This window comes from Thamnophis sirtalis, unplaced genomic scaffold, assembly GCF_051295495.1.
Source record: "Thamnophis sirtalis isolate CommonGarterSnake01/CBP01778 unplaced genomic scaffold, rThaSir2_p1.2 scaffold_3, whole genome shotgun sequence".
Lineage (NCBI taxonomy): Eukaryota > Metazoa > Chordata > Lepidosauria > Squamata > Natricidae > Thamnophis > Thamnophis sirtalis.
Genome location: NW_028261383.1, coordinates 11,391,245 through 11,453,927, shown reverse-complemented (window position 1 = coordinate 11,453,927; position 62,683 = coordinate 11,391,245). Strand labels below are relative to the sequence as shown.

At 46.0% G+C, this 62,683-nt stretch overlaps 3 protein-coding genes across 4 annotated transcripts; 1 reads left to right on the top strand and 2 right to left on the bottom strand.

The window, feature by feature from the left end:
- Positions 1 to 1,951: 1,951 nt before the first annotated feature.
- Positions 1,952 to 7,854, bottom strand: LOC148047172 (major histocompatibility complex class I-related protein 1-like). 2 transcript variants are annotated; one of them, XM_087711312.1, is made up of 5 exons: positions 7,678 to 7,854; positions 6,211 to 6,462; positions 4,846 to 5,121; positions 3,442 to 3,729; positions 1,952 to 2,104 (listed from the first exon to the last, which is right to left on the bottom strand). In XM_087711312.1, the coding sequence occupies exons 1-5, from the start codon at positions 7,742 to 7,744 to the stop codon at positions 2,034 to 2,036; spliced, it is 954 nt and encodes a 317-aa protein (XP_087567438.1). In that variant the 5' UTR covers positions 7,745 to 7,854; the 3' UTR covers positions 1,952 to 2,033. The 2 variants fall into 2 exon arrangements, with proteins under 2 accessions (XP_087567438.1, XP_087567439.1); XM_087711313.1 differs by lacking the exon at positions 7,678 to 7,854 and adding an exon at positions 6,626 to 6,694.
- Positions 7,855 to 11,353: 3,499 nt separating this feature from the next.
- Positions 11,354 to 33,358, top strand: LOC106556126 (major histocompatibility complex class I-related protein 1-like). Its single transcript, XM_087711287.1, has 7 exons — positions 11,354 to 11,477; positions 15,924 to 16,163; positions 18,698 to 18,973; positions 25,274 to 25,561; positions 27,462 to 27,533; positions 30,061 to 30,200; positions 31,490 to 33,358. The coding sequence occupies exons 1-7, from the start codon at positions 11,405 to 11,407 to the stop codon at positions 31,652 to 31,654; spliced, it is 1,254 nt and encodes a 417-aa protein (XP_087567413.1). The 5' UTR covers positions 11,354 to 11,404; the 3' UTR covers positions 31,655 to 33,358.
- A 6,666-nt stretch (positions 33,359 to 40,024) lies between these two features.
- LOC106555801 (major histocompatibility complex class I-related protein 1) lies at positions 40,025 to 45,405 on the bottom strand. The gene is made up of 5 exons (XM_087711327.1): positions 45,125 to 45,405; positions 43,787 to 44,062; positions 43,239 to 43,547; positions 41,605 to 41,679; positions 40,025 to 40,177 (listed from the first exon to the last, which is right to left on the bottom strand). Exons 1-5 carry the CDS (start codon positions 45,291 to 45,293, stop codon positions 40,122 to 40,124), a joined length of 885 nt encoding a protein of 294 aa, XP_087567453.1. The 5' UTR covers positions 45,294 to 45,405; the 3' UTR covers positions 40,025 to 40,121.
- Positions 45,406 to 62,683: the final 17,278 nt, after the last annotated feature.

Sequence of the window (62,683 nt, the reverse complement as noted above, 5' to 3'; positions counted from 1 at the left end):
ATTTTAGGGAAACAGGGTACCCTCTGCTCAAGCACCCACCACTCACGCAAGAGGAGTTTTGCAGTTGTGCAGTTGCCCATCACTCATGCGGCCCGATTTCAAACAGGTCACGGCCTGGTGCTGTGACCTGGGGGGAGGGCCACAACTGGAGTGAGTGAGTTGTAGCCTGAGGGGAGGGTTGGGGACCCCTGCTTAAAGGGGGCATTTCCCATTCCAACAAGCCAGATGGTCTCATCTCCCAGGTATTTATGAAGCCCAGAGTTTTGTCTCATAAATAGACTTCAGCATTAGTCAGGCTCACCTGTTGAGTCTTCTCTTCTATACTTGTGGTAGAATTTCTGAAGAAATATGAACAGAGGAAGTGGAGTATTCTTGATCGAGGTTTTTTCCTGCATCTCCACCACCAGTCTGATAAATGGCAAAAAGAGAAGACGGCTCGTTTCTTTCTGGGGCAGCAGCTTCTGCCTGGGCTGGATTTAAGCTGAAGCCCCCAAAGGACCCAGACAATAGCAATAACTATAGCACTTAGACTTATATACCACTTTACAGCTCTCTCTAAGTGATTTACAGTGTTAACATCTTGCCCCCAGCAATATTGGTCCTCATTTTATCCACCGCGAAAGGATGGAAGGCTGAGTCAACTTTGATCCCTGATTAGGATCGAACTGCTGGCAGTGGGCAGAGTCAGCCTGTAATACTGCATTCTAACCACTACGCTGCCATGGATCCAGGTGCAGGTACCTGGATTATTACTCAGCATCTTGAAGATCTATGTGTGTGCCTGAATCTATTTGTTATCGACGAAGGGCAAAATTGTTGGCTGTCAAGAGCTGCTGACTAGGTGGAATATTGAGGAATAATCAAGTCGGAAATCTTCTTACTCCTAATAAAGTAATATGATATCCCAATGCTGTTTTTTCCACCACTGATGAAGCCATTCAAAGCTGGTCAAGCAGGGCTGTCCCCAATAATACTAAATGGTACTTAAAGGTAAAGGTTCCCCTTACACATATGTGCTAGACATTCCCGACTCTAGGGGGCAGTGCTCATCAAAGCCGAAGACGTCTCCGTGGTCATGTGGCTGGCATTACTAAACACCAAAGGCGCACGGAATGCTGAAGCCTCATGGGACCAAAAATGGGGTGCATGGAGCGTGCCACACACCCTGTGCTCCCCCGCCCCCAAGCATGCACATGCAATCCACGTGCATACACATGTGTCTCCCTTATGTGCCTTGCCCCCTATGCATGCATGGCAGAGACTCAAAAATCAGCTGGCTGGTGGGAGGTGCATGGATATTCACAGTGGAGCTGGGGTGACAGCTTACGTGCCTGCAGAAAGGACTCTGTGTGCCCCCTGTGGCACGGGTGCCATAGGGTTGCCATCACAGACATAGGGTCCCCTGCTTGAGGTTGGACTAGAAGACCTCCGAGGTCCCTTCCAAGTCTATTGTTCTCTTCTGTTCTGTGTGGTGCTGCACTTGGTGAAGCTCAATTGAGGAGACCCTTCCCACATCTACCCTCCTTCTTGTCTCTTGCTCTGAGTAGGAGCAGAGGAAGGAGCGGCTCCTTTCACCTTTGACCTTGTCGTCCGTCCCCAAGTGTGATTGCAAGAGGGGGGGTCACAGAGGACAGATTGCCTCCATTTTCCCTTGATCCATTGTTTCCTTTGATCTTGAGTCTGGCCTTCTTCAGGGGCAGGATTAGGGTTTTTCTAGCATTTCCCAGATCATTTATGGGACTTTTTTTTTATCCCAAATTCCTGATACTTGCTCCTCTGAAGTAAATCTATTCAAGCGAAAGAGATTTCTCCCCAGAGAAGAGAAAAGTGGAATCTTCTGAGGTTTGCAGGAAATGGAAACAAAAATAGCTGCAGAGTTTCTTCTTCCTTTCTGACTCCTCTTCCAAATGCAGTTAATGGGGAAGGGTCTTGTGGAGAACATGGGGGAAACTCTCAGGGAGGCTCTGCCAGCCACAAAAGCTCAGTCAACACAGAAAGGCCCAGGGGTGGGGGTATCAGTGGATGTGTTTGTTTCACTTACATAATGGGAAGAGAATCCCAAGTGCCAAGACCACAATTCCCAGAAGAATCTCCCATGTTGTAGCTAAAGAAGGAGAAAGATCGTTCGGATTAGAGAGATGCTGAGTTCCCTGAAGTGGAGATGCTGAGCAATGGAAGCATTTCCCAAACTGCATTGGCCTCCAGGCAGTGCCCCCACCTGAAGGAAGCCCCTCCCCTCCAAGGCTGTAGAGGAAAGAGAGAATTGCAGAAGGAAAAGCCACAACCAATCATCTCATATATCATCATTTCTGCACACCTTTGCTGTTAGGTTACCACTTCCAACACCCCTGAAAGAAATCCCTTCTCACATATTGCTAAATACAGGACTATATTTTCTTCTCTCCACCTGAAAGGATGAAATGATGCAGCAGAAAATTTGCCTATTGATGTAACATTTACTTCTATGCAAAGTTTTCTTCTGCACATCACAACCCCGTTAGCCTCCCACCCTTCTGATTGTTCTTCCGGCACCTTTGGAAGCGAGCACCATGATACCCCCGGCCCAGTTCCGAGCTCTCTCCGTCAGATGGCTCAAATCGAGCCACAGCCACTCTGGAGGAGTGGTGAAGTAAAGGGGGACTGCCATGCAGGTTGAGGAGAGCCGCATCCCTCCTCCCTGACTCCCTAACCAGAAAACCCCCCTCGTCCAAAGAGCAGCAACAGCCAAAAATGGCCACCATAAAGGACAGCCTGAATGCAGAAAGTGAATGGAGTGTGATCTGGGTGAGAAAATATTTTTTGTTGGAAGTTGACCCCAGAAATCCAAGGGGGAATAATATTTGAAGCTGTTTGTTGAAGTGGTGAATGGGCACATAGGAAAAAATACTAGAGAATTGAAGAAGGGAAAAAAATCTGCTTTTGAAAAAATAAATAGAAATTTGGTTTCTCAAAATTAAAAGACGTGGTATCAAGACCAGTTTAAAAGGCTGGAATTAAAGTCCCAAATTTCTTTTTACAAATATTGCTCATTTATTGAATTTGTAATTTAAAATAATTGAAATTGGAACGGCCAACAATATTGCAGAGAGGCTGAAGCAGACAGAAGTGAGAGCACCATTAGCTGATAAAGAGGGGAATATGCAAGCTTGGAAATACCTGTTTAAAAAGATTTAAAATATTTGTTGGACATAGATCTACTCTAAGACCACTAGAGATCTGATTATGAACTAGGAACTTTAATTAAGAGCCCCTGAACATCATTGAATATTATTGAACATATAAAGTAATTTGAAGAGGCGTGGATAACCTCCTGGTGAATCAATTTAGACTGACTATTGATGAGACATTCAAAATTGTGACTTGGAAGTTTGGCTTTTTGAATTAATGAATCCTGGATAGTGGGCTAAAAAAGAGATGGACTAAACTCCATCAGTCACTCACCTCTTTTGTCCTTGAGAGCCAAGATCAGGGGTTCCTGCAAGCCCTCATGTTCCAAGTAACAGCGAAAATGGTCCCTCTCCTTGGGGTCGATCTCAATACTGAGCCAGACATAATAGGTCCCGTCTGAGTTGGGGGCCACGTTCCTAGGGAGCGTTTCATATTCACAGACCTCTCCATCCCTGGTCCAGGTGGCCCGGATCTCCTTGGGGTAGAAGCCAAAGGCCTGGCAGATGAGGACCTCCAATCTCTCATTCACCATCTTGTGGGTCACCTTCCCCACTGGAGGATCTGCAGAAGAAGCAACACCGGAGCTCCTGGGTTTTCTAGTGTCAAGTAGATTTAATTCACAGGGAACGCCCCATTTGGCCATCCTTTCCTTCTCTTTCTTCTGCTCCTTTGAACCTCTGGGAACAGTGGCAGGTTTCCATTCTTTTTACTATCAGTTTGCTCGTGCACATGCGTGACACTTCTGCACATGCATAGAAGCATCCAGGCTGGTAGGTGGAGCCTTCCGCCAGCATCGCTACCAGTTCGCCCAATCTGGGCCAAGCCGGCAGAAACCCACCTCTGTATGGGAGCCTCCAAGATGGGGCCTTGATGCTCTTTAGATGTATTTTTGAAAAGACTAATTAGAATTTGGGGTAAAGGTCTCCAATTGACCACCATCATTGTAATGCTTGGGATTTGATTTAATTGACCAATTGAATTTGGTCAAGTTGTTCCAGATAAAAATCCGGAACAGACTGAAGTTTTCCTTCTGACCCAAACATAGAACACTCATATTTTTCAGGAAAATAGAACGAGACCTTCAGCATGAATTTCTTGCTCAGTTACTTTATCTTTGAAGCAGAGATGAAATGCTACTGGTTCGGACTGGTTGGCCCGAACTTGTAGTAAAAAATGCTACCGGTTCACCTGAAGTGGTAGTAAAAAAATGCTACCAGTTCGGGTGAACTGTTAGTTCCAACGATCACCTATACTACAATCAGCTGTGCTGCATGATTTATATTTGCTAGAAAGCAGAAAATCCTGCTTTCTAGCAAATTTAAATCGTGTGGCACAGATGTTCTAGTTACCTTTGCAGGCTCAGAAAAGGCTTCTTAATCCTCCTTTTTCAGCGCTGCACGGTAGCACCTCCGGTGCTCATGCATACAAAGAGCGTGCAAAGCGCGTGCAAAGCGAACCAGTAGCGAAGCGAACTGGTAGCAGACTTCAGAGCATTTCACCCCTGCTTTGAAGTAGTTATTTTGGGTGCATTGAAGGTTATTTTCCTTCTGAATTGTGATGTGGGATACTGCCTGACTCTATTCTGCAAAGTGGCGCTTGGCGAAGTAGCACAGAAATACTGTGGGGAGGGGCATCCTACAGCAACCTGCTCAATGGAGACCCCCTTTTGCCACTCACCGATCCTCTGCGGAGCCTCCTTCTTGTATGACTGGTATCTCTGCAGCCATTCAATGCAGGTCTTCTCCAGGTATATGTTTTTTCTCTGAGACATTCCTGGATGTTCCTCCCACTTCTCTTTGACCTTCTGGGCCTGGGGCTGAGCTGTCACCCATCTGAGGGTCTCCTTATCGAAGCTGATAAAGTCCATCCCATTGTAGCCATAATGCAAAAACCCTCCTTTGCTCCCATCTTCCTTCAGCTCACAGCCCACAACCGCCTGCCAGGTGTGACGCCCTGAAAAAGACCCATAGAGAATGGATGTAAATGAAGAAGGTCCAGGATTCCTCTCCTTAGACCCAGGGTGTCAAACTCAAGGCCTGCGGGCCGAATTTGGCCCATGGGGTGCTTAGATCTGACCCATGGGCTACCCTGGAAACACTGAAGGACTGGCCCACGGTGCTTCTGCAAGTGAAAACGGAGCTTGGGAAGGCTGTGTGCAGCCCTCCCGGGCTCCATTTTTGGCTGCAACATCCTCCTGCAGCCCTCTACCAGGAAAGACTGAGTTTGAGGAGGCTGCATGTGGCTTGCCTAAGCTCCGTTTTTGCCGGCAGATGGTTTCAGGAGGCCATTGTGGCATAAAATGGAGCCAGGAAGGGCTGCACACGGCCTCCCCGAACCCCATTTTCGCTGGCAGAGGGATACAGGTCACTGCAGCTGAAAATGGAGCCTCGCCGAGTGATGTTGAGCTGGCCCTGCCCATTCCAGCCATGTCCACTGGCCACGCCCACTCACCAGCCTCCTAGGTCAAACACAACCTTGTTGTGGCCCTCGATGAGATAGAGTTTGACACCCCTGCCTTAGTCAGCATTATACCGTAGCCCCCTTCTGTTGTGGCCCGCCAGCAGCCAGTAGAGCTGGCAGCTGATTTGGACAGTGAGGAGGTTGGGGAGGAACATGGGCCAGAGGAAATAAAAGAGTAGCGAAAGGGGAGTGGAGTTTGCAGGAGATAGTTAGTTCACTTAATTGGTTTGTCACTCTCCGAGACTCCTTTCCAAGTTTTGCAGATATCAGCTTGGCAGCTCTCCAAGCTAGATAAGGTCTGTGATTGTAAATCCTGGATGTGAATGAGCAGAATTCAGAGTAAATTAATAAAAGGGTTTTTCGTCAGGACCAGGAGTTTGCTTCATGCTCTTGGGAAGCCTAGGTCAGAACACCTTCCCACCTGGGGAGAGAAACACAACTTCTCCCTCCCCGCTTTATCACACAAGAAGAGATATCTTCTACTTCAGTTAACCTTGTTTGGCTACCCTCAGGCTGTTCTTCCCTCCCCATTACACTCCCTGCAGACATTTGGAGGCCAGAGAAGTCACTGCCTCTGTTCACCTCCAGCATGGCGGTCCAGTTTTGATAACTGCTGCAGGTCAATTCCAATCACCCACTCAATGACCTGAAATGTTTCCTCCTCCTTCTCTGCCTCCTCCACCCAGGACACCAGAGGCTCCATCTTCCTGGTGAGGCTGTCAAAGCAAGCGATGGGCTGGTCATCCAAGTAGTTCCTGATGAAGGACTGGGGCAGATCCTGGCTGGGCTCTGGCAGATACAGGTAGGAATAACACAGGGAGTGTGAGGGAGAGCCTGGAGAGGGAGGAGGGAGAATTAGAGAGTGTGCACTGCAGCTGCACCAGCATTTTATTCTTACACAGCACCCCCCCCCCACACACACAAGTGGGTCACTTTCTTTTGGCTCTCCTTGAGAAGGTTCATGCCTATAAACTCCAGGGAAAACCCCTTGACTGACCTTGGAATCATCTGGCCAGGCCCACATCTGATGAAGATTGCCCTACAGCTCCTCTGGGACCCTGGGGGGTTCGTGGGCCTGAGTCCAATCTCCCCCTCTCATTCCACCCATCTTCCAAGGCATGAAATGATCTCTCTCTCTCTCTCTCTCTCACACACACACACATCTCTCTTTCTCTCTCTCTCTCTCATCTCTCTCTGTTTCACACACACCCACACACTCTCTCACACACACTCACATACATACTCTCATCTCTCTTTCTCTTTGTCTCTCTCACTTTCTCTCACACACACTCATCTCTCTCTTATCTTTCTCTTTCTTCTCTTGTCTCTTTCTCATCTCTCTCTCTCACACACACTGTCTCTCTCACACACACACTCTCATCTCTCTCTCACACACACAGACACTCACACACTCTCATCTCTCTTACTCTCTCTCATCTCTGTTTCACACACACACTCTTTCACACACACTCTCACACACACACTCTCTCACATACTCTCATCTCTTTCTCTTTCTCTCTCTCACTCTCTCTCACACACTCATCTCTCTCTTATCTCTCTCTCTTCTCTTGTCTCTTTCTCATCTCTCTCACACACACAGACTCTCTCTCTCTCACACACACACACACAAACACGCACACTCACATACACTCTCTCATCTCTTTCTCTCATCTCTCTCTCTTTCACACACACACACACACTCATCTCTCTCTCTCTCTCTCTCTCTCTCTCTCTCTCTCTCTCTCTCACACACACACACACACACACACACACACAAAAACTACTGAGGCAACCTTCCGAACACTCAAATGCGAGACCTCTGTTTTACTTTCACTTTCGCAAGAAAAGGATGCGGCCTTCAAATGAAGCATTAAACGAAGCTGCGCGAAGTGTTGGGGACGAAAAAAAGCAGCAACATTTGGGAAAACAGCTGGGGCGGAGGGGAATGGGGGGGGAAGAGAAAGATCTAGCTAAGGGCATGCGCCCCCCTCCCAATTCTGCTTCTCCCCCCCCCCCTTCCCCACCTCACAAAGCCTTCCAAAAACCCACCGCAAAAGCGTCCGCAACCGAAGAATGCCAGCACAAAGAGCAAAAGGGGAGTCCGGAGCAGCGGCATCGTCCTCCGACCCCTCGCCCCAGTGCAGCTCCGACCAGAGATATTTGGGTTTCCCCGAGGAGACGCCTCTGTCCAAATTCTCCGTCCGTGTCCAGAACCTCCTCCCACCATGTCACATCCTGGAGAAAGAGAAACTCTCGGCCGTCTGTTTATCTTGGAAAGCGATGGAGAAAGGGGAGAAACGACCAGCAGCCTTCCTTATTTCAGACGCCCATCCCACCAGAGTGAATGCGGGAGGGGGGGGCACACTCCAGGTCACTTCCATTAAGCCTTGGCCCCTACTTCTCAGGAATGTTTCTGTTACCTATGGAAGATTTCCCCCTGAAGGTCCAGCAGCCCCCCCTTCTTAATCTTCCAGAAGGAACATATGAGATATGACCCCCCCTCCCCCCTCCCCATAGAGTGAAGTCAGAGTGGGAGATTGTGTGGTCACTTTTTAATTTTTAAAGACATTCTGGGCTTGGGCAACCTAGAACTACGCAGTCTTTGGTCTGATCTAAGCTAGTACACAAAATTATCTGCTACAACATCCTACCTGTCAATGTCTACTTCAGCTTCAACCACAACAACAATATGCAAGCATACAATAGATACAAACTCAAGGTAAACCGCTCCAAATTCTGTTGCAGAAAATACAACTTGAGCAAACGTTTGTAAGAAGAGATTTTGGACGACCATTTGTCTGAAATTGTACTGGCTGAGCAGTGGGTTGGCCTAGAACAGTGTTTTTCAACCTTTTTTGTGCAAAGGGACACTTTTTTCATGAAAAAAATCACGAGGCACACCACCATTAGAAAATGTTAAAAAAAATTAACTCTGTGCCTATATTGACTATATATAAAGTAATTTTCCCACGGCACACCTTACACTATGTCACGGCACACTAGTGTGCCGCGGCACAGTGGTTGAAAAACACTGGCCTAGAAGACCTCCAAATCCCTTCCAACTCTGTAATTCTGTTTCTCTGCCCTGCTTTCTCTGCCCTGCACAGCACAGAGGGAGGGGGCAGAGGCCCAGAACTAGGGGTTTTCTTCAACTCTCTAACCCAGCCCCTCCCTCAAAGATCTGGCTAGGCCATCCACAGCCCCCTCCCAAGAAGCTGTTCAAATCTACGGTTGCTATTCTCAGAAACTCTGGAGATGAACACCGGTGGTTTCTCCCCATCTGTTGGCTCTTTGATGGATGCTTAGAAGCTTCACTTGATGATTCACCCTCTGAGGTTGCTGAACCCTCAACAGCTGCTGGGGGAAAGAAAGGAGGCAGCCCAAGACATCAAGTGCTTGAAGCAAAGGACACAAGGACACATTATTTTGCATTTGTTCTGCATAAGATAAAGGTAAAGGTTCTCCTCACACTTATGTGCTAGTCCAGCAATGAGGAACCTTTTTTGACTCGCATGCCATAAGCGGGGGGAGCACAGGGGGATCATGCATGGGCGTGCTGCACCCATAATGCAATGTGCAACCCCCCCCCAGTGCACATCCCCCCTTTTTTGCATGCTTTTTTCCACCCTCCCCAGGTTCCAGAGGCTTTATGATGTTGAAGTTGATGTTTAATAAATTTATAGGCCGCCCAATCCCGAAGGACTCCGGGCGGCTTACAACAATACATTTAAAAATAAAAGTTAAGAGCACAAAAACATAGATTAAAAAGACCACAACATACACCCAGTCTGATCGGGGCTGGAACTCAATTGTGAGTTCAACAGCCCGGGGCCTGCCAGAATAGCCAGGTCTTAAGAGCCTTACGGAAGGCCATGAGAGTGGGTAGGGTCCAGATCTCTGGGGGCAGTTTATTCCAGACAGTTGGAGTGGCTACAGAGAAGTCCCTCCCCTGGGTAGTTGCCATCTGACATTGTCTGGCTGATGGCACCCGGAGAAGGCCCTCCCTGTGCGATCTTATCGGCCATTGGGAAGTATTTATAGAAGCCTGGGGAGGCGAAAACATCCTCCCCCACCCCCGAGGCCCTCTGGAGGATTCAGGGACCTTCAGGAGGCTTCCCTGAAGCCTCCGGAGGGCTTAAACCAACCCTACGAACAAACCAGAAATCCGTTCCCAAACTTCCAGTTTGGCCATAGGGCCATTTTTTTGCTCTCCGGAGGCTTCAGGGAAGCTCCTGATCCCTCCGGAGGGCCTCCGGGGTGGTGGGGGCTCTTTTCACCCTCCCCAAGCTCCTATAAAGCCTCTGGAGCCTGGGGAGGATGAAAAGTGGTTTTAAAAGAGGCTGAACTAACTGGCCAGCGTGCACATGCGTGCTGGCCAGCTGACAGGGCAACGCCTCGCTTGCCCTGACAAATGGCTTGGCGTGCCACTTGTGGCACGCGTGCCATAGGTTCGCCATCCCGGTGCTAGTCCTTACTCTAGGGGGCAGTGCTCATCTCTGTTTCAAAGCTGAAGAGCCAGCGAAAAGCCAGTCTCCGTGGTCATGTGGCCGGCATGAGTAAACGCCGAAGGCACACAGAATGCTGTTACCTTCCCACTATTTTTTCTACTTGCATTTTTACGTGCTTTCGAACTGCTAGGTTGGCAGCAGCTGTGACAAGTAACGGGAGCTCACTCCATTATGCGGTGCTAGGGATTCGAACCGCCAAACTGCCAAACTTTCTGATCGACAAGCTCAGTGTCTTAGCCACTGAGCCACTCTGTCTCTACTTGTTCTGCATAGGAAATACATTTAAACAATTTTTCTCCTCCCATGCCAATTTTAGTACATGCTGTGTTTGCTGATAGCCTTCGCTGGCCTTGATTGGGGGGACCTCCTGGTTATGGAGGGCCTCTCAGCACATCAATTGGACTGCCCTGAAGATTGATAAAGTCTCTGGTTGATAAAGTCACTTAGTTCCGATAAAGAAGCATATATGTAGCTCAGGCTTGACATCTTTGCTGCTCTCTGAGCTTTCTTGTTTTCTTGCAGGTGTTTCATCACTCAAACTAGGTAACATCATCAGGTTACAGCATCATCAACATAGCATCCCGTGAAGTTATCTAGCTTGGGTAAGGAAACATCTGCAAGAAAACCACATTCATAGAGCACCAAAGACACTTCCAAGTCACTTGGATCCATTCTAACCTCAACTGTGCTGAGAGACCATCTGTTGGAGTGGTCTGGATGGATTTGAGCTGGTTAACTATTGAGGATATCAACGTTTCATATTGATATTTAGAATTAGACGTAGTAGAACATTACATTATACCTTGGCCAAGGGATCTCAAATCAACTTTTCCGACAAGGAGAACAGTCAACGAATGGAACAGAAGTTGCCTTCAGAAATTGTGGGAGCTTCATCACTGGAAGCTTTCAAGAAGAGACTGGACTGTCATCTGTCGGAAACGGTGTAGGGTCTCCTGCTTGGGCGGGGGTTGGACTAGATGACCCACAAGGTCCCTTCCAACCCTATTCCATTCCATTCAATTCCAATTCCAATCCATTCCATTCCATTCCATTCCACTCTTTTCATTTCACTCCATCCCTGTTCTATCCCTATCCCTATCCCTTTCCTATGAAGAACTGTTGCCTGTACAAATGGGAAGAAGTGCTTTTTAGGCAGCGTGGGGTTTGGCTGCTGGATTGGCAGGGCGGAGCTCGGTAAGAGCCGGTAGTGGGGCGGAGTGAAAGCATGTCAGTTGGAAGACGCCAATGTCCGGGTGGTTTAGAAGAAAATGCGGCTATGCCCGGCGTGCCTCTTGGTCCTGGGGGCGGCGCTGGGGGTTTCTGTGCCGGGGGGCTGTTGCGGTGAGTATCTGGGTGGGAAGCAGAAGGGGAAGGGGAGCGCATGTGTCCTGGGCTATGTGTCCCCTCTCCTCCCAAGCCGCTTCCTTCTCATGTGTTTCGCTGAGCCGCGTTTAAAACCTGCTCGCCTTTCAGTTGGAATCGATCCCTATTTTATTTCTGAGAAAGTGAAAGGAGAATGTTGGGAACGCGGAAAGTTGGGGTGGGGTCTGCTACGGGCGACCTCCCGGAAGGGGGAGGGGAGTAAATAGCAGGGGGGGGAGCGTGATCTTCCGTGGTCTCTTACACCCCCCCGTCCCAAACTCCTTCGCTCTTCGCTTAAGTCTTTCTTTTCCCATCGGTTCGCGTTTAATTACTTAAGTTACCCAGTTCGTTTACTTTGTCATTGCCCCTCCTACAAGGGAATTAAATGCCATCTTCCGTGTACATTGTAACTCTAAAAACTAAAACACACACCCTTCACATTCTATACCATGGAATGGAACCCCCCTGATATTGCATTCATATTTCATATTATCCAGTAGAATTCCGTATAGTTACTGCTCTGGGGTAGAAGCTGTTTGTCCTTGTTTTTATTGTCCTGTACAGTCTGCCAGATAGTAACAGTTAAAAAAGAAGTTTGTATTTTTGAGAAAAGGAAAGTGAACAGTGAATGTGCAGAGTGGGGGTGGCTGTTGCAGCGACTTCCTGGAAGGATTGGAGACCTCGGGCAGTGGGGGTGGATGGAGGGGGGGAAGCATAAGGGGGCGCGTGTCCTGCCAGGGTTTCTCTCTCTCATTCTTGCCCCTCCCTCCCAAACTCCGTTCTTTCCCGCTTCGCTGAGTCTCGTTTAAAGACTTTTGATGGTGTTTTCTTGTAATCAGCTCGCCTTTGTGTTTCTTATCAAAGGGAGTGAACGTGAAATAACCACTCTACAAAGCCTTAGTAAGACCACACCTAGAGTACTTGATCCAGTTTTGGTCACCACACTATAAAAAAGATGTTGAGACTCTAGAAAAAGTGCAGAGAAGAGCAGCCAGGATGATTCGGGGACTGGAAGCTAGAACGGTTGTAGGAACTGGGCCTGGCTAGTGCAGTGAAGAGAAGGACCAGGGGAAACAGGATAGCAGTGTTTCAGTATTTGAGGAGCTGCCACAGAGAGGAAGGGGTCAAGCTACTTTCCGAAGCACTTGAAGGCCAGACAAGGAATAGTGGATGGAAACTGACCAACTGATTCAACCTAGAAATAAGAACAGAACAATCTGCCAATGGAACAGCTTAGAGTTGTGGGAGTTTCATCACTGGAGGCTTTCAAGAAGAGATTGGGCTGTCACCTGTCAGAAGTGGTGTAGGGCAGTGGTCACCTGCAGACCACTGGTGGTCTGGGAGAAAATTTTAGCGCTCCGCAGAAAAATTATTTGCATTTTTATATTGCGCTAAATAATATTTATCTTAAAAAAAATCATATTAGTGGTCTGTGGGATTTAAAATTATGAATTTAGTGGTCCCTGAGGTCCGAAAGGTTGGTGACCCCTGGTGTAGGATCTTCTGCTTGGGTGGGGGTGGGGTTGGACTAGATGACCTACAATGTCCCTTTCAACTATATCTATATCCTGGCTCACCTCTTCCCCTCAAATCGAACTCCACCCCCATCAGAAAACCTCACTGTGGCCTGGGGGGGGGGGGGAGAGTGTTGCTTTGCTGGGGAGACAGTGACGTCTCTCACTCTAAACAAGGAAGCTTTAGGAGAATTGGAGGGAATTCAATTCGGCAGTTCAATTCTCACTGGGCTCAACGTTGACTCCGACTTCCATCCTTACCTGGTGAGTAAAATGAGAATCCAGATTGTTGAGAGCAACATGCTGACTCTGTAAACCTTAGAGAAGGCTGTAAATCACCATGAAGCGGTATATAAGTGTAACAGGTATTGCTATTGCTAATGGAAGGGGGAACTCATCAGATTTGCAGATAAGCTGGCAGGAATAGCCAACACCCCAGAAGACAAGCTCAGAATCCAAAATGCATTTTGATAGACTTGAACAATGGGCCCCATCCAATGACATGACATGACATTTAATATGGAGAAAAACAAGATTTTACACTTGAGAGGGAAAAACCAAAGGTACAAGTACAGATTAGGCGAAACCGGGCGCAAGAACAGTAACTGAAAGGGGGACTTTGGAGTCTTAGTGGACGATCGCTTAAACATGAGCCAGCGGTGTGCAGCAGCCATCAAAAAAGCCAATACAATCCTGGGTTGTATAAACAGAGGCATAGAATCAAAATCACGTGAAGTCTTAGTACTGCTTTATAAAACCTTAGTAAGGCGACACTTGGAATACAGTTTTGGTCACCACATTACAAAAATGATGTTGAGACTTTGGCAACTGAGATGATTAAAGGCCTGGAGACTAAAAGATATGAAGAACGGTTGCAGCATTTGGGTTTGGCCAGTCTAGAGAAAAGAAGGACTAGAGGGGGCATGATAGCAGGATCCCAGTATTTGAGAGGCTGCCACAAAAAGGAAGGGGTCAGTTTATTTTCCAAAGCACCAGAGGGCAGGACAAGAAACAATGGATGGAAACTAATCAAGGACAGTGGAATTAAGGAGAAACTTCCTAACAGTGAAGCCAATTAACCAGTGGAACAGCTTGCCTTCAGAAATCATTGAAGGAGTTAAGTGATAATACAATTATGTTGTGAAATAGATTAATAACGATACAATGAAAGACTGATATATATAATATATATATAACTGATAACGGATCAGAGCCTGTGGCCTAATGGCTAAGATGTCTGCCTAATATGTAATATAGCCCAGGTTCAAATCCCAGTAAGGGTATGGCTAGCTGATGAGAGCTAAATAGCTTGAAATAGATCTATACTAGTCTCCCTTTATTTATTTATCAGCACAAATACTGTGTGTGTGTGTGTGTGTGTGTGTATGTATGTATATATATATATATATATGTATATATGAATTGAATAATTTAGAATAAGTATATATTATAAAGATATCCTGCTGTTGATAAATAATTTTAATAAGGAAGTAATCAAAAATTGGTATATATATGAAGTGAGTATTTAGAATACCTTGTTGGAAAATGAAGCAATAACATTTTTGTTTCAATGTATGATGTACAAGGACAATAATGAACATAAGCATACTCGATGGATGATTCGTGGGATTATACATAATTGAAAATAGTGATATATAAATATAAACGGTAAATTCTTTATACTGTAAAAATATTCAGAATGGGATAAGTGATTACATAAGGATACATTGTTATTAAATAGACAATCAAGAATGTAAGGGTATTAGCTTTATTGAAAAGAAAGAAATATTAATCGTAATTGAATATATGTTGTACAATGAAAGTGAGGTATTTAGTTATATTAGACAGAAAATCTGTGATTGTATAAATGTAATTGAGAATAAGGATGCAAAAACACTTGTAACCAAACGACATGCTGTATGTAATGGCTGATAATTTTTTTATGTTGTTTTTCTTTTACGTTTAAAAATAAACAAAATTCAAAAAAAAAAGAAGAAGAAAAGAAATCATGGGCACTACATCATTGGGGTTTTTTAAGAAAAGACTGGACAGTCATTTGACTGAGATGATAGAGGTTCCCCTGCTTGAGTAGGTGGCTGGACTAGAAGACCACTAAGGTCCCTTCCAGCTCTATTCTGATTCTAATTCTGAATCTTGACTCCCTGTGATTAACGGGGGGGGGGGGGGTTTACAATTGAGGTCAGATTACCACCAGCTGTCTAGGAATCCCCCTCCCCCAGAGGAATGTGGGGTGGGGATGGGGAGCTCCTTAACCAGATATGGGCCTGCCCATATATTTCGAAGGTCAGCCAACAGATGCAGAAGCTTTCTCCTTGTGTTGAAAGGTATAAACCTTTCCAAGCAGATATGAAAGCTAGCTGGCAACTTGTTACAAGGGAGGTGTCAGGCCTGTAGTTATGTTCCTTTTAGGATCTTTGGCCTGCCACACTTTCTATTATTTCACTATGCTGTTTCATTAGTGTAGTAATTGGGAGGGGGGAATAGAAAGGAGTGGTATGGTGGAATGTATTGTTGTCATTCTTTTATAGAAGCCCAAGGTCATCTTTTGTCTCCACACCTCTGCACTGACTGGGACCACCTGGGTGGAAATACCAGCATGGGAGAAGAAGATTGAACCATGTGATGGATTTATGAGTGTGGGGATAAGATCATGAACTTTCAACTGGGTGGAATCCCAGGAAGGTTTTCAGATTTGAGATTCCACAGATGGTTGCGAACATGTCTGTCTTATTAAATTGGAACTTTAAAGATAGCTCTGCCTTGGATTCTGATTTAATTCTGCATGATATTTGGAATGTTGACAGGAGGACTTTTCTGTATGACAGTAAAATTTTGGAGGGGCTGAAACTGCAGTACAAGACCCCTTAATTCTGCTCTTCTCCCTTCCCAGGCTCACACTCCCTGCATTATTTCTACCTGCGACTACTAGAGCCCAGCCAGGAGCTGCCTCCGTCCTTCATTAGGGGCTACCTGAATGACCAGCCCATCAGTCGCTATGACAGTCTTGCCAGGAGAGGGGAATCTCTGGTATCCTGGATGGAGGAAGTGGAGAAGAAGACCTTTCTGTCCCTTGAGTGGGTCTTCAGGAGTGAGCTGGAGAAGTTGTCAAGACTCAACCACCCAACAAACGGTGAGCAGAAGCTGGGCCACATTTGATGTCCAGGTTAGATGTCCTTTATGGCAAAGCACAGATGGTATTTAGGCAATTTGGACTGGATCAGGTGAACCAATAGTGGAAATTTGACCTGGTTCAGAGAACCGGTAAATACCACCTCTGGCTGGCCCCTGCCCGCCCAGCCACTGCTTGCCCCCTCATTCCACACACTCTCTCGCCACTTGCCCCGCCCCACCTGCTCAACCCACCCCACCGTGCCCAGTCACTCCTCACCTCTATGCAGCACACTGGGTCCTTGCTTGCGCATGTGCATAGTCTCTGCTCTGCGACTTGCCTTTCTAAGCTGCCTTCCCACACGGTACCTGCACCCCAACTGAGCAGCCCTGATCTGCCTGCTTACAAGTAAGCTAGCTGCCCCCCCAGTCTCCACCACTCTTCGCCTACTCCCTTCCACATAGCCCATGGCCCTGCCATGCTTCCCTGCCTTCCTGGCAACCACCATGGCCAGGCCCACTGCCCATGCTCACCTAGAGAACCCACACAGGCCTCAAACTATACCCTCCCCCACCTGAGCCGAAGCAATTTACCAGGCCTGTAGCCTGCTGCTCTCGGCCGAAGGGCTGTGGGTGGGGTCAGTGCAGATCCGGGGGATCCTTTCCTCCGGGTGGGATAAACAGGGGAAAGAGAGATTGGGCAGATGAGGACAAGGCTCCTTGCCTGAGATTCCTTAATGAAGAGGAGAGGGCCTGAGGAGAGGAATACAGGTAGACCTCCTTACAACAGTTTGTTTCGTGACCATTGTTAAGATATTTAAAATTTAATAGCTGCAGCAGTGAACAGTTGGAAGAGCCCACCATTATAGCTCATTGGTTAAAGAGAGCTGACTGTCAGGTTTCCAAAAGATGCCCTAATTTATTCATGAGTCTCGAGCCAAGTTTCAAAAGAAATCCAGTCATTTATTAGGAACACCATTTCGGCAATACCCCAATGCCGTCAGATCTAACCTCACTTAAGGTATGGCTGAACTTTGCCCTTGTTTCTCCTCTCCCCTCAGTCTGTGTCATAAATCACATTCTCCAACAAGGTGCATGCCTTGCAAGCCTGCTGTAGTAAGCTGAGATCAGATTTGGGTGGAATGCGCTCCCCCTCATTCGTCACCATGGCAACTCGATGACAGACATGCAAGTGCTTTATCACTGCCTGAGGGAATCTGAGCTGTGATTGGTTGCTGTGGGACTAAAGGGGGAGTTTCCTGGTTTCCTGTCTTTTTGCTCTGTGTGTCCTATATGCTCTCTGTGATTTGCTTGACAATTTTTGTGCTGTACAGATAGTTCCTCGACTTATGACCACAACTGAGTCCCAAATTTATGCTACTAAATAAAAACATGTGTTAAGTGCATGTTGCCCCATTTTGCGACTTTTCTCACCAGACATGTTGAGTGAATCACTGCAGTTCTTCAATGAATAACCCGGCTGTTAAGTGAATCTGGATTCCCCATGGACGCTGCTTGCTAAAAGGGGATCATGTGACCCTGGGACACTGTGGGGGTCATAAATGGGAGTCAATTGTGAAGGGTCCGAATATAAATCATTTGACTGTGGGGATGCAGCAATAGTCAGAGGTGTGAAAAATGGTCTTAGGTCACTTTTTTCAATGCCATTGTAACTTTTCGAATAGAGTAGCAGAGTTGGAAGGGACCTTGGAGCTCTTCTAGTCCAACCCCCTGCTTAGGCAGGAAACAGACAAATGGCTGTCCAACCTCTATCCAATCTCTTCTTAAAGACTTCCAATGTTGGAGCATTCACAACTTCAGGAGGCAGGTTGTTCCACTGATTAATTGTTCTAACTGTCAGGATATTTCTCCTTAGTTCAAGGTTGCTTCTCTCCTTGATTAGTTTCCACTCATTGCTTCTTGTCCTGCCCTCAGGTGCTTTGGAGAATAGTTTGACTCCCTCTTCTTTGTGGCAACCCCTGAGATATTGGAACACTCCTATCATGTTTCCCCTAGTTCTTCTTTCTATTAAACTAGAAATACCCAGTTCCTGCAATCGTTCTTCATATGTTTTAGCCTCCAGTCCCCTAATCCTCTTTGTTGCTCTTCTCTGCACTCTTTCTAGAGCAGTGTTTCCCAACCTTGGCAACTTGAAGATGTCCGGACTTCAACTCCCAGAATTCCCAAGCCAGCGAATGCTGGCTGGGGAATTCTGGGAGTTGAAGTCCAGACATCTTCAGATTGCCAAGGTTGGGAAACACTGTTCTAGAGTTTTCACATCTTTTCTACATCATGGCGACCAAAACTGAATGCCGTATTCCAAGTGTGGCCTTCATGTGAACTTGATTCTATCTCTCTGTTTATACAGCCTAGAACTCTGCTGGCTTTTTGGGCAGCTGCTGTAGACTGCTGGCTCATATTTAAATGGTAGTCCATTTTAATTTAATTCAAATTAATTTAAATATGACCATTTGAATGGTCACTAAGTGAACTGTTGTAAGTCAAGGACAACCTGTACCTTCTCACTTTCCACCACTACCCCTGGATCTCTTTCAGGGCTTCATACCTGGCAGGTGATTTTGGGCTGTGAGCTCCGGGAAGATGGGAACAAAGGTGGAGTTTTCCGCTACGGCTACAATGGGGTGAACTTCATCAGCTTTCAAAAGGAGACCCTCACCTGGGTGGCAGCTCAGCCCCAGGCCAGGAAGGTCAAGGAGAAGTGGGAGAAGGATCCAGGGTGGTCCCAGGAAAATAAAGTCTACCTGGAGAAGACCTGCATTGTGTGGCTGCAGAGATACCTGTCCTACAGGAAGAAGGCTCTGAGGAAGACAGGTGAGTGGCCAAATGCCCCCCTCTCCCCATCCAGCAAATTTTCTTTTGGTTCCTTTGTCTCCCCTTCCCTATATAGGTAGGGACCACAATACAATCCAACAATTTCAATTACTAAGCAAGGCATTTGTCAATGAGTTTTGCCCCATTTAATAGCTGGAGCAGTGAAGAGTTGGACAATTAGTAAGACCCCACCGTTATAGCTCATTGGTTAAAGAGAGCTGTCCATTGCATGAGGGAATCTGAGGCTGTGATTGGTTGCTGTGAGAGTAAAGGTGAAGTTTCCTGGTTTCCTCTCTTTTTGTTCTGTGGGTCCTGTATGCTCTCTGTGATTTACCTGACAATCTTTTTGCTGTACAGGTAGTTACTCGACTTATGACCACAACTACCGTATTTTTCAGAGTATAAGATGCACTAGAGCAGTGATAATCAACCTGGTCCCTACCACCCACTAGTGGGCGTTCCAGCTTTCATGGTAGGTGGTAGGGCTTTGTTGTAACTCTGCTTTATACATTTTATACATTCTAGTGCATCTTATACTCTGAAAAATACGGTTACTTCCCTACTTTATAAATCACCATTACTGTGGAACCGTTGGGCGGTTAGAAAATTTTACTACTAACAGAGATACAAAAGTGGGCAGTAGGTATGAAAAGGTTGACTACCCCTGCACTAGAGTAGAAGACGCACCAAGGTTTTGAAGAGGCATTTTTTTAAAAAAGTAGGTAGGTAGGTAGGTAGGTAGGTGTTGTGGCCCAGCAGGAGCCGTTGGAGCTGCCGATGGACTCCGATAGCGAGGAACCCTATGAGTCTGCTATGGAAGATGTGGAGGATTCTGGGCAGGGTTCCAACTCAGAGCAGGGACCAGAGAGGCTGGTTAGCCACCAGGAGGCGCCTGAGGCATGGAGCAGTGGGGAAGATCAAAGGGAGTTTGTCCCTGATTCTAGGCAATGGAGGGCGGAGAAACAAAGGCAGCAGTTATGGAAACAGACTCATAAGAGATAATCCATCCCAGGTGGTTGTGGCTTGGCCCCTCCCAAGAGAGTATATAAGAAGAGACTTTGGGAGGAGTCCTTTTGCAGGACACAACCGTTTGTAGTAATCTGGAGAACTCCTTGTCTGGTCTGCCTTGTGTTCCCGTGTCTGTTGGAGTCTGGCTTGCTGCCAACTTCTTGCCAGTGAGTTGTGTCTGGGCTTTCAGCCAACAGGATTATAATTGCTGTAAATAAAGACTGGCAAACAGCTAAGCCTGTGTCTGCATTCATTACCAGATGGAAGGGGGGGGGGCAGAACAGGTAGGTAGGTAGAGGAATAGAGAGGGAGAGAAAGAGAGAGAAATACAGTAGGTAGGTAGGGAGAGAGAAAGAATAGTTAGGTAGATAAGTAGATAAAGGGATAGAGAAAGAGTGGAATAGAGAGAGAGAGAGAAATACAGTAGGTAGGTAGGGAGAGAGTGTGTGTAGGTAGGTAAGTAGGTAGAGGGATAGAGAGAGAGGAAAAAAAATACAGTAGACAGGTAGGCATTTCTGCTGGCACAGCACTTGATCAATGTACCGTATTTTCACGACCATAAGCCGCACTGAAAATCCTAAAATTTGACAAAAAACCGGCAGTGCGGCTTATAACCCGGTGCGCTTTATGTATGGAAAAAGATCGAAAATCTCTCCCTCCCGATTTTACGCTCAAACTTGAAGTCCCTTGGGTAAGGTGACCAGTGTACATAAAGAAAAATAAAATAGTAAGATAGTGGGATCCTTCCCCATCAAGCTCAGAAAACAGCGATCCCACGATCTGTCCCACACCTCCTCTTTCCCTAAGAGGTGGTGGGGTGGAAAATCCTTGCCCATCAAGCTTAGAAAACAGCGATCCCACGATCTGTCCCACACCTCCTCTTTCCCTAAGAGGTGGTGGGGTGGGAAATCCTTGCCCATCAAGCTCAGAAAACAGGGATCCCACGATCTGTCCCACACCTCCTCTTTCCCTAAGAGGTGGTGGGGTGGGAGATCCTTGCCCATCAAGCTTAGAAAACAGGGATCCCACGATCTGTCCCACACCTCCTCTTTCCCTAAGAGGTGGTGGGGTGGGAAATCCTTGCCCATCAAGCTCAGAAAACAGGGATCCCACGATCTGTCCCACACCTCCTCTTTCCCTAAGAGGTGGTGGGGTGGGAAATCCTTGCCCATCAAGCTCAGAAAACAGGGATCCCACGATCTGTCCCACACCTCCTCTTTCCCTAAGAGGTGGTGGGGTGGGAAATCCTTGCCCATCAAGCTTAGAAAACAGCGATCCCACGATCTGTCCCACACCTCCTCTTTCCCTAAGAGGTGGTGGGGTGGGAAATCCTTGCCCATCAAGCTCAGAAAACAGGGATCCCACGATCTGTCCCACACCTCCTCTTTCCCTAAGAGGTGGTGGGGTGGGAAATCCTTGCCCATCAAGCTCAGAAAACAGGGATCCCACGATCTGTCCCACACCTCCTCTTTCCCTAAGAGGTGGTGGGGTGGGAAATCCTTGCCCATCAAGCTTAGAAAACAGGGATCCCACGATCTGTCCCACACCTCCTCTTTCCCTAAGAGGTGGTGGGGTGGGAAATCCTTGCCCATCAAGCTCAGAAAACAGCGATCCCACGATCTGTCCCACACCTCCTCTTTCCCTAAGAGGTGGTGGGGTGGGAAATCCTTGCCCATCAAGCTCAGAAAACAGGGATCCCACGATCTGTCCCACACCTCCTCTTTCCCTAAGAGGTGGTGGGGTGGGAAATCCTTGCCCATCAAGCTCAGAAAACAGCGATCCCACGATCTGTCCCACACCTCCTCTTTCCCTAAGAGGTGGTGGGGTGGGAAATCCTTGCCCATCAAGCTTAGAAAACAGCGATCCCACGATCTGTCCCACACCTCCTCTTTCCCTAAGAGGTGGTGGGGTGGGAAATCCTTGCCCATCAAGCTCAGAAAACAGGGATCCCACGATCTGTCCCACACCTCCTCTTTCCCTAAGAGGTGGTGGGGTGGGAAATCCTTGCCCATCAAGCTCAGAAAACAGGGATCCCACGATCTGTCCCACACCTCCTCTTTCCCTAAGAGGTGGTGGGGTGGGAAATCCTTGCCCATCAAGCTTAGAAAACAGCGATCCCACGATCTGTCCCACACCTCCTCTTTCCCTAAGAGGTGGTGGGGTGGGAAATCCTTGCCCATCAAGCTCAGAAAACAGGGATCCCACGATCTGTCCCACACCTCCTCTTTCCCTAAGAGGTGGTGGGGTGGGAAATCCTTGCCCATCAAGCTTAGAAAACAGCGATCCCACGATCTGTCCCACACCTCCTCTTTCCCTAAGAGGTGGTGGGGTGGGAAATCCTTGCCCATCAAGCTCAGAAAACAGGGATCCCACGATCTGTCCCACACTTCCTCTTTCCCTAAGAGGTGGTGGGGTGGGGGATCTTTGCCCATCAAGCTCAGAAACCAGTGATCCCACGATCTGTCCCACACCTCCTCTTTTTCCCTCTCTCCCCAGGCGGATTTCATAGTATCCTTCCCCTGGAGTGGGGAGGGAATGGGGATTTCATAGTATCCTTCCCCTGGAGTGAGGAGGGAATGGGGATTTCATAGTATCCTTCCCCTGGAGTGAGGAGGGAATGGGGATTTCATAGTATCCTACCCCTGGAGTGAGGAGGGAATGGGGATTTCAAAGCATTTTAAACTATACCTTATAACCTTCCAAATGGAATAATAATAATAATATAAGAATGGCAAAGAAAAAGAATAATTATGCTTTATATTTTTACTGTCATTTATTATCTTACAGGCAGCCAGGCTAGGAAACGGAATGCAGGCAGTGGGGGAAACGAAATGAATGAGTGGCCAGTCTAGGAAACGGAATGCAGGCAGGGAGGGAAACGAAATGAACGAGTGGCCAGCCAGGCTAGGAAACGGAATGCAGGCAGTGGGGAAAACGAAATGAATGAGTGGCCAGTCTAGGAAACGGAATGCAGGCAGGGAGGGAAACGAAATGAACGAGTGGCCAGCCAGGCTAGGAAACGGAATGCAGGCAGTGGGGGAAACGAAATGAATGAGTGGCCAGTCTAGGAAACGGAATGCAGGCAGGGAGGGAAACGAAATGAACGAGTGGCCAGCCAGGCTAGGAAACGGAATGCAGGCAGTGGGGGGAAATGTTGCAAAAAAAAGTGCGGCTTATAACCCGGTGCGCTTTATATGTGGAAAAAGTTTGAAAAACTAACGTTAATTGATACTGCGGCTTTTAATCCGGTGCGGCTTTTGGTCGTGAAAATACGGTAATTCTCATCAATCAGTTAAAGAGCTTTCCAAAAGGAAAAAAAAAGTTTTTGCACTCTGCAAACTTCCCAAAAATGGCCCAGTTTTCACGAAAATGGATCCGTTTTTTTTCCTCCAAAATAGCAATAGCAATAGCAGTTAGACTTATATACCGCTTCCTAGGGCTTTCAGCTCTCTCTAAGCGGTTTACAGAGTCAGCATATTGCCCCCAACAACAATCCGGGTCCTCGTTTTACCCACCTCGGAAGGATGGAAGGCTGAGTCAACCCTGAGCTGGTGAGATTTGAACAGCCGAACTGCAGAACTGCAGTCAGCTGAAGTAGCCTGCAGTGCTGCATTTAACCACTGTGCCACCTTGGCTCTTGTCGAGGCATGAATAGCCTTGGGGGGGGGGGCTTACAGAGTGCTCCGGTGGGGGGCAAAAACAAGCAAAAAATGACCCATTTTTTGCATATTTCTGCCCTTCCCAGCCCCCAGGAGCTTTCCGAAAGCCTTCTAAAAGCTATGCACGGCCATTTTGGTGAAGGGGGTGGGGTTTCGGAAGGCAAAAAATGCTGTATTCAGTGTATAAGACGCATCCAGATTTTCAGCCTCTTTTTTGAGGAAAAAAGGTCCGTCTTATACTCCAAAAAATACAGTAAGTCCCAAATTTATGCTGCTTAAATGAACTTTTCTTGCCACACATGTTAAGTGAATCACTGCAGTTCTTCAATGAGTAACCTGGTTGTTAAGTGAATCTGGCTTCCCTGTGGATGCTGCTTGTCAGAAGGTCGCAAAAGGAGATCATGTGACCCTGGAACATTGCTGCTGTCATAAATGGGAATCAATAGAATCCAAAAATTTCAATTACTAAGCAAGGCAGTTGTCGATGAGTTTTGCCCCATTTTATGATCTTTTGGCCACAATTGTGAAGCGAATCACTGCTGTCGTTAAGTGGACCATGCCTAACCATAAGCGCTAAACTGCCGACTTTTCTGATTGACAAACTCAGCATCTTAGCCACTGAGCCACCACGTCCCTATTCAGAGTATTCAGACTACTGTACGATAATGGGGGAAATAATTTTCAATGCTCCCTAAAATAAGTTTATCTAAGAGAAAACAAGAAAACCTATTAAGCAAGAAATGAAGGCTAAGATCCATTTGTATTTCCATGAGGAAATCTGGTAAAGCAGAATAAATTGTAATTCTCACATCCTGCATTTTGGGACTGAACTAAAGGGTCTATCACTATTCACCATGGCCAACTCGCCATGAACAATTCATCACAGCCAACTCACCATGGCCAACTTGCTGCATGACAACTCGCCACAACCAATTCGGTGCAGGATAACTCACTGTGGGACAAGAGTTAGACTAATATCAAAGAAATGGTGGAATAGAATCATTAAAGAAAGGATGGAAAAGGGAGGGACAGAATGAAATGTGAATGGCAAAGATTAAAATCAACTTTATTTGTTGTAAATAATTCAATAGAATTGTTAAATTGTGCAGTAGCAGGTTGTCCTGTGTTGAGTTGGCTGTGTCGAGTTGGTGATGGAAAGTTGTACCACAGTGAATTGGCCGTGGTGAGTTATCGTGCAATGAGTTGGTTGCGGTAAGTTGTCCCGCAGTAAGTTAGCCATGGTGACTCATCCCTCAATGAGTTGGCTGTGTTGGGGTTGTCCTGTGGTAAGTTGGCTGGTGTGAGTTGGCCATGGTGGGTTGGCCATGATGGGTTGGCTGTGGCAAGTTGTCCCATTCCCAAACCGAAAGATGAGGCTGTTCCTGAACACATTCAGTTTGTGATGTCAAAACTGAATCAAACCCTGAGCATTACAATTATTTATGTCAGTGTGAGAACTTCACCCAAACCTCTGTGCATCCCTTTTAAAAATCGAATGTAAAGAGCTTTGAGGGTCCCGTAGGCTCAGGAGAAGAGAAGGAGCAGTGGGAGAGGATGACCAGATAAGGTCTTCGCTGTTATTAAATTACTTGGCCAGAAAATCCCAGGAACCCTGTTGTTGCTGTTTTTGCAGAACCCCCAGTGGGGAAGGTGACTCACAAACTGGTTGATGACAGCCTGGAGGTCCTCATCTGCCAGGCCTATGGCTTCTATCCCAAGGAGATCCAGGCCACCTGGACCAGGGATGGAGAGAACTGGGAACAAGAGACCTTCCGTAGAACTGTGGCCCCCAACTCAGATGGGACTTATTACGTCTGGATCAGCATTGAGATCGATCCCAAGGAGAGGGACCGTTTTAGCTGTCACCTGGAACATGATGCCTTGCAGGAGCCCCTGGTCTTGGCCTGCCAGGAGGAAACAGGTGAGAGGCTGAGTGATTATGACATGTAGACGTATCTGTGGAGATTCTCAACCATCTGGGTCATGGTTGTCCCAAAGGTGCTTTTCAAAAGGCAACTGGGCTTTCTTAGCCACCTTTCGGACCTGTAGAAATAGATACTCCAGCAATGCTGGAAAGTGCAGGGACGTTACATTTCCTGCTGTATCATCTCAAGGTGGAGAACAGGAAGTATCATCCTGCATTTAGTGATGGGAGAGAAGTGATTTTTGACAGGGCGGGAGGCTGGATGGAAGTGGGAATTTGAGGACAAAGGTATGAAGATATGATAGGGTAGGGTGGAACAGGATAGGATAGGTTGGCTTAGCCTAGCTTAGTTTATCTTATCTTAGTTTATCTTATCTTAGTTTATCTTAGTTTGTCTTATTTTATTTTATCTTATCTTAGTTTAGCTTGTTGTTGTTAGCTGTGAAGCCATATCCAACCCATTGTGACCCCCATGGACAATATACCTCCAGGCCTTCCTGTCCTCTACCATCCTGTGGAGTCCATTTAAGCTCACACCGACTGCTTCGGTGACTCCATCCAGCCACCTCCTTCTCTGCTGTCCCCTTCTTCTTTTGCCCTCTGTCGTTCCCAGCATTAAGCTCTTCTGTTAGTCCTTCCTTCTCATTAGGTGGCCAAAGTTCTTGAGTTTCATCTTCAGGATCTGGCCTTCTAAAGAGCAGTCGGGGTTGATCTTCTCTAGTAGGTTAGGGCAGGGCAGGGTTGGTATAGTATACAGGTAGTCTGGGACTTAAGAATGGTCATTTAACAGCCACATGAAATCACAACAGCCCCAGAAGTGGTGCCTTATGGCCTGTAAATCACTTTTGGTTGTCATAAAATGTTGCAACGCAGAGAGGGAGGGAGAAAAAGAGAGAGGGGGAAAGAAAAAAAAGAAGAAAGTAAAAGAAAGTAAAAGAGAAAAAGAAAAATGAAGGAAGGCAGGAAAGAAAAAGAAAGAAAGAAAGAGAGAGAGAGAAAGAAAGAAAGAAAGAAAGAAAAAGAAAGAAAGAGAGAGAGAGAGAAAGAGAGAGACAGAGAGAGAGAGAGAAAGAAAGAAAGAAAGAAAGAAAGAAAGAAAGAAAGAAAGAAAGAAAGAAAGAAAGAAAGAAAGAAAGGTCACTTTACTGTTTTTTCGGGGCTTCTACAGGACTCCCTGTTTTCTGTGCGAAGATGTTTCCCAGAAAATTGTTTTATAACTTTTATATTATGAAACATTGTTTTATATTATGAAACATTATTTCATAATATATCTAAACTATGAAGCTGAAACAATGTTTGCTTTCTGGGAGGATTATCTGATAAGGGCCCTTTTGCCACATTTCCTTAAACTGATTTCTTGACTTAGGCTCAAGTCTTCCTTATCTGACTGCTGCCTTGATTGTGGTTCTTCCTTCTGCCCCTCAAGGCCTTTTCTTTAGCCTTCTGCAACCCCCAGGAAGTGCCCCCACCTGAAGGAAGTCCCTCCCCTCCGAGGCTGCAGGGGTCAGACGGAATGGCCTTGAAGGAGGAAGGCTTCCTTCAGCTGAGGGCAATTCCTAGAGGCCAGTGCAGCTTGAGAAATGCTTGCATTGCTCAGCACCTCCAGGGAACTCAGGATCTCAGGAGCCATGATGTTAAAGTGGTTAAAGTGCAATACTGCAGGCTACTTCTGCTGACTGCCAGCTGCCAGCAGTTTGGCAGATTGAATCTCACCAGGCTCAAGGTTGACTCAGCCATCCATCCTTCCGAAGTGGGTAAAATGAGGACCCAGACTGTTGGGGGACAATAGGCTGACTCCATAAACCGTTTAGAGAGGGTTGTATAGCACTGTGAAGCGGTATATAAATCTAATGCTATTACTATCTGTCTAATCGAAACCATGTTTCTCTTTCTTTAGCTACAGGGTGGCTGATTCCGGTGGGAATTGTAGCAGTCTTAATCTTGGGAGCTGTGATTCTCTTCCTGAGATGTAAGTGAAACAAACACAGCTGCTGACACCTCCCACCCCCACTCCTAGGTTTTTCTGTGTTGGCTGAGCTGGTGTGGATGAGAGAGAGTTTCACCCATCAGCTCCACAAGTCTCTTTCCCACAAACAGCACTTTGAACATGTGGGTCGAAAGGAGGAGGAAACTATGCAGCCATTTATCAATTTCCTGTAAGTCTCAAAATGGCCCACATTCCTGTTTGGGAAGGAGCCTCTTTGGCCTCAGTGGACTTACTCCAGAGGAGAAAAGATCAGGGGCTCAGGAATCAAGGAAAAGTCCAACAAATGATCTGGGAAGCACTAGAAAATCCATAATCCTGCCCCTGAAGAAGATCATTGCGCTGCCCCACTCACTCATTCTCTATCACACACATACTGTAAGTGCGGCTTAGGGATTTTATGACTGTTCCCCAGCAATTCCCTTCACCCAGCCTCAGAACTGTCCCAAATAATGCCAGCCACAAGCAGACCGATTAGTCTGCAATGGCCAATAGTCCATAAAACAATGGAAAGTTGCTCCAACAAATAAGTCCACCAAACAAACTTACACCCACCAGGCCAAACTGAAATACAGCCCCAAGAGCTCACTTGCAAAGAGAAGTTCAGAGTCTCCAAGGCACAAAGTCAAACAGGAAGCATGAGGAATAAACATACATCCAGAACCCAACCTTGTTCCCAGCAATGCCTCCCTCTGCCTGCTGGTGCAGCCCATCAAGATGGGCGGGGCCTTCTCCCGAATAATCTGGCAGATCTCTGTTGCTCTTGTCTTTTCTCTGCTTTGTGTGCTCTCGGATCCACCACAGAAGGCAGCTCCTCCTCCTCTTCACTGACCCTCTGCTCCTGCAAGCTGTCCTCAGCTGAAGCCACCTATCTTTTGGGTGGATGTTCAGAGTCATTAATTAACCCAGTTGTTGATGTGCCAGGAATGAGCTCATCACCTGACCTCCGAGAAGTAGGGCTAATGGGTGTGGAGCCATCTTGGAACTGCTGAAAAGACTGCCAGATGATGGAGATAGATGATGTTGTATCCCTCCTCCTCTGTTGAGAGAGGGCTGTTCAGGTTTTTTTTTTTTAAAAAAAAACAGTTTATTTATACACTTTTTCTTAACATAAATAGTATGTGCTTTTTGAACAGCATGTTGTCTGAGTCAGTTTGCTTCCATAATAGTATTTTTTCCAGTTTCTAATTTCTACCTCTATTATCCAACCATTGGTAAAACAAGTCCCATGTTTCAAAATATTCGGTATTTTCTTTTTCTTTTATCTTTAATGTCAAACCAGTCCATTTCTGCACAGTCTAGTTTTTAATTCTTCTGTAGGTCTTTCCTCATTTTTCCAGTGCTGTGCAAATATAATTCTTGCTGTCAAGACATGTCATGTCAAACATATATTTCACTCTCAGCAGGATTTAACAAAGATCAAAAACAAAACACAGGAGGAGGACAGCCTCTCTAAGCGGTTTACAGAATAAGCATATTGTCCCCCAAAATCTGGCTCTTATCGGGAACATCTTTGCTGGCCAGCTTTGAATGGCTTCAGTTCTGGTGGAAAAACAGAACTGTGGGGTCCCATCAGAGTGTTCTGATCTAGGCTTCCCCAAAAAGGACGAGGCAGGTTCCTGGTCCGGACAAAACCTCTTTTATTAAACGAGTGTGAATTCCTCTCATTCACATTCAGCAAAGGCCTGGCAAACAGTCTTTCAAAGGTGAATTTATGACCATAGACCTTATCTAGTTTGGAAAGCTGCCATGTACTGTAAATATTTTCCAAATGCTGTGCAGGGAAAGACTTGGCACAGAATCTCTAAGATCCACAGACAGATCTTCACACTCCTGAAATGGATCTAATGACCAAAGGAAGAAATTGTTTCCTGCAAAAGCCCACTCCCCTTTTGCTCCTCTTATTTCCTATGGGAAGGGGATATTCACTGTCCATCTGTGGCTTTACTCCCTAGTTGACCCTGATTTCTTAGTTGTTCTTTTCTTCTGGCAGCTCTGCGCATGTGCATACTGGGAACAGGCTCCAGCTGTTTCTCTGCCTCACTGCTATCTAGCTCTGAAGGCAGTTGAGAACTGCCAGATGGCCTTGGCCCCATCACTGCCTCCGATGCAGAGCCATTGTCTGAGCCTTCCCCAGCCTCCAGGACTGGCCCATGTTCTTCCCCACCCTCCTTACTGTCTGATTCTGCTGCCAGCTCTGCTGGCTGCTGGTGGACCATAGCATAAAGTTGCAATAGCAGCAAGGATAATTTCAGCAATTACTTCTGAATAATACCCAGGAATGTTCTTTTCCATTTTCTCATGGTCAGTACCTCTTGACAAGCTAGCCATTTTTCCTTGGTCCATAATAAAGTGATAGAAGTACTAATGCATCTTTCTCAGGATGCCTGGTTATAATCCAAGCAGTTGTACCACTTGAGCCTTCTGACGGTCTTAGCATAAATCCTTCTCTATTTGAGGCAGGAACTGCTACTTCCAAAATTAACCAGCTATCCTCTCTCTTTGCCATCAGACTGGAGACGTAGGACAATTCAGGAAGCAATGGCTTTGCAAGATGACTTTCCTTTAGAGAGAGTTTGTTTTTTCTCTGCCGACAGAGAAGATAATGAGATTCAATCAGAACCGGTGCTCCAATCTGAAGTAACCTCGGAGGTGAGACTGATTGTTGTTGAAGTCTGTGTAAGATGCAAAATTCTGGGCTTGGGAAATACCCAAGAGCCAAGACCATTGAAGGGTTGGGTGGGCAACATTCATCCCCAAAGTCTTTGTAAGAAGGGATTGTGGGCTGCTTGTGGCTTTTCTGGGGTTCAGCCCCTCCTGCTGGAGATCCTGTGATTGCCTGCTCTGCAGGGAAGAGCCAGCCCAGCTCAGCTTCTTGCACCCATCAGCTCCGAGGGAGGAGAATGAGATGGGGAAGGAGTCAGGAATAGAGCTGGGGAGAAATGGGGGATTTCTGTCCAAGGAGGACTGGGAGGGAGGGAGAGAAGGGATGGGAGGATGGAAAAACAAAGTGTGGGAGGGGGCATCTATGGAAATGATCCTGGTGACTTTCTTTAGAAGGGGGATTAGAAACAGATCCTGGAGAACATTAGCTGCAGAGGTAAGCTTTGCGAGTTGGGTGCCATAAGAAAGAAAAAAGAAAGAAAGAAGAAAGAAAAAGGAAAGAAAAGGAAAGAAAGAAAGGAAGGAAGGAAAGAAAGAGGGAGGAACAGACAGACAATAGAAAGATAGATGGATGGATGGATGGATGGATGGATGGATAGACAGAGAAGATAGACAAATAGACAGACAGACAGACAGAAGATAGATATGGATGATAGACAAGAGATGATAGAATGTGATGGATAGATAGATAGATAGATAGATAGATAGATAGATAGATAGATAGATAGATAGATAGATAGATAGATAATATGTAAAACATAGGTGATAGAATGTGATAGATGATAGATAATGATAGATATTAGGTAGATGATAGATGATAAATGATAGCTAGATAGCTAGATGATATAGATAGCTGATACATGATACATGATAGAGTGTGATAGATACATAGATGATAGATAGATAGATAGATAGATAGATAGATAGATAGATAGATAGATAGATAGATAGATAGATAGATATAGGAAGGAAGGAAGGAAGGAAGGAAGGAAGGAAGGAAGGAAGGAAGGAAGGAAGGAAATGAAACTTGGGGGAGTATCCCCTCCCACCTATATCAGGAGCTGTTTGTATCAAGCCTCTTTGGTTGCTTGACTTCATTCCTGTCAGTGTGGAGGTGAGGATGACTGAGAGCTAATAAGGACTCCTGCCTTGAGCAGGGGGTTGAAGACCTCCAAGGTCCTTTCCAGCCCTATGATTCTAATTGAAGGAGAGAGAAAAAAACACCATATTGCCGGTACAAACTGTGGTTTTGATGTTATCATTTTCTCTCTGTGCAGGACGGGATATCCCATGAATGGTTGACGCACCAGTGGTTAGCATTGCGCAAGCGAGAAGGGAAGGAACACAGGCCCAAGAAGTCTTGGTCATGGGCTGGGGAGATGGAGACCCTGGATAGTGAAGTGTCAAGATTTAATCAGCTATCATGGCCCAAAAAAGAGTAATAACTGGTCCTGGATGTATTCTGAAAGATACACAGAGCATGGCTACCTCTGATGAAGGAAGAGGGCTAGCAACTTCAAACAGCCTCCAGCATGTTTCTTCTTCATATTTGTAGCCAAGTCTTGGAAAGGAAAGAGATCCAGGAAACCTTCCTCTTCCCCACCTTTTTCCCTCCTCTTGAAATGTTTACGTTGTCAGGATTTGGTGCTGATGCTGCTCTTGAGAGTGGGTGGAAGAGAGAGGTCAAAAGGAGAGAGATGCGAGTGGATAACGTAGCATGCCAGGTGCAATAGAAGGAACCGAGGAAGGTGGAGACACTCAGGTTGGCTCAGAAGAGGAATTCCGATGCTAAGAGTGGAGAGACACTTGAACTCTGCTGGTGCTGCGCCTTCAAAGGTCTCCTCCATCCCTCTGGGGACCCGCCACTCTTTATGTAGGACTCCACATAATGACCAACATGATCATTTAACAACCTCAACTGGGAGAGCTGGATTGTTGTCATTGAATGAAGGATTCTGTTACGATATTGAACTTAGTAGCTGGAACAGTAAAGTGTACAATAGGCCAGAACTTCTTTAGAGCTGAAGTTCAAGAAAGTCCAGTTGCATCTTGAAAAAGCACCTCTGGGACAACCATGACCTGGATGATTGACAATCTTCATAGACAATAGGCCAGAACACACAATTATAGTTGATTAGTTAGAGAGTGCTGACTCATGCATGAGGCAATCAATGTGTAATTGGTTGTTGTGGATGTATTTGTTTGCTTGATTATCCATAGTATTCTCAGACGACTTCTCTGACCTCAAAGTTCAAAAGCTTCTCTATAGTAAGTACTCTTCCTATACAAAGTGCCATTCAAAATGAAAGAAACTTGGAATTCAGGAGTGTAATTCTCAGGGCTTGCCTTTAGGTCAGAATCAATCCACGTGTGTTTCTGATACACCAGTCAAGAGTGACATGAAATACCTCTCAGGCTTCTTGTTATTAGCCTCAAAGCTGAGAGATGGTCATTTTGAAAAGACAATCTGTGGGACTCCATTGTTCCATTTTTGAGGATTCTTAAGACAAAGAGAGGAAGTGAGGTGACTGGAGAAGATGTTCCCACGGTGTCCTTTTTGTTGTTGTTACTGTTATAGTTACAACTCTAAGTCACACCCTTGGCACATCCCAGATGGATTGCTGTAATGGGCTCTACATGAGGGTTCCTTTGAAGGGTATCCAGCAATTTCATCTAATGTAAAATGTAGTGACACAAGCACTTGTGTATGCATCTGGATCAGTATATTACACCTCTGCTTTTTGAGCCACGTACGTTATCATTTTGCTTCCAGGTTGAATTCAAGGTATTAATAATGACCTATAAAGCCTTCCATTGCAGGGTTGGATTATTTGAGGAACTACCATATTTCCCTGAAAATAAGACAGGGTCCTATTTTCTTTTGACCCCTGAAATAAGAGCTTGGCCTTATTTTCAGGGAGATCTTATTATTTTTGAGGTGTAGGAGGTGGCGAGCATGGTCACCTCATGGCTGCTGCTCTCTTGCAATATTTTCAGGGAGGGCTTATTTTTGGGGGGAGGGCTTATTTTAGCACATGCGCTCAAAAGCCCAATTGGGCTTATTATCTGGGAAGGTCTTATTTTCAGGGAAACAGGGTATCTCTCCCCAGTATCCATCATTATCCATCCCATCAGATTCAATGGGTTATTGGTCCCATCCACTAAGAAATGTCATCTGAGAGGACCCAGGATGTCCAGAAGAACCCATCTTCTGGAACATCTGTGTCACTTGAGGCCAGACTGGTCCTAACCTTATCAGTCTTCTGGAAAGACCTCAAGACATGGATTTGCCATCTGGTCTGAGCATCTGGTAGTGGTATCCAGCCTAACAAATGTTGTACTGTGAGATTGTAACTTTGTGATTTTATTTAGGGTTTTAATAATTCTTATTGTTTTAATTATCTTGTTATGTGCTTTTTTTCTTAGTACAGTTTTAATTCTAAGCACTTAATTCTAAGTGGTGGTTCAGTAACTTAATGATGCTGGAAATGGTTTTTGTTTCAGTGGTTTGAGTCCTAGCACTGTGTAACAGGATGAGGTCCCATCACTTGCCTCAGCTTCTGCCCACCTAGCAGTTCGAAAGCGTGTTCCATGCAAGTAGATAAATAGGTACCACTTCGGTTGGGAAATGAGTCGGCGTTTCGTGCAAATGATCAGAATCCTGCCAGCAGTGAACCTTCTTGGTTGCAGTGCCAATTTGTGAGGTGGTGTCAATGGAAGGAGAGAGCCACAGATGCTGCTGCAGGAAAGTCTGTCTTTCTGGTGCAAAGCTACCTCACCCTCTTGTGGCACACTTTGGGAAGTGCACGAGCATAAACCAAACAGAGCTAGCAAACAGGCAGCCAAGTACTATTCTGCACTAGCATTGTTGTCTCTTGGCTAACGAAACATCGTCATATGTGAAATAAATAAACAGATGAAAACTCTGTAAACCACCCCTAGTCATTTATGATGGAGGTTGGATCTATTTAAACAGAATAAAGACATTTATAAAGAAATGTCATTTTGGATCTAGAAGTAGTTGATTTCTGTCTTGCCCTTCGAATTATTGAGTTGTACTACTGCCATTTTTACAGAGCCCTTAGTGCAGGGGTGTCAAACTCAATTTCATTGAGGGCCACATCAGGGCTGTGGTTGACCTCAGGGGGGCAGATGTGGCCAACTGGGGGAGCGTGACCAGCTTGACATCCCCCCAAATTGCTGGCATGTTTCCTCTTTGCATTGGGTAGACCAGGCTGAAGCAACGTGGGTAGACCTGGGCAAAGGGACACAGGCTGGGCCTTTACATTTTCCAGGATGGCCCTGTAGGCCACATCCAGCCCACGGACCTTGTGCTTGACACCCCTGCTTAGTGAGAAAGGGGATCTGCAAGATTACAGTGAGACCTTCATCTCCCTGGTTTGTGGCTGCTTCCCCAAGGAGATCCAGGTCACCTGCAGGAGGGATGGAGGGATAAAAGTATGAGACCTTTTGTAGGGAACGTGGCCCTCAACCAGTACGGGACTTCTTATGTCTGGCTCAGCACCGAGATCAACCCCAAAGAGAGAGGGGCCCACTACCGGTCCTTAAGCCATTTGGAACCAGGCCACAGAAGTGGTGGGCAACACATCCTGACTTGCACAAGCAGTAGGTAAGCTAGTGCACATGCTTGCCTGCCACTAGCATGGAACCATTCTCTATACCGCCCTAAAGTTGGGGAACTCTGTCCTACTCTACACTCCTCCATTTCTATAAAAAAAGAATCTTTGCTTTCTCGCCATTCTCATTGTCGTCTTCTTGTAATGCTGAAACCCACTGATCTAAATGATCGATTTCCACTCTGCTTTGTTCTCTCTTCTTCTGAATTTTCCATGGTGTTCCAGAGGCTCATTCTGATGCTCACCTATTCTCTGCAAAGCCTCCTATCCATAGTCCAAGTGCCTCTGTACTGTAGACACTAAATGCCGGTGTCCGCCAGGTAGAACGCCTGGCTCTGGAAATCCCTCTGACGCATGTTGCCCTTCCACCTGACCATATGTTCTGGAGCACAACTGCCACCCAAGGGAAATGCTGCTCCTTCCACCTGATGTGGCCCAATCCTGTAGCCATAATGTCAATAATCCTGATGGTGTCCCTCCTTCTCTCAGCCACTGAACCTCTCCAAAGGCAGCCTTGAAAAAGATGCAGTGTGGGGGGGGCAAGGGTCCAATTCCCAGAGGTGGGAGCAAGGCTGAATCAGACCCGTGATTGGCCAGGCAGAGAATGCACGTCTAATGATGAAGAGATTGCCGCCACAGATCTGCAGGGAAGGAAACCAAATTTGGAGGGGGCTTTCGCTCTTCAGTGGGGGTTTTTGGAGGGAAAGATGGAGATCCCCACCACCCCACTGATGAGGTGTCCAGCAGCCAAGCCCCTCTGGATGGGGGCTTTCTTCTGGGCAAAAGAGAAACCTGTAGGAGCTTCCTGTGTGAGGAATACAAGGTCAAGAGTCCACCTGGTGCAACTAGCTGCTTCTTGGACTTCCGAGACAGTGATGTCTCTAAGACACGCAGAACTCCCACTTTCGGGCCTTGGAGGAAGCTAGCTATCTTGACCCCTTCCAGTCCGGCTTCAGACCTGGTTACAGCACAGAAACCGCTTTGGTCGCATTGACCGATGATCTCTGGAGGGCCAGAGATGGAGGCTATGCGTCCATCCTGGTTCTCCTTGACCTCTCAGCGGCTTTCGATACCATCGACCATGGTATCCTTCTGCGACGACTGCGGGAGGTGGGAGTGGGAGGCACTGTTCTGCGGTGGTTCTCCTCCTACCTCTCGGACAGGTCGCAGTCGGTGTTGGTCGGGGGGCAGAGATCGTCCCTGAGGCCCCTAACATGTGGGGTACCTCAGGGTACGGTCCTATCCCCCCTACTATTTAACATATACATGAAACCGCTGGGCGAGATCATTCGGAGGCACGGGATAAAATACCATCAATATGCGGACGATACGCAATTGTATCTGTCCGCCCCGTGCCAACTCAATGAAGCGGTGGACGTGATGAACCAGGGTTTGGAGGCCGTTAGGAACTGGATGAGTGCTAACAAACTGGTACTCAACCCGGATAAGACCGAGTGGCTGTTGTGCTTCCCCCCCAATAATTTGGCTAATACACCAACGCTTAGGCTGGGGGGTCAAATTTTATACCCCTCAGATAGGGTCCGCAACTTAGGAGTCCTCCTGGATCCACAGCTGACTTTTGATCACCAGCTGTCAGCTGTGACCAGGGGGGCATTTGCCCAGGTTCGCCTGGTCCGCCAGTTGCGGCCCTACCTAGACCGGGGGGCTCTCACAACAGTCACTCGAGCCCTTGTGATCTCTAGACTGGAATACTGCAATGGGCTCTACATGGGGTTGCCCTTGAGGTGCATCCGGCGACTACAGCTAGTCCAAAATGCAGCCGCGCGAGTGATAGTGGGCGCACCGCGGTTCGCCCACGTTACACCTGTCCTCCGCGAGCTGCACTGGCTACCTGTTGGTCTCCGGGTGCGCTTCAGGATACTGATGACCATCTTTAAAGCACTCCATGGTAGTGGATCTGGGTACTTGAGAGACCGCCTTCTGCCGATTACCTCCCTAAACCGACCAATTAGATCGCACAGACTGGGCCTCCTCCGAATCCCATCTGCCAGTCAATGTCGACTGGCGACCACACGGAGGAGAGCCTTTTCTGTTGCTGCCCCGACCCTGTGGAACGAGCTCCCCATGGAGATCCGTACCCTCACCACTATCCAGACCTTCCGCACAGCCCTCAAGATCTGGCTCTCCCAGCAGGCCTGGGGATAGGCTTCCAATTACCCGCCCGAGTGTTTTGATTGCTGAATAAAAGTTGTGTTTTAGTATTTTTTTCTTTGTGCACATATTGTTTTGTTTCTGACCTGCACCCCCCTCCCCTGTGGTTGTAAGCCGCCCTGAGTCCCCTCAGGGAAAAGGGCGGCATATAAATCCCAATAAACCAATAAACCTCTAAACCTCTTCAGAAAAGGTGCTAAGTGAGGAGCAAGAACAGAACAAAACAGAACAACTGAAATCAAAGGGACCTTTCCCAACCAAAGTGGTAGCTATTTATCTACTTGCATGGAATTTGCTTTCGAACTGCTAGGTGGACAGAAGCTGAGGTGAGTGACGGGAGCTCATCCTGTTACACAAGTCTTCTAGTCTACATAGCCATAATGCAATGTATGCGCCCCGTCCCCATGCATGTTTGCATGATCCCCCCACAATCCCCCTGCCTCCACACGTGTGTCCCTCCCTCCTCACCCATTTTTGGCTTCCAGGTTGGTGCAGGAGGCTTTCCAGGATGAAAACAGGTCGCATGCGCCCCCTTACACCCTGTTTTGGGCTTGGAAGGTATCCTGTACCAACCTGGAAGCCAAAATGGGGCATGGGAGCACTGTGTGAATCCACAAAATGCAATGTAAGTGCCCCCCACCCACATGCACCCCGCCCCCTGAGCATGCGCGGTAGAGATCAGAAGACCAGCTGGCTGGCAAGAGGTGCGGGCACATGAATGATGGAGCTGGGTTGGGGTGATGGCTGGCATTCCTGCAGATTGGACTCTGCGTGCTACCTGTGGCATGTATGCCATGGGTTCGCCATCTTGGACCTAGACCATTTCAGACAAAACGGTTGTCCAATCTCTTCTTAAAAGCCTCCAATGTTGAAGCATCCACAACTTCCGGAGGCAAGTTGTTCCAATGATTAACTCTTCTGGCTGTTAGGAAACGTCTCCTTGGTTCCAGGTTACTTCTCTCCTTCATTAGTCCTGATTAATTAATCCATGGAAAAACTTGCCACCAGAACATGTGAAGGTTCCAGCACTGGAAGTTTTAAAGAAGAGATTGGGCAACCATTGTCTGAAGTGCTGTAGGGTTTCCTGATGGAGTAAAGGATTGGACTAGAAGACCTCCAGGATCCCTTCCAACTCTGTTATTCTGTTATTCCATCTGTTGCTTCTTCTGCCTTCAGGTCCTTTGGAGAATAGGTTGATCCCCCGCTTCTTTGTGGCAACCAATGAGATATTGGAAGACTGCTATCATGTCCCTTCTGGACAATCTAGAACTCAAGCCATTTGCAAGCTTGAGTTGGTTTCTACACACACACACACACACACACACACACACACACACACACACCACTCCACATTAATTTGAGGAAAACTGCACCCTTTGGATTGAATGGCCTTTGTTAGGAATATAATCAAACGGTTGGGTTGGCAACATATAAATCATGTAACAAGGTTGTACCTGTTTCTTTAAATCATACTGTAAAATGTGATTGGCTGCTGTTTTTCTCAATCGGCCATAAGAGGGAGCCAGAATGACTGTTAGTTCTCTCTCTGTTTTGTTAGATGCTGGGCTGATCTGGAAGTGTTGTGGGCTATTGTAAGTTTTGCAACTGCTAGCAAAGCGTACTGGACTGATTGTATGTTATTTGGATTATCCCTTAACTGAAAGACATTGATGACTGACTGTCTTATCCATATATGACTTGGACTGTTTGATGGACTCTGATACCTCTATTTCCATGAAAGTGAAAGCCTATTTAAACTGCAGTGTCTCTGTATGCTGGTTTGTGTGTTCTCCAACACAACTCTCACAATGCTTCTCTGAATGTACTCACTCTCCCAATGGGGAGCTTACCTAACAGCCTTAATTTCCCCAAGAGTAAACTAGAGATGAGGCAAAAAGGTCTCTGGAGGAGTTACTTCTTTTCTGGAGAAGATCAGATCCAGTCTCTTGGAGAAGACTCGATGACTGACACTGTGAGACAAACATGAGGAATCTGGAACATCCTCGGTCCATCAGTGGTGCCAAACGGGGCCAGGCTAAAGAGCTGCCGAGCATCCTGGCTGCCAGCAGATATGCCTGGCTGCCACAGCTGTCCACCAAGTGTCTCTGTCTTCCCCAATGGAGCAGAGTCCCATAAGGTTTCCCCAGAGGTTCAGGCTTAAAGTCATTTCCTGGAGGGTTCACACAGACTCACCCCAAAGGAAGATGGGTGTATACAGGGTGGGTTGCTCATGGTTCACAGAGGATTGGGGAATCCTCTAGCTACGATTCTGCCCAGTTTGGCAAACCCCCAAATGTTACTTCTGGCTGGCCATGCCCATTCACCCCCGCCCCTTCCAACCCACCCTCCCTGTCCCAGGAGTCTCCCCGTGGCCCGTTCATCGTGCCAGGTAAATGCAGGGCCCACACATAGGCTCAGGGAGGGAGGAAAATAGGCCTGCTAGAAGTTCTGGGAGTCCAGAAACCAGCCTGTTTACAGCCTCCGGAGCCCAAAGGAAGCAGTTTTCACCCTCCGGAAAGCTTCCGGTGCCTGGGGAGGGCAGAAAACTCCCACTGAACGTGGTGCAGGAGGCCAACTAGGCCACTTCCAACATGGCCACGCCCACCCATTGCTGCAATTTTTGAAGCCCACCCCTGGGTCTATATCTCCATTGTTGACCCTGTTGCTCATTTCTTCTTGGACCAGTGGACAGTTCTAAGGCAGCATAATAGCAATAGACTTATATACTGCTTGACAGGGCTTTATAGCCCTCTCTAACGCTTTACAGAGTCAGCATATTGCCCCCAACTATCTGGGTCCTCCTTTTACCCACTCAGAAGAATGGAAGGCTGTCAACCTTGAGCCGGACAGGATCCAACTGCTGAACTGCTGGCAGCCAGCAATCAGCAGAAGCAGCCTGCAATACTGTATTCTAACCAGTACGCCAAGATCAACCCTGCCTCCATTTCTAAATTTCAAACATTAGAAAACACGAGCTTTTAGCATGACCTTACAATGTTTTGATATGAACAATCTTTTTATTATAAAAAGGTCCAAAATTTTTTAAAAAGTACAAAAATAGTTATACTCATTTGCGTTGTATCAAAAAATTACGAGTTCTTTATTCCATGGCTGTTTCACCCACTCTGCGTGAAGGGACAGAAGGAGGCAGGTTTCCTGGAATGAAAAACACATTATACTTTGTTGTAAAAACTATCCTCAGGGACCACCAAATTCATAATTTTAAATCCCGTGGACCACTAATATGATCTGCCTAATGACTAGATAGGTGGGCATGGCTAGGTGGTCATGTGACTGGGTGAGTGTGATCAACTCAATGTCACTTATGTCAAAGGGTGCCTCGCCAGCTTCTACACACTCCTCCCCTCCCAGCCACCCCTCCCCTGCTCACCTGGGTCCCTTAGGGCCCCAACAGGAAGCAGGTGTTGGAGCTAATCAGCCACCACAAGAAAGAGTTTAGCAAAACAGCTCAGTTCAAATTGGATCTGACCGAGAAGGAGGCTCAGCAGAAGCACCTCACTCAGTTCCAGGCCATGATGCAGCTCCACTGGAACAAAGCACTCTAGCTCTTTGCCACCAGTGGCGATTCCCTCCAGCCTTCGCCCAAAGCCCTGCACCATATATATATGGTTTTTTATGTTTAAAAATAAAAAAAACACATTGCAAAAAAAAAAAAAAAAAGCTCAGAGAAAGAAACTACAAAAGGATCTGCCTTAATAAATCAAGCTGTTAAAAGTGGCAGTTGGAGAAGTTTGTATCCTCAGATGTGGCAAGATTTTGTTTCCTGCCTGGTTTAACGGCTGGGCTGCTAGGCAGTCCTTGATCTAAACTCCAAGAAGACAGATGTGGACTGTGAGATTGGACTATAAAATGCTTACTTGGGATGTCCTTCCCTTTTGACTCTTTATGGGAGGATGTTTATGAAGATTCTCAATCATCCAGATAAGTGTTGTCCCGATGGTGCTTCCCTCCCCCTAAAAAGGCAACTTTTACTTTTCTTTGAAAATGTTTTGCTTCTTGGCCAAAAAGCTTAGAACTGAACTTCAAATTGAAGAAGAAGGTTCTTGGATTAGATGCGAAATGTTTTCAAAGAAATCGAGAGGGTTCAGAAGTATTTCACGAGAAAAGTTTTGCACTCTTTTGTACATAATAAATGTCAGGCCTGCAATTATATTCCTGTTAGAATCTTTGTCCTGCCACACTTTCTCTTATTTCATTATGCTGTTTCATTAGTATAGTTGATGGGAAGGGGGAATAGAAAGGAGTAGGATTGTGGAATGTATTGTTGTCATTCTTTTCTAGAAGACCAAGGTCATCTTTTGTCTCCACACCTTTGCACTGATCAGAAGCAGCTGGGTGGAGATGCCAGCGTGGAAGAAGATTGGACCATGTGATGGATTGTCGGTGTGGGGACAAGATCATGAACTTTCAACTAATTAATTAGTTACTTTTAATTTAAAAAAACTTTTTAATAAAATATTTTATTAAAAAAGAACTTTTGGGTCTTTACAAGAAGGTGGTTTTTTGGGTGGGGGAGGGGATCCTGGCACCCATCAGCACCAGGGTATTTCCAGTTCACTTACGTCTCAGGAGGAACAGCATCAGAGGCAGCAACAGGACAACAGGGATGATCCCCAGCAGAGCAAATCTCTCTCTGGCTAAAGGAGGAGAAACACATTTCTGATTAGAACATAGAATTACCGAGTAGGAAGGGGCCTTGGAGGTCTTCTAGTCCAACCCCCTGCTCGAGCAGAAGACCCTATATGACTTCAGACAAATGACCATGCCGTGTCTTTTTGAAAGCCGGTGATGGAGCACCCACAACTTCTGAAGGCAAGCTATTCCATTAGTGGACTGATCTTACTGTTAGGAAATTTCTCCTTATTTCTAAGTTGCTTCTCTCTTTGATTAGTTTCCTTCCATTGTTTCTTGTCTTTCCTTTTGGCACTTTGAAAAATAGTTTGACACCCTCGTCTTTGTAAGAGCCTCTCAAATGTTGAAACGGTGCTAACATCTCACTCTTAGGATAGTATAGATGCTCCTTATTGGAGCTAAGGATTGGAGGCTACTCTTGGGCCCTCCAGCACTGATGCTGAGTCCCCTACTAGGAGGCAGTGAGCAGAGGAAGGATCCAGTGGTGGGATTCAACCCACTTAACAACTGGTTCGCCGAAAATATGAGTGTGTGCACGGCTTCCACACATGAGCATGTGCGTGACTTCCGCCATGTTGTGAGGGTTAATCAAGCAGGCTCCGCTCCATTTATGCTCTCTGGGGCTGCTTCTCTTCACTGCTGCTCTTGCTGGGAGAGAGAGCATCTCTTGTGCAATTTAGCAACTGTGAACCGCCACTTTCCTCTAAGTTCCATCCAGAAAGCACGCAGCACAGAGAAGCAGCATGTTGAATGCTGGTTCTCTGTGCCACAGCGCTTTCTGGATACCACAGAGGTGGTATTCACTTATGTTCCCTACAGGTTCGCAAATGTGAGTGTCAGGCCTGCAATTTTATTCCTTTTAGAATTTTGGCCTGCCACACTTTCTTTTATTTCATTATGCTGTTTCTTTAGTATAGTTGATGGGAGGAGGGAATAGACAGGAGTAGGATTGTGGAATGTATTCTTTTCATTCTTTTCTAGAAGACCAAGGTCATCTTTTGTCTCCGCACTTTTACACCTGACTGGAAGCAGCTGGGTGGTGATGCCAGCGTGGAAGAAGAATATTGGACCATGTGATGGATTGTGGATGTGGGGACAAGAAAATGAACTTTTAACTGGGTGGAATTCTGATGTCATTTCCAGAATTGGGATTAACACAGATGTGCTAAGATGTCTGCTTTATTAAATTGGAACTTTAAGGATCATTTTGCCTTGGACTCTGATTTAATTCTACATGATACTTGGAACGCTGACAGTGAGTGTGCATGCATGTGCTTTGCCTACAAAAAGGGGGCCTAAATGGGATGCCGTAGAGCCGGGATGGGTAGGTGGGGCCAAGCATGATTTCCACTACCAGTTCAGGTGAACCAATCAGAACCATCAAAATACGTCTGGGAATCCACCTTGCATCTCTCAGAGATGCTCTGTCCTTAGCATCATCTAAGCAGAAGACTCTATCAGGGGATATTTCTTACTGTGCATCTCAAGATTATGAGTTGGTTTAAAAGAGAACATTTCCCGCCTCATTCTTTCCAACATGGGTGCTTAATTCCCGTCTACTTACCTGGATGCTGCAGTTCATCATCAGGCTCCTCCTTCAAGGCCAAGACCAGGGGCTCCTGCAAGCCTTCGTGGTCCAGGTGACACAGAAAATGGTGCCTCTCCTTGGGGTCAATCTCAATGCTGAGCCAGAGATAATAGGTCCCGTCTGAGTTGGGAGCCACATTCCTACAGAGGGTCTCATACTGGCAGACTTCCCCATCCCTCATCCAGGTGGCCTGGATCTTCTTGGGGTAGAAGCCAAAGGCCTGGCAGATGAGGACCTCCAATCTCTCATTGACCACCTTGCGGGTCACCTTCCCCACCAGAGGCTCTGCAAAAACCAAGAAATTTCAGAGCAGGAATGTCCTCCTATGACTTGGCCTGTCTCACTGTCTCTGCTTCTCTCCTGAACGTCCAGTAGGCTTCAAAGTTTAGACATGCTAGAGCCCCCTGAGAAGCCAAGTGCAACACAAGGTTGGCTTTTCCCCAAAACAGGACCTTCCTCCCCACCTCCATCCTCCAGTGTCCAGCCTAGAGAGATCCCCCGGTTTTCTTCTTCAATGGACTCACCTGTCCTCTGAAGAGCTTCCTTCCCATGGAACAAGTATTTCTTCATCAACACAATGCACGTGTCCTCTAGGAAGTGTTTATTTTCCTGGAACCACCCTGGATCATCCTCCCACTTCTCCTTGACCCTCTGGGCCTGGGGCTGAGCTGTCACCCATCTGAAGGTCTCCTTGTCGAAGCTGATGAAGTCCATCCCATCATAACCATAGTGGAAATAGCCTTCTTGGCTCCCGTCTTCCCGGAGTTCACAGCCCAAAACTGCCTGCCAGGTGTGAAGCCCTGAAGTAGAAACTCAATGAGATTGGAAAGGGTGGGGATTCCTCCCCCTCCCCATGCACTCCTTTCTTGCCCCTCCTCACCAGGAGTTTCAATCTCTTTCTAGATGAAGAAGACATGGATTTTACTGTCAGGAGCTACAAAACTGTTTCACAAATAAATAGAAGCAGAAGTGCCCTTGAAAAGGGAGAGGGCTTTCATTGTTCTGTTTCAATTCTGCAATCTCTGGTGTCAGACTACTATTTTGAGACAACCCAGGAGCAAAATCCAGTACACAGAAGTTCTGTTTTTCAAAGAGTGGTTTATCTACAAGACTTACCGTATTTTTCGGATTATAAGATGTACCGGAGTATAAGACGCACCAAGATTTTGAAGAGGTAAATTTTTTAAAAAAGGGTTTTGCACTCTGCAGACCTCACAAAGCCTCTGCATGCCTCTTTTTTTTTTTTCAAAAATGGGGCATGCAGAGAGTTTGAGAGGTCTGCAAAGTGCTCCTGGGGGCTTGGAGGGGCAGAAATTGGCAAAAACAGCCCATTTTCCAGTCTTTTTTGTCCTCCCCAGCCCCCAGGAACACTTTGAAGGCCTCCCAAAGCCTCTGCACATCCATTTTTGTGAAGGGGGTGAGGTTTTGGGAGGCCAAAAATGCTGTATTTAGTGTATAAGATGCACCCAGATTTTTATCCTCTTTTTTGGGGGGGGGAAGGTGTATCTTATACTCTGAAAATTATGGTATATATGTATGTACGTACGTACGTACATACATACATACATACATACATACATACATACATGTATTAAGCAAATACCAGGCAATCATTCAATTTTCAACTATAACACAGAAACACACACAGAGAGCTACAGTGGAGATAGAACAGGAGGAGAGGAGACGCCCTCACATCACCTCCCTTATATAGACAGCTTCTTAAGGTGGCAGTAGCCCTGCTGACTCATTTTCATTTCATCATCTGGGAACTTGTGTCTTTCCTTGATAGTTGAAATGACAGGATGTGGAAGGCAAGAATTGAGAGTGAATTCACAGCTGAAGGGAAGAATCTGTCTGCTCACCTTCATTCTGGGAGTGGAAATTTTGGACACTCTCCAGGTCAGACCTGAACACCCACTCAGGGTACAGAGAGCTTTTCAGCTCCAACATCTCCATCCAGGGCACCAGAGGCACAAGCTTCCTGGTTTGGTTGTCATAGCGAGCGATGGGCTGGTCATCCAGGTGGACCATGAAGAGAAACTGGGGCAGCTTCTGGCTGGGCTCTGACACTTGCAGATAGGAATAAGACAGGGAGTGTTTGGAAGAGCCTGGAAAGGGAAGCCATAAAGGGACAGAATTAGGAGTTATTATGCACACTCCCTTAATGGACCTCTTAGGAATGGGGTGAGTTCCATGGTAGACAGTTTGAGGTGGAAACTGTGGGGGTTTGAGGATGTAACAACGGAGTCAGGTAGAGCATTCCAGGCGTTGACCACTCTGTTGCTGAAGTCGTATTTTCTGCAATTGAGTTTGGAGCAGTTTACCTTGAGTTTGTATCAATTGTTTCCCCGTGTATTATTGAGGTTGAAGCTGAAGAAGTCATTGACAGGTAAGCTGTTGAAGCAGACAATTTTATGTACTATGCTTAGGTCGGACTGCAGGTGGCATAGTTCCAGGTTGTCCAAGCCCAAAATTCTGAGCCTGGTGGCATAAGGGATTCTATTGTGAGCAGAGGAGTGGAGGACTCTTCTTGTGAAATACCTCTGGACCCACTGAATGCTGTTACCTTCCCACCAAAGTGGTCCCTATTTTTCTACTTGCATTTTCTTTGTACTTTTGAACTGCTAGTTTGGCAGAAGCTGGGACAAGTAATGGGAGCTCACTCTGTTACGCAGCACTAGGGATTCGAACCGCCAAACTGCCTACCTTTCTCATTGACAAGCTTTGTGTCTTAGCCACTGACCCACCGCATCCCTCAATTTCCCACACTTAGGGGTAGTTAAAAGAATAGGATCCCCTCCCCCCTCTCTAAGGTCACATGGGCCAATCAGTCCAGTCACTGGCTCTGACAGGTTCACATGGCAGGTTATAAGGCACCACATTCCTAGGTCCCCCCCACTCTTGAATTGTAGCAGCAGCCAGAGCTTTTAACAGTCCTGTTTGTAAACCTGGAAGGTGGCAATTGCCCAGGATAGTTTGAATAATCCTAAAAAAGCTAAAGGGATCACTTGGAAACGGACTTTCTGGATCAGCCAGCTGGAGCACTAGAAGCAGTTCTGATCTCAGCGATTTTAATAGAACAGAATAACAGAGCTGGAAGGGACCTTGGTGGTCTTCTAGTCCAACCCTCGGCACAGGCAGGAAACCCTATATCATTCCAGACAAACGGTTTATGGAAAAAGCAACTTTCGATGGACAAGAACAAAGATCGAAGCAGAGAAACGAGACGAAGTGAATGTGTGTGTGTGTGTGTGTGTGAGTGTGGGGGTGAGACAGGTTAGCGCATTCGGTCCCCAACAGCAGGAAAGCCCAGATTCTACACACGCAATAATGAAAGCCAAAATTCTACACGTGCGACAATGAAACCCCAGATTCTACACGTGCAACAATGAACGTTAAGGCGGAGGGAGCTCCGGGAAAGAAGGACTACTGGATAGAGGGCTGACAAAGGGGGGCGCTTAACTGAAAAGTCGGAACGGCAGAACAAGAGGACAAATCCCGACACTCCGAGGTGTTTTTTATCCCACCCAGGAGCCCCCACCCCAACAGGTCCGTGCAGTCCTTCTGGGCATCGGCGGAGCGCCAGAAACGGATCCCTGGCGGGGAAAAAAACCGGGAAAGGTCGGCGAGGAAGCTGCAGCCCGTGTTTCGTCCCGTTCCCTGCGTTACTCACCGCAGCAGGATAACCACACAGCCATCCCCAGGAGCCAGAGTGGTGCAGAGTGGAACAGCATTCATGCAGCCCGGAGCAGATATGGCAAGTGGGGCTCCCGCTAAAATCTTTGTCCTGCCCCCTGTTTTCGCGGGAAAAGCAGTTTAAGGTAGATACAGCGCTGGGTGAGCGGTGGGGGTGGGGACTCTAGATAACAGGCAGGATGAGAGAAATCTAATCCATTGTTTTTTTGGTTTTTTGTTTTTTTTACTGCAGAAGTATAGAATGTGCATCCAAGTGTTTTTAACGTAGGGATCCTCCTCATTGCTTGGCACATTATTCATTCCTTTGTATCCTGCCTTTATTAGGCTTAGAAATAATTGAAGGTTGCGAACATATCCGAGATTCCGAGTTTAAGCTTTTGATGGAGTATTGTAAAATACAAAAGTAAATAGGAAAGCAGTGGGAGGGGACAAGGGGAGGAGAAGCGAGGAGAGATAGGGGCAAAGAAAAAAGAAAAAGAAGCGTTGACTTCCGACTCTTTCTGCTACAGTAAAATAAGGCATCAACATCACAACTTTTACTTTTCCAACACTGTATGGCCAGCAAAGCTCCGAAGTGCGCACGAAGAACCGGAGCCAGCGAGGTAAAAGAAGCGAGCGCTGACCTCCATGCGGATCTCTCGCTCCGCCCACCCGCTTGCTGATTGGTCTTTGGAATCTGTCGCCTGTCCCTCCCCCCTCTCTCCGGAAAACCCAGGCGTTGCTCTTCCCCCGTCCTTTTCTCAGCGCCTTCTATTAAAGGGAAACCGCTTCGCCGTTTCCTCTTTTCCGCAAAAGTGATTAAATTCATTGTACAAGGCGAAAGTTGGGGTTTACCGGTTCAGGAACTCACCGTCTGCCCAACGTCTTTTCTTCGACGAGGGGTCCTTGTTTTCCCCTCAGATCGATCGAATCTGTCTGTCTGTCTGTCTGTCTGTCTGTCTGTCTGTCTGTCTGTCTGTCTGTCTGTCTGTCTGTCTATCTATCTATCTATCTATCTATCTATCTATCTCTTTTTCTTTCTTTCCTTTCTTTCCTTTCCTCATTTCCTTCCTTCCTTCCTTTTCCTCCCATCCTTCCTTCCTATCTACCTTCCTTCCTCCCTCTTTCTTTCTTGCCTTTCTTTCTTTCTTTTCCTCCTTTCCTTCTTTCTTTCCTCTTTTCCTCCTTTCCTTCCTTTTCCTCCCTCCCTCCCTCCCTTCCTATCTTCCTTCCTCCCTCTTTCTCTTCCCTTCCCTTCCTTGTTTCCTTTCTTTCCTCTCTTTCCTCCCTCCCTTCCTTCCTATCTTCCTCCCTCCCTCTTCTTTCTTTCTTTCTTTCTTTTCCTCCTCTCCTTTCTTTCCTCTTTTCCTTGTTTCCTTCCTTGTTTCCTTCTTTCGTTCCTCCTTTCTTTCCTCCTTTCTCTCTCTCTTTCCTCCCTTTCCCATTCCTCCCTTTCCCTTTCCTTTCTTCCCTTTCTTTCCCTCTCCCCCTCTCCCTTTCCTCCTGTCACTCTAAGCCAACGAGGCCATTTTTTGGAGCACGAAAAACTGGCCCTACAGGCAAACTGGAGGTCAGTTCCGGTTTGCTTGTAGGGCCGGTTTTTTCAACCAGGATTGATCCCCCAATTTCTGTTGCTAAGGGAGACGTTTGTTAAATGATTTTTGCCTCATTTTGCGACCTTTTATTGCCACATTAAGTGAATCATGGTAGTTGTTAAGTCAGGAACATGGCTGTTTAGTGACCAAAGTTACAATGGCATTGAAAAGTCACTTAGCGACTGTTACAGCATCCTCATGGTCATGCAATCAAAATTTTGATGTTTGGCAACAGATTCGTATTTATGATGGTTTCAGAGTGCTGGGGTCATGTAATTGCTTTTTGTGACCTTTTGACAAAGTCAAATGGGGAAACCAGATTCACTTATGTTACTAACTTATCAGCTGCAGTTATTCACTTAAGAACTGTGGCAAGAAAGGTGGTATAATGGGCTTAGTGACTAAAGTTACAATGGCATTGAAAAAAGTGACTGATGACCATTTTTCACACTTAGCGACCATTTTCACACTTAGCGACCGTTGCAGCATTCTCATGGTCACGTGATCAAAATTTTGATGTTTGCCAATAGTTACAATTTATATTTGTAAATTGTAGTTCTGTTGAAATAAAAAAATATTACAATACTATTTTTGCGTTGTATGAAAATTTTTGTTGCTCAGTATAAAATTTTTAATCAAGCCCCCCCCTCCCCCGGTCAAAGGTGTCCCTCTTTACCAATCTGAAAATCTGGTCACCTTAATCAATCTATCTATCTATCTATCTATCTATCTATCTATCTATCTATCTATCTATCTATCTATCTATCTATCTATCTATCTATCTATCATCTATCATCCATCTATCTATCATCCATCCATCCATCTATCTATCTATCCATCCATCCATCCATCCATCCATCCATCCATCCATCCATCCATCCATTTATCTATCATCTATCTATCTATTTATCTTTTCTTTCTTTTTTCTTTCTCTCCTTTCTTTCCCGTCCTCGTTTCCTTCCTTCTCCTCCCTCCCTTCCTATCTTCCTCCCTCCCTCTTTCTTTCTTGCCTTTCTTTCTTTTCCTCCTTTCCTTCTTTCTTTCCTCCTTTCCTTCCTTTTCCTCCCTTCCTTCCGTCCTATCTTCCTTCTTCCCTCTTTCTCTTTCCTTTCCTTCCCTTCCTCGTTTCTTTCCTCTCTTTCCTCCCTCCCTCCCTTCCTATCTTCCTCCCTCCCACTTCTTTCTTTTTCTTTCTTTCTTTCTTTCTTTCTTTCTTTCTTTCTTTCTTTCTTTCTTTCTTTTCCTTCTTTCTTTCCTCTTTTCCTTGTTGCCTTCCTGCTTGTTTCCTTCTTTCTTTCCTCCTTTCTTTCCTCTTTTCTCTCTCTCTTTCTTTCCTCCTCCCTTTCTCATTCCTCCCTTTCCCTTTCCTTTCTTCCCTTTCTTTCCTTCTCCCTCTTTCCCTTTCCTCCTGTCACTTTAAGCCAATGAGGCCATTTTTTGGAGCACGAAAAACTGGCCCTACAGGCAAACTGGAGGTCACTTCCAGGCAGATGAGCTGTATTTGAGGATTGATGTGGCAAAGCTTTTGTAAGCCTTAGTTAGCAGTACAATGTTACCGAAGAAGCAGCTTCACAAAATTAGGTTAACAACTCTTAATGCCTTTTTAGCAATGCTGTTACATCTACATTCAGGACCCTCCCTGAATCACACTGTCACCAGAAACCCACTTTTCGATTTATGCTACCGCTAAAGGAGAATGTCATGGTTCCGAGTAATGAACTCTGGGAAGTCATGACTCTGAAGCTTGGCTCCGGTTCAAGAATTCCTTTATTGAGTACATCATATCAGCATTTAGAAAGATGAGGCTAGCTCTAAATTATTGCCGTGCATAGATAAATGTAAAGGTTCCCCTCGCACATATATGCTAGTCATTCCCAACTCTAGAGAGTGGTGCTCATCTTCGTTTCAAAGCCAAAGAGCCAGCACTGTCCAAAGACATCTCCGTGGTCATGTGGCCGGCATGACTAAACACTGAATGGGCACTGAATGCTGTTACCTTCCCACCAAAGTGGTCCCTATTTTTCTACTTGCATTTTCTTTGTGCTTTTGAACTGCTAGGTTGGCTGAAGCTGGGACAAGTAACGGGAGCTCACTATGTTACGCAATGCTAGGGATTCGAACCGCCAAACTGCCTGCCTCTCTCATTGACAAGCACTGTGTCTTAGCCACTGAGCCACCGCATCCCTCCATTTCCCACACATAGGAGTAGTTAAAAGAATAGGATCCCTCCCCCCCCCCCCCGTCTCTTAGGTCACATGGGGCAATCAGTCCAGTCACTGGCTCTGACAGTTATCCGATGACATGATCTTGGTTCACATGCCAGGTTATGAAAGCCAAAATTCTACACGTGGGACAATAAAACCCCAGATTCTACAGGTGGAACAATGAACGTTAAGGCGGAGGGAGCCTTAGGGGTACTGGATAGACGGCTGAAAAAAGGGGGGCGCTTAACTGAAAAGGCGGAACGGCAGAACAAGAGGACAAATCCCGCCACTCCGACGTGTTTTTTATCCCACCCAGGAGCCCCCATCCCCACCCCAACAGGTCCGTGCAGTCCTTCTGGGCATCGGCGGAGCGCCAGAAGCGGATCCCTGGCGAGAAAAAAAAAAACTGGGAAAGGTCGGCGAGGAAGCTGCAGCCCGTGTTTCGTCCCGTTCCCTGCCTTACTCACCGCAGCAAGATAACACCACAGCCATTCCCAGGAGCCAGAGGCGTGCAGAGTGGAACAGCATCCATGCAGCCCGGGACAGATATGGCAAGTGGGGAAGAGAAGCGAGGAGAGATAGGGGTAAAGAAAAAAGAAAAAGAACCATGACGTCCGACTCTTTCTGCTACAGTAAAATAAGGCACTAACATCCCACCTTTCACTTTTCCATCATTGTATGCAAAACTCCGAAGTGCGCACGAAGAACCGGAGCCAGCGAGGTAAATGAAGCGAGCGCTAACCTCCAAGCGGATCTCTCACTCCGCCCACCCGCTTGCTGATTGGTCTTTGGAATCTGTCGCCTGTTCCCTCCCCCCTCCATCCGGAAAATCCAGACGTTGCTCTTAATAAAATGACCTTGGCGTTTTTTGAGAGAGAGGGAAAAAATGGAAGGACAAGAATCCGGATACTGCCGAGTGTTCCCTGGTGGCGGTTCTGTCCTTTGGCTGTGCCCAAACTCTAGCCTTCCTCCGCAGCCCCCCCCCTCACCTTTGGAATGCGTGTCTCGAGGTTTTCTCCCACACCCTTTTACTGAGAGGAACTGCCTCCCCTTAAACAGTAAACAGTTGGAAGGGACCTTGGAGGTCATCTAGTCCACCCCCTGCTCATGCAGGAAACCTGTACTAGGGATTCGAACCGCAAAACTGCCGACCTTTCTGATTGGGTCTTCTGACATAGAAACACAAGCAAAAATACATTCAATACATTAAAACCACCAGGAAGAAAAAAGGAAGTGAACCCTTGTTAAACCTGAAGTCCCCTTTTTCAGAATTTCAGCACCTGGACAGCTCCTTTGGATCTCTTACACTGACGATTAGGAAAACCTGGAGTTGATCTAAGCCAGAATCTCCAAACGACTAGCTGAGGAATTCTGGGAGTTGAAGTTCACAAATCTTCAAGTTGCCAAATGGTCTCCTGCGTGAGGAGTGGGTGGGTTGGACTAGATGACCTCCAAGGTCCCTTCCAACTCTGTTGCTGTTTAAATGTAAGGCACAAATCCTTTTGATGCCTCACCAGGTGCTGCGAAGGATGTCAACCAGATAAGAATTTATTTATTTATTTATTTATTTATTTATTTATTTATTTATTTATTTATTTATTTATTTATTTATTTATTTATTTATTTATTTATTTATTTATTTATTTATTTATTTATTTATTATTTATTTATAAGAGCTGAAAACAGCACGAAGCCCCTCCCCTCTTGGGAGCAGAGCCCGACCAGCTCCTGATTGGAGTGGAGGCAGGCAAGGGGAGATTTTGCCCCCTCTTTTTTGGGGGGGGGGCTAGGCAAAAGTTCTCTAGGAACACAGTGGCTCAGTGGCTAAGATGCTGAGCTTGTGGATCAGAAAGGTTGGCAATTTGGTGGTTCAAATCCCTAGCGCCGTGTAATGGAGTGAGCTCCCCCTACTTGTCCCAGCTTCTGCCAACCTAGCAGTTGAAAAGCATGTAAAATGCAAGTAGAAAAGTAGGAACCACTTTTGGTGGGAAGGTAACAGCGTTTCATGCACCTTCAGCATTTAGTCATGACCACAGAGACGTCTTTGGACAGCGCTGGCTCTTCAGCTTTGAAACAGAGATGTTCATCACCCCCTAGAGTCAGGAACGACTAGCACATATGTGTGAGGGGAACCTTTACCTTTAGGCAAATGTTTGATTTGCCTCCTGGAAGAGGGAGACGGAGATTCCCTTGAAACTGATGTATGGGGTCTTTTTGTCTCAGTGGGTCATTTGCCCTTTTCTCCATTCTTTGTATGCCCTGCTTACTTCCTTCCTTTTCCTTTTTTTCTTCTTTGGCTCTTTATTGGGGAAAAATGGATGACTTAGCTTTTGATTTCCTTCCTTCCTTCCTTCCTTCCTTCCTTCCTTCCTTCCTTCCTTCCTTCCTTCCTTCCTTCCTCCTCCCCCTCCCCTCCTTCCTCCTTCTCATCCCCATCTCCTCCCTCTCGCCTTCCCTTCCTCCCTCCTTCTCCTTCCCATCTCTTCCCTCCCTCCCTCCTTCTCATTTCCATCTTCTCCCCTCTCCCTCCTTCTCATTCCCATCTCTTCCCTCCCTCCTTCTCCTTCCCACCTCCTCCCTCCCTCCCTCCCTCCCTCCCTCCCTCCCTCCCTAACAAATTGTTAGAAGTCTTCTGTCCTTTCCACTCATGCCTCTTCATATCTCTTCCTGCTTTTGCCTGCCTTTGGTTCAGTTTTGTTCAGTGTTTAAAGTTTAATAAATTGTTTGTTTGTTTGTTTTATTGAGCTTGTATGTCACTCACTCCCGAAGGACTCCGGACGGCTTACAATAAAACAAGGGAGGGGGATAATACACAAGACAACATATTAAAATATACAACAGTCACAATTTCCGAGGGGCTGGATATTTCGAAAGCCCCCCAGCCTGCTGGAGCAGCCAGGACTTAACGGCTTTGCGGAAGGCCGGGAGAGTAGTGAGGGTCCGGATCTCCATGGGGAGCTCGTTCCAGAGGGCTGGAGCTGCAACAAAGAAGGCTCTCCCCCGGGGAGTTGCCAGCCAACATTGGCTGGCAGATGGGATCCGGAGAAGGCCTAATCTGTTTGATCTAGTCAGTCTATGGGAGGTAATCGGCAGGAGGCGGTCTCTCAGGTATTTCTCTCAGAAATAAACAAATTTCAAGCTATTTTTCATCATATTAAGCGGAGGCTGTAGCTCTTTGGATTTGAATATGACATTTTCCAGGAGTGTTCCAGGTGCAAACAAAGCTGAAGGCAATCCAATATTTGCATCTCCTGAACAACAATCTGCAAAGTGTCCTTTTGCCCTCTATCCATCTGTTCATTTGTTTTGCTCCCTCTCCTCACCCAGCCATGGCAACACCTTCTAAACCAGGCATCCATCTTAATCCACCGTAATCCTATAAAACCAGGTTCAACCTATTCTCCAAAGCACCAGAAGGCAGGAGAAGAAACAATGGATGGAAACTCATCAAGGAAAGATGCAAGCTGTCAGTCTCTGTTTTGCTGCTTGCTTTTTGGCTGCCATTGAAATGGGGAGGGGGGGCATGGTATTTGGGTGTGGGAAATATTCTGTACAGAAGAGACTGTAAGAAGGGAGTTTGTTCTCACCATCTACTGCGCATGTAGCGGGAAGGGGAGTTTCCCACCAAGGCCAACTGTCCAGCATACCAACCTGATGGTTTTGAAGATGTCTCCCACATGACACCTGTGGAGTAATTGGACTATGGACTGGGTTACCAAGGAGAGGGGAATGGGTCATACATTGATATCTATGCTTGTGTGCACTTTTATCTCAGATCCAGCTTTGCTTAGCTTCTATTTACTTATAACCAGTAAAAGTACTCTTAATTCTGCAAAATGGAGTATGCACGCACAGTGTCCGGCACCTGTGCGACCTCTGCTGGGCAGCTGGGTGTCACAGGGTGGTGGTGTGCTCATGCGTGGGCAGCGCAGGTGCCCAATGAGGATTCCCGGCCCCGTGAACAGCATACCAGTTGTGACGAGAGCCGGAACCCACCACTGCAATCAACCATTGGAACGGCTTGCATTCAGATGTTGTGGGTGCTTCATCACTGGAGGTTTTTTAAGAAGAGACTGGACAGTCATTTGTCTGAAATGGTATAGTGACTCCTGCTTGAGCAGAGGGTTGGACTAGAAGACCTCCAAGGTTCTTTCTCAGAGTATCTCTTTTACAGACCCACGGTGGCGCAATGGTTAGAGTGCAGTTTTGCAGGCTACTTCTGCTGATCATCATCTGCCTACAGTTTGGCAGTTCAAATCTCACTGAGGCTCAAGGTTGACTCAGCCTTCCATCCTTTCGAGGTGGATAAAATGAGGACCCAGATTGTTGGGGGCAAGAGGCTGACTCTGTAAACCGCTTAGAGAGGTATACAAAAGCCTAAGGGCTATTGCTATTTCTTTTACTAAAGTATCTCTTTTACTAAAAGTTAATAAGCTGTGAAAGGGGTTTTAGAAATGGGGGAGAGGGATCAGTTCTATTATCTGTATATTCAGGTGCTCCTTGACTTACAACCACAATTGAGCTCAACATTTCCGCTGCTAAGCAAGACAGTTGTCCGGAGTTACAGTACCTTGAGATAAGATGGGCGGCCTGTAAATTTTATAAACAAATAAATAAATAAATGAGTTTGCTCCCTTTTGCAACTTTTCTTGCCACAGTTGTTAAGCGAATCCCTGCAGTTGCTACGTTAGTAACGTAGTTGTTAAATCTGCCTTCCCTGTTGGCTTTCCTTGTCCCAAGGTCACAAAATTTGATTTTTGATTTTTTGATTTTATTAATATTTATAGGCCGCCCTTTTCCCTGAGGGGACTCAGGGCGGCTTACATAAAATGGGGAAGGGAGGGTACAGACAATAGACACAAAATAGTACATAAAGTAAAATAGTAAACAACATTCATTCATCATTCGGGTGGGGACAGATTATCTTTATCCCCAGGCCTGACGGGCTAGCCAGGTCTTAAGGGCTGTGCGGAAGGTCTGGACGGTGGTGAGGGTACGAATCTCCACGGGGAGATCGTTCCAAAGGGTCGGAGCTACTACTGAAAAGGCTCTCCTCCGTGTGGTTGCCAGTCGACACTGACTGACTGATGGTACTCGGAGGAGGCCTAATCTATGCGATCTAATTGGTCGCAGGGAGGTAATTGGCAGGAGGCGGTCTCTCAAGTACGCAGATCCCAAAATGGGATCACATGACCCCGGGCACTGTAACAGTCATAAATAGGAGCCCATTTCTAGGCATCCAAATGTTGGCCCACAGCCATAATGCTATGCACATGACCCCCCCACCCTCTCCCCCGCTTTTGGCATGGGATGGACCCGTTTTTCATCCTCCCCAGGCTCCAGAGGCTTTCTAGGAGCCTGAGGAGGGTGAAAGCAGCCCCCTGCCCCCCAGCAGCCCTCCGTAGGCATCAGGAGGCTTCCCTGAAGTCTCTGGAGCACAAAAAACAGTCCTACGGGCAAACTGGAAGTCCATTCTCGAATTTCAAGTTTGTACATTTGGTTGTTTTTCGCCTCCGGAGGGCGAAAAATGGCCTTAAAAGAAGGCCGAAGTCAGCTGGCCAGCATGCACATGTATGCGGGAGCTGACAGAGCAATGCCTCGTGGGTCCTAACAAATGGCTCCATGTGCCACTTGTGGCACACGTGCCATATGTTTGCCATCACAGGACTATACTTTGAAGGAACTAGGACATAAGATGGAAAAGGGCACACAGTACATCGGATTCCATTATTATAGCCAATTTCAGGCAAAGTAGTTTTAGCCTTTCTGTGTCGTTGATTTGCTGGCCTGTTCTACTTAGTAGGACTGACACTTATGGAACATCAAGGTACACTTCTTGATTACACAGATTCAAGAAAGACGGGGTTGCAGGGATGCAATGTTGTGAGCTTCTTCCATTGCATTGTCTTGGTGTTTGTGGAGAGATCCTGTGAGGTGTGCTGTTGCTGTTTTTGCAGAGCCTCTGGTGGGGAAAGTGGCACATAAGACTGCCAGTGATAATGTGGAGATCCTCATTTGCCAGACCTTTGGCTTATATCTCAAGGAGATCCAGGCCACTTGGATGAGGGATGGAGAGGTCTGCCAGTATTGGACCCTCCCTAGGTATGTAGCCCCCAACTCAGATGGGACCTATTATCTCTGGCGCAGCATTGAGATCGGCCCCAAGGGGAGGGACCTCTTCAGCTGCCACATAAAGCATGACAGCTTACAGGAGCCCCTGGTCTTGGCCTGGAAGGAGGACCCTGATGAAAAATTACAAGACTGGGGTAGGTGAAGAAGAATTTTCACCCATGGTGGAAAGGACAAAAAATAAAAATAAAAACCTGATGGACCACCCCAGGTCTTAGCATGCAATGTAGGGAACATCCCTGTCACACATGGAACATTTTAGGCTTGTGATGTCCTTTGTCTTGGTTTGGATGAAGAAACCTGGTGAGGGATTGGGCAACTAGAAAGGGAACTTCACCCTTGGTGCAAAGACAGAACAATTAGCTCACCAGGTGTAGTTCTCCCCATCCCAACCTATTTGTGTCTGACAGTGTATTGAAATACAAACTAAGCAATCACATGTTGTCTAAGCCACAGAACTTTACCCCTGTGGGCTTGTGTGTCATGAGAATGAAGAATAGTGGGTGATTCCATCATTCTTAACCCTTGTTTAAATGTGCTAGAGGGTGGCAGAGTGGGAAAGGCACACCTATCTTCGACGCCAGGCATGGTTGTGATCTCCATAGTTGTGTTCCTAGGAGCAATGGGATCTTCTTTGGCAAATATGAAGCTGCCAGGGAAGAATTTGTGATAGTTGCTTGGCAGTGAGCATCGCTTGGGTGTGCCAGGTGCCAAATCTTTGCCCAGTCTCTGTCTTGGAGCTGAGGATCTTTGTGTCAATCCTGAAGTGAACCTGGTTGGGGCCATCTTTGAGGCTTCAGAGTTGCCACAAGGCAGAAGAAAGGACAGGGAGGGAGGGGAAATATCTAGCTGGGGGGTTGTAGTCAAAACATTTTTTTTCCTGTGGGAACCAAGGACAGGTGGCTGGGGAGAGGAGGAGTGGAGTAACCAAGCAACCGGCCAGCGCCTCTCTTGGAATGTGGGACTGATGACTTGGGGGAAGGAGGAATGTTTACTTTTTTTTTTTGCAGATTTTTTATTATTTTTTCTTTTCTACAACACCTTACAGTCATTACGTCAACATTGTTATGTCATCATACCTGTACATGTATATAATATTTCGCTTCTATATTTACACACCTTTATACACAGTTCTATATATATTTATATATAGTTTTTGGGCTAAATTAATTTTGTTCTTGTTTTGCAGCCATTTGTACCAATTGTTCCAAATTTCATAATATTCCGACTCTTCTTTATCTTTTAATTTCAGTGTTAATTTGTCCATCTCTGCACAATCCAAAGTTTTTTTTATCACTAATTCGTCCGAGGGGGTATTATTTTGTTTCCAGCATTGGGCAAATGCTATTCTAGCTGTAGTTAGCAGATGTGTTAATATGTACTTAATTTTCTTTGTATATTTCCCTTTGATTATTCCCAGTAGAAAGATTTTGGGTTTGTATTTCATCTGTTCTCCTGTAATTTCTTGCACCCATTTCCAAATTTTTGTCCAATATTTTTGTGTTTCCGGGCAGGTCCACCATATGTGATAATAAGTTCCTTGTACTTTTTTACACTTCCAGCAGGTCAGCTTCATGTTTGGGTACATTTTAGCCAATCTTGTTGGTGATAAGTGCCAATGATAAAACATTTTGTATATATTTTCTTTAAGTGCTGCTGATCGTGTTATAATTTGTGTTCCAAATTCTTTCCCAATCCACCAGATCTATGTTGTAACCAAAGTATTTTGCCCACGCTATCATGCAACCTTTAACTTTTTCTTCTTCTAATGTTACTTCTAATAAATATTTGTATATTTTTGTTATGAATTTATTTTCCGGGCCAATTAAAATTTTATCTATTTGTTGTAATTCTGTGTAAATTCCATATTCTTTTACATCTTTTTTGTATCTCAATTGTAGTTGGAGATATGGCCACCAATCTATATTTATATTTTGCTCCTTTAATTCTGGATTTGTTTTCAAATTCCCTTGGCTGTCTAAAATTTCACTATATCTAACCATTTTTTTTTCATCTGCTGTTCAACTAAGTCTAGTTCAGAGGTGGGTTCCTACCAGTTCGTACCAGTTCGGTAGAACCGGTTCGTCAAATCTACCGAACCAGTTAGAAGAAGTTCCACCAGTGGACCCGGAAAGCAGGCCACACCTACAGAAGAGGTTCCAAACTTTTTTGAAACCCACCACTGACACACACACACACACACACACATAGACTCACAGAGAGAGAGAAAGAGAAAGAAAGAAAGAAAGAAAGGAAGGAAGAAAGAAAAAAGAAAGAAAAAGTGAGAGATGAAAGAAAAAAAGGAAAAAGGGACAGAGAGACAAAAGGAAGGAAAGAGAGAGAGAAAGAGAAAGAAAGAAAGAAAGAAAGAAAACATATGGCCAGCAAGCCACTCCCACAAAGGAGGCCACACCCACAGAGTAGGTTCGAAAATTTTTTGAAACCCACCACTGGTCTAGTTTCTTCTCTGTTTGTTCTGTTCTTTTTTCTACTGCTTTTATTGACTGTTCATTTTCTTCCAGTGTTTGTTGTATAATTCCCATTTTGCCATCTAATTTCTGTATGTCGTTTTTAACTTCATTTTTCATTTCATTCATCTCTATTTTCATTTCATTCATATCCGTTTTCATTTCATTGTGGTTTGTCTTGAAGCTTAATCATAGTCTCTTAGATGGTTAGCAGTGTTGTCTGCACATTTTTGATAATCATTCCAGAATTTAGTTTTTCCATTGTAGTCATTTCTTTGGTTGACCTTTGGGATGCTGGAGAAGCAATCAATACCTTTGTCGCTGGATTTGTCGCTGGGTTTACAATTGTCTTTTCCAGGAACTCGGTGCTGTGGTTGTGATATTCACCATCTCTTTTAAAAATTTATCTTGTTCTTTTAATATCTTATATGCATATTATCCCAAATTAACATCCAATATCTTTCCCCTTTAAATGATTCCTTATCTTAGCTTGTTCTATCTACATTAATATACGAACAGTAGCCTTAAAGCAGTGTAAGCAACTTAAATAGTATCTATCTATCTATCTATATATATATATCTAAGTTATTCAACTGGTAATAACTGGTAATAGTAAAAAGGAGAAAACAAATAGAGAGGGGGAAGGACAGAGAGAGAAAGTCTCAATGCTCATTCATATCAGCAGTACTATATCTTAAAGGTTCGATTATTTCATTATATCCTTAGTAAGATTACTGGAATTGAACAGATGGGCATTTATAACATACATACATACGTACGTACGTGTGTGTGTGTGTGTTGCATTTGTGCTGATAAATAAATAAAGGGAGACTAGTATAGATCTATTTCAAGCTATTTAGCTCTCATCAGCTAGCCATACCCTTACTGGGAATCGAACCTGGGCTATATTACATATCAGGCAGTTATATTAGCCACTAAGCCCACAGGCTCTCTTCCTTTATTGGAAAATAGGTATGTATTGTGTCACAACTGCCTGATATGTAATACAGCCCAGGTTCGATTCCCAGTAAGGGTATGGCTAGCTGATGAGAGCTAAATAGCTTGAGATAGATCTATACTAGTCTCCCTTTATTTATTTATCAGCATAAATGCAACACAAATTAACAAAGGAAACAGTACAAATTATGGCTTTCTGTTGTGATGGTCTGTTGTGATGAGCTGATAGACAGAGAAAGGAAGCAGTATGCAGTATAGTATATATAGCAGTATATATATATATCCACAAGCATTCCACTTACTTGTTTATGAATATAAATATTGATTTAAATACTTATTTGTAGGTATTATAAATATTATATATAAATATTGTGTATAATTGTAACTTATTTCACTAAACTATTAATGCAGTCAGTTCATTCACCACTTTTTCTTTAAGTTCTGGGTTGAGTTATTTTTCTTTTCAGTCTTTGCAGAATTGTCCACATTCTTCTATTCTAAATAGTTCTAAATAATTTCAGCACAGCTGTTGCATCAGCCTCTTCCCCTTCCGTTTCGTTGTTCTCTTCTCTTCCTAGGTACTGTCTATCAACCGCTGCTCTTCCTAGGTACTGTCTATCAACCGCTGCTTTCAAGCACACCACAGTTCTCCAAGTCCTCCTTCTTTCTCGGTTTCTTTCCACTACTTGAATCTTTATGACTTAGAGTCAGTTCGTGCTCTTTCTTGTTGTCTCCCCTCCAATTGATCGCTCACTTATGCTAATTAATTCTTTGGGCCAATCTTTGCCTTTAAAAATCTGTTGCTCTCCCTCCTCCAAGTGGCCTCTCGGTTACAGGGCTCTCTCACCCAATTTCTGGAGACTCACTGCTTTGCCTGTTCTCCTCTGCGATCTTCCCTTTCTGCCCACACTCTCCGCTGTTTCACTTGCAAGCCAGTCCGCTAATCCACTCGGTGACACAATATCAAGTTGATTAAATTCTTCCTTCCCCTTTTAGACAGTTTGTCGAAACTTCAAGTCCGCCACTGAAACAAGGCTGACGCTTGCATGCCAGATTTAAAGGGTATCCCCACATCGTAACGGGTGGTCGCCCTCCGCCTCATTAGTCCTAGGGTTTCCCTACTCCTCCGCGTCTCTCTCCAAGATCAGCGTACCCCTGAAGGGATCCTCCAAATGTGTAGATTGGGATAAGAAGTCAGAGCCCTGATTTCTTCCCCATGCTTGTCTCGACGTCACCACCGGAAGTCCCTGAACGTTTACTTTTTAATCAGGTGAAAAGCGCAGGAACTTTCGGAGTTGGTTTTCACCAGTTGTGCCAATATGATGTATCCAATAAATCATTCTTTGAGGAATCCACCTGCCTTGGAATTCTGCTTTCTATGGATGCATTACTTTGAATGCTGACATATTGCCCTGAAGCCTGAAGACTTTGTTTTACTTTTAGCCAACAGGAGACTCCCTATAGGAGTCATCATGGTGGCTGTGATGATATTCATTCTTCTGGTGTCTCGGATCATCTGGATAAGTAAGTAAGGAGGAAATACCTTTGCAGCCTTGTTCCTCCTCCTGCCCTCAATTCCCACTGGAAGGATCTTGAAATGATGGATCTGCTTTTGTCCCATCATTTCCAAACAACTTTCAAACAAGCTGATCTGAAGTCTTGCCCCACATTCTTCCCAGCCTCCACTTCCTTTTGCATGGGAACCCGCCTGAGTTTTCTTCTTGTGTTATGGTGCTTCCATCCTTAACCCCAGGATGGAACCTCTCTGCCTTCATGATACAGTTGGAATACTTGGAACAGGTTTTGGGTGAGCTCACAAAATGTCTGCTAGAGAGGGCTTGCATGTTTGTTAAGTACCTGCCTATGGGGGCAGTATAACCAGCTATAAAACTACAATTTATTTGCTTATGCAATTAGGATTATTGCTAATAACTCTGAAGGGTTAATGAAACCAGCCATACACAGAAACGGTTTTTAATGCAGTTTGTATTCTTCCTTCGGCACAAACTGACCAACAAAGCACTAAGGCAATGAATAAATTGTCAGAGCTGCCACCCTGTGCTTCCCACCACCTTTTATAGCTACATTGGTAATTAAGATAAGTCGCATCCCGCGCCTGCGCACACCCATCACCTTGTGACCCAGAGCGAAATCACCTGGCAATTAATCATGGATTGTTAGCATGAATTTCTTCAGTTTGTGTAGGTGGAACAGTGAGTCTTGGCAGCTGGCACAGTCTTCTCCCCTGAATGGCAGCTCCAGGCCTCTCAGCTGGCCGGAGCTGACAGCAATCCTAAATTGCATTAACAGAGGGATACAATCAAAATCAAGTGAGGTATTAATGCCACTTCATAAAGCCTTAGTAAGACCACACCTAGAATACTTCATCTAGT

Excerpts from the sequence above, each read along its gene's own strand:
- LOC148047172 (XM_087711312.1), bottom strand. The coding sequence starts at position 7,744 with ATGCCGCTGCTCCGGACTCCCCTTTTGCTCTTTGTGCTGGCATTCTTC. Across the intron at positions 5,122-6,210 it reads ACTGGACCGCCATGCTGGAG|GGCGTCACACCTGGCAGGCG; the intron begins GTGAACAGAGGC and ends GGTCTTTTTCAG. Across the intron at positions 3,730-4,845 it reads GGAGGCTCCGCAGAGGATCG|ATCCTCCAGTGGGGAAGGTG; the intron begins GTGAGTGGCAAA and ends CTTCTTCTGCAG.
- LOC106556126 (XM_087711287.1), top strand. The coding sequence starts at position 11,405 with ATGCGGCTATGCCCGGCGTGCCTCTTGGTCCTGGGGGCGGCGCTGGGG. Across the intron at positions 11,478-15,923 it reads TGTGCCGGGGGGCTGTTGCG|GCTCACACTCCCTGCATTAT; the intron begins GTGAGTATCTGG and ends CTCCCTTCCCAG. Across the intron at positions 27,534-30,060 it reads TGTGATTCTCTTCCTGAGAT|ACTGGAGACGTAGGACAATT; the intron begins GTAAGTGAAACA and ends CTTTGCCATCAG.
- LOC106555801 (XM_087711327.1), bottom strand. The coding sequence starts at position 45,293 with ATGGTCCACCTGGATGACCAGCCCATCGCTCGCTATGACAACCAAACC. Across the intron at positions 44,063-45,124 it reads TTTCCACTCCCAGAATGAAG|GGCTTCACACCTGGCAGGCA; the intron begins GTGAGCAGACAG and ends TTTCTACTTCAG. Across the intron at positions 41,680-43,238 it reads TGATGAACTGCAGCATCCAG|CCAGAGAGAGATTTGCTCTG; the intron begins GTAAGTAGACGG and ends CTCCTCCTTTAG.